Source organism: Coregonus lavaretus, assembly GCF_964263955.1.
Source record: "Coregonus lavaretus genome assembly, contig: HAP1_SCAFFOLD_3257, whole genome shotgun sequence".
Classification (NCBI taxonomy): Eukaryota; Metazoa; Chordata; class Actinopteri; order Salmoniformes; family Salmonidae; genus Coregonus; species Coregonus lavaretus.
Window position 1 is genome coordinate 1 of NW_028165811.1, and position 65,900 is coordinate 65,900.

Consider the following 65,900-nt stretch of genomic DNA (forward strand, 5'->3'; position numbering starts at 1 on the left):
CGGTTGACTCTCTAACATGGGACAGAACAGTCTCTACTGCTGTTGACTCTAACATGGGACAGAACAGTCTCTACTGCTGTTGACTCTCTAACATGGGACAGAACAGTCTCTACTGCGGTTGACTCTCTAACATGGGACAGAACAGTCTCTACTGCTGTTGACTCTCTAACATGGGACAGAACAGTCTCTACTGCTGTTGACTCTCTAACATGGGACAGAACAGTCTCTACTGCTGTTTGACTCTATAACATGAGACAGAACAGTCTCTACTGCTGTTGACTCTCTAACATGGGACAGAACAGTCTCTACTGCTGTTGACTCTCTAACATGGGACAGAACAGTCTCTACTGCTGTTGACTCTATAACATGAGACAGAACAGTCTCTACTGCTGTTTGACTCTATAACATGGGACAGAACAGTCTCTACTGCGGTTGACTCTCTAACATGGGACAGAACAGTCTCTACTGCTGTTTGACTCTATAACATGAGACAGAACAGTCTCTACTGCTGTTGACTCTCTAACATGGGACAGAACAGTCTCTACTGTGACCGAAAGCCATTTGCATGGATCTAAGAGGATACTTTTCTGAGTCTCCTTATCTACCTGTCAGTGCACTAACTAGTAGCTACCTTTAAATTACTTTTTTTCCAGAACAGGTAAATGGTGACGCTCTCTGTGTTGTTTATCTACAGCTCAGACTGCTTTAAGTGATGAGAGATAAGTGCTTTTTGTGGTCGGTTCGGTTCAATTATAAATAAAAAAATTATCACGGTTTTCAATTTCGGTTTCAATTATTTGGTTTGAATGTTGTAACAACACAGAATAAAAACAATTAATAAAAGTCCCATGATGGTAGTGACTGCCCATTACTGCTTATCACTTATTAACCATCAATTATTCACATCACTTTATATATATTTCAGTTGTTGTGTATATTACATTTGTTTTATTTGATGACTTCATTATTTCATTCCAAGTCATCTCATCTCTATAGAGCTGCTGCCTATGTTGTCAGATAAAATCACTATTTAGTAGTTCTTCAAAGTAAATAAGGCATACATTTATGACTGCTGAATACCAAATATCCATCACTTTTGTATTTTCAGGTAGAGATACCTTGTGTAGGAACAGCTGCTCTCTACATCACCTGACGATCACGCATTCTACTCTCTTCTGTAGCAGGTGGTAAAAACAAACAACACAGAACGGACAAGTAGATGTGCAATGGATTGTGGTCATTGTAGTTAATTACCATGTTTTAATGCGCTAAACTATGTAGAATATTGGCCTGTTGGAAACTACAACACCCTACTAAATCGCACAGTTCAGGCTTGATCTGATTCATCTCTAGAGAAAATCTGCAATGTGCACATTGAGCTCTCAGAAGAAAAATAAATACATTTGATTTTAAATAATCGAAACGGAAGTCTGTCAATTAGTTGTTTAGAAACCTGAAAAATAACCGACATTTCGGTTAATGGCTCAGAACTAAGTGCTTTGCAAACACACCGTTTGTAGTGTGTGTGTATGCCTTCATGATGCCAATGAACGGAATGAGAGAAGCAGATCTCGGGGAACTGAAAGTAAACATGACACAGTTCTACACCATGTAGGCTAAGTGTCTACATTATGACAAAAGGCAAGATAAGCCTCATTCAACATACTAGAAAGGCTGATGAGGGGAGAATTAAAAAGTGGGAATCATCTGTTTGCCAACATTACAACAACAAAGAAGTTACTAAACATCTAACCCCTACCCTTTTTCTTATCGGACATCATTACACACGCGATAAAAGAGCACAATATGTAGTGCACATTTTTCCCCCCCCAGCTTGGCAACAAAAGTTAGAGGCTTTTCACCTTGAACGAGCCGAGTACCAAGTTCGACTTTATGGTCTCAGAGGGTTTTGAAGCAATAATCTAACATAAGACATGAAAACTGTACATTGATAATACCCAGCCTACCAGGGTTTAATTTTTTTTTACCTTGAATGAGCTGTGTACCAATGTCTCATCCAAGTCGATCACTACACACTTCTTCCCATAGTCTGATATGTTCATCTCTGGTAGGAGGAATTTGGCTGGAGGCTGAAGGAGAGAGAGAGAGAGAGAAGAGATTATATGTTAGAGAGCGAGGTAGAGAGAGAGAGAGAGAGAGAGAGGGAGAGAGAGAGGGGGGGAGCGAGAGAGAAGAGAGAGGGAGAGGGGGGAGAGAAAGAGAGGTATAGAGAGGAGAGAGAAGAGCGAGGGACAGAAGAGGGGAGATGGGAGAGAAAGAGAGGAGAGCGAGAGAGGGGAGAAAGAGAGAGAGAGAGGAGAAGGAGAGAGAGGAGAGAATGAGAGAGAGAGAGAGAGAGAGAGAGGAGAAGGAGAGAGAGGGGAGAGTGAGAGAGGGGAGAAGGAGAGAGAGAGAGAGAGAGAGAAAGAGAGGGGAGAAGGAGAGAGAGAAAGAGAGGGGAGAAGGAGAGAGAGAGGGGAGAGAGAGAGAGAGAGAGAGAGAGAGAGAGAGAGAGAGAGAGAGGGGAGAAGGAGAGAGAGAGAGAGAGGGGAGAGAGAGAGAGAGAGAGAGAGAGAGAGGAAAGAGAGTGGGGGAGAGGGAGAGAGAGAGAGAGAGAGAGAGAGAGGGGGAGAAGAGAGAGAGAGAGAGAGAGAGAGAGAGAGAGAGAGAGAGAGAGAGAGCGAGAGAGAGAGAGAGAGGGGGGGGGGGAGAAGGAGAGAGAGAGAGAGAAAGAGAGAGAGAGATAGAGAGGGGAGAAGGAGAGAGAGAGATAATTATTCAACACATTGAGATATCATTAGTTAATGTGTGATTAGCAGCCCGGTATAAATAGTGAGTCTGATGTTTCCCATGAAGAAGGAAGAACGGAGAGAAACATGAACACTAGCGCTAGCTAACACTGTGGAACTGTCTGTGGTTCTCTCTTTTGCACAGATCGGGTCTACATCAAACAGAACCAACAACACTCCGAGGACTGAAGCTACCCATCCCTGCATGGAGCGCATTCTCTCCTGGCATCACCTCAGAACAGGAATCCCCTCCACAAGAGTCCCTTCCCTTCTCATCTCTGTCCTTCCCTCTCAACACCAACCCAGTGTAATATAGTGTGTTTAATCCCTCCAGTCTAATCTGAAGAGATTAAAGTTAACCATTTTCACACATTCTGACAGACAGTAACAGGTCATGTTGCGGTCAATCATTACAGACAGCCTGCGTCCCATTTTTTAAAAATATGTTTTATTATTCCCCGATACAGGGCACTACTTTTAACCAGGGAATAGGGTGCAATTTGTGACGCAACCAGACTGACAGGCAGGACCACTTTCCAGGAAATCACTTTCTGTCGTTCACAGGAACACAGACTATATTAACACCAGATCACTGTCGCCAACTGCAATTTCCTGCATGGACCTGAAGTGATATTAAATGGAAGCCATGATGGTGCTAGTGAGAGATGGACATGCAGCAGATCTACCCTAATCCATTTAAAAAGGTAACAGGAGATGATCATATACAGTGGCTTGCGAAAGTATTCACCCCCCTTGGCATTTTTCCTATTTTGTTGCCTTACAACCTGGAATTAAAATTGATTTTTTTGGGGGGGTTGTATCATTTGATTTACACAACATGCCTACCACTTTTAAGATGCAAAATATTTTTTGTGTGTGAAACTAACAAGAAATCATTTTAAAAAAACTGAAAACTTGAGCGTGCATAACTATTCACCTACTTTGTAGAGCCACCTTTTGCTGCAATTACAGCTGCAAGTCTCTTGGGGTATGTCTCTATAAGCTTGGCACATCTAGCCACTGGGATTTTTCCCCATTCTTCAAGGCAAAACTGCTCCAGCTCCTTCAAGCTGGATGGGTTCCGCTGGTGTACAGCAATCATAGTCATACCACAGATTCTCAATTGGATTGAGGTCTGGGCTTTGACTAGGCCATTCCAAGACATTTAAATGTTGCCCCTTAAACCACTCGAGTGTTGCTTTAGCAGTATGCTTAGGGTCATTGTCCTGCTGGAAGGTGAACCTCCGTCCCAGTCTCAAATCTATGGAAGACTGAAACAGGTTTCCCTCAAGAATTTCCCTGTATTTAGCGCCATCCATCATTCATTCAATTCTGACCAGTTTCCCAGTCCCTGCCAATGAAAAACATCCCCACAGCATGATGCTGCCACCACCATGCTTCACTGTGGGGATGGTGTTCTCGGGGTGATGAGAGGTGTTGGGTTTGCGCCAGACATAGTGTTTTCCTTGATGGCCAAAAAGCTTAATTTTAGTCTCATCTGACCAGAGTACCTTCTTCCATATGTTTGGGGAGTCTCCCACATGCCTTTTGGCAAACACCAAAATTGTTTCCTTATTTTTTTCTTTAAGCAATGGCTTTTTTCTGGCCACTCTTCCGTAAAGCCCAGCTCTGTGGAGTGTACGTCTTAAAGTGGTCCTTTGGACAGATACTCCAATCTCCGCTGTGGAGCTTTGCAGCTCCTTCAGGGTTATCTTTGGTCTCTGTTGCCTCACTGATTAATGCCCTCCTTACCTGGTCCGTGAGTTTTGGTGGGCGGCCCTCTCTTGGCAGGTTTGTTGTGGTGCCATATTCTTAATAATGGCTTTAATGGTGCTCCGTGGGATGTTCAAAGTGTCGGATATTTTTTTTATATTTCTCCAGAACTTTGTCCCTGACCTGTTTGGAGAGCTCCTTGGTCTCCATGGTGCCGCTTGCTTGGTGGTGCCCCTTGCTTAGTGGTGTTGCAGACTCTGGCGCCTTTCAGAACAGGTGTGTATATATACTGAGATCATGTGACAGATCATGTGACATTTAGATTGCACACAGGTGGACTTTATTTAACTAATTATGTGACTTCTGAAGTTAATTGGTGGCACCAGATTTTATTTAGGGGCTTCATAGCAAAGGGGGTGAATACATATGCACGCACCACTTTTCCGTTAATTATTTTAACGTTTTATTTTAAAGTTTTTATTAAATTTTCTCACTTCACCAATTTGGACTATTTTGTGTACGTCCATTACATGAAATCCAAATAAAAATAAAATTGAAATGACAGGTTGTAATGCAACAAAATAGGAAAAAACGCCAAGGGGGAATTAATACTTTTTGCAAGGCACTGTACAGTGAACAGTGGCCACTGCAACTAGTACCATCTGTTCCCTGCCTTGAGGCCGAAGCTGAATCTATGTTTAATGGGCTTTAGGCTCAGACACAGACAGTGGTAGGCGATCTAGCCAGTGTTTATCTTAGTAACTAGATAACAAGCTCTCCTTTAATACCCTATATTAGCTTAATGGGATCAATCACATCCTACTCTCCATGAGAGCAGAAGGCTATGGCCGCATCCCAAATAGCACCGTATTCCCTATGTAATGGACAGGGCTCTAGTCAAAAGTAGTGCACTATGTAGAGAATAGGGTGCTATTTGGGATGTAGCCCGTAGACTACAAGAACCAATAGGATTGAAGCCCCTCACAGAGTAAGCCTATGTCTGCAAGACAAATCGGGGCAACTTTTTCATAGTGCAAAAGCAATGTATTAGGTGCAGAATGTAGCATAAACCTCATTGTAGGCAGACAGCAGGACTTAAATGACAATTTCCTTCTTGTGCCTTAAAAAGAAGCAAACATGTCGCCCCTACAGCTACATTTATTGTTCCTTGTCAAGACGTGTTCCAAGAGGCCATAGTGGATTCTTCTAGTAAAGGCGGTCTTGGCTGCGAATTGACATTCTACATAATTGATGGGCAGGATGTCTAGGAGGTTCAGTTACGCTGTTTACCTAGAGAGCGTCTCATTCTGGTCCCAACAGATTATTACGTTGTCTGTCTGTTAAACCAAATGAAGACAACTCATTAGAGCAATACAAGAGAAGTAGTAGAAACTCAACACGTCGCTAACTGGCTTTAGAAGAAATGGAGGAAGATAGATCACACTAGATTGGTCAGGCTGGCAGTTAGTGTTGTTAGGAAGTTTTCAAAAGGCAACCAAACCACTGTATCACTCATGCAGGCGATCCCAATTAGCTTGAACACCATTTGATTGTTTACAAACGCCTTAAATTAAGCCCACCACCACGCAAAATTCTGATATAAGAGGACTTCAGTCCCAGAGCTAGGACTGCACAATATAGCCAATAAAATCGAATTGCGAATTGCGTAACAAATATTGCAATTTTACTTGCGATTCTAGATCAAAACACTTGGGTAAACTGTTGCAATCATAGAAATAGAACGATCGTTCTAATTTTATGGTTGGAATACAGTGGGCACTTGGAATGCAGTTTTGTTGGCATGACAACGGAAGTAAGGGAGGAGATGGTTGTGACAGAGTAGGAACCAAAGTGTTGGTCAGTGTTTCCCATCGGACCCTAATTAGATTTAAATAGATAGGTACATTCATGCAACTATTTTAGAATATTCTTTGCCTCTCTGATTAAGAACAAGCTGTTGCACAAACAATGCTGATATACCCCACCACTGGTACCGGCCTGTATTAGAGAAAAAGTTTGCTAGCAAGATTTGCTCCATCTCAGTGGATTTCGCTAACCAGCTAGCTAGCGATTAGCATTAGGGGCTAACCCACATTTTTTGGGCATATTTGCAGCTTAATATCGCAATTTCTATTAAAATTGGATTAATCGTGCAGCCCTACGTACAGCCAAGACATTCAGAGCAGCACTGATTCTCACAGATACAGAGCCGAATCTTAGACTTGAGATCTATGCCTATAAGTCACATTTTCACTTATATCTCATTGACAGCAATGAATGACTTAATGATTTACACGATAGTCAATAGTCAGAGTTAGAATCACAGATCTCAAGTTGTTTCATGCAGACGGATCTCAAGTTACGATTCAGCCATTTAAGGACACATGCAGAAGGAAAGATAAATAGTGATACATACACTAAGGATAGGAATAACCTCGACCTGGTCAAACTAGACACAGAGAGAGAGAGAGAGAGAGAGAGAGAGAGAGAGAGAGAGAGAGAGAGAGAGAGAGAGAGAGAGAGAGAGAGACAGACGGAGCGAGACAGACAGAGAGAGAGAGACACAGACGGAGCGAGAGAGAGACACAGACGGAGCAAGAGAGAGACAGAGAGAGAGAGACAGACGGAGCGAGAGACACAGACGGAGCGAGAGAGAGACAGAGACAGACGGAGCAAGAGAGAGAGAGACACAGACGGAGCGAGAGAGAGACAGAGAGAGAGACAAACGGAGCGAGAGAGAGAGAAACGGAGCGAGAGAGAGACACAGGCGGCGCGAGAGAGAGACAGAGAGAGAGACACAGAGCGAGAGAGAGAGACACAGACGGAGCGAGAGAGAGACAGACAGAGACAGATCGAGAGACACAGAGAGACAGAAAGAGAGTGAGAGAGCACGTCACAAACATGGAAACATAACAGTCAATGTTGAAACAGATTTTCTGGAGTTCTTCAAAGACACTTATCTTCTTCATTGTTTATCTGCCGCCTAGAAGTAGTGTGTGTGTGTGTGTGTGTGTGTGTGTGTGTGTGTGTGTGTGTGTGTGTGTGTGTGTGTGTACAGTACCAGTCAAAAGTTTGGACACACCTAATCATATTTTTACTATTTTCTACATTGTAGAATAATAGTGAAGACATCAAAACTATGAAATACCATATATGGAATCATGTAGCAACCAAAAAAAGTGTTAAACAAACCAAAATATATTTTATATTTGAGATTCTTCAAAGTAGCCACCCTTTGCCTTGATGACAGCTTTGCACACTTGGCATTCTCTCAACCAGCTTCAACTGGAATGCTTTTCCAACAGTCTTGAAGGAGTTCCCACATATGCTGAGCACTTGTTGGCTGCTTTTCCTTCACTCTGCGGTCCGAATCATCCCAAACCATCTCAATTGGGTTGAGGTTGGGGGATTGTGGAGGCCAGGTCATCTGATGCAGCACTCCAGCACTCTCCTTGGTAAAATAGCCCTTACACAGCCTGGAGGCGTGTTGGGTCATTGTCCTGTTAAAAAACAAATGATAGCCCCACTAAGCCCAAACCAGATGGGATGGCGTATCGCTGCAGAATGCTGTGGTAGCCATGGTGGTTAAGTGTGCCTTGAATTCTAAATAAATCACAGACAGTGTCACCAGCAAAGCACCATCACACCTCCTCCTCCATGCTTCACGGTGGGAAATACACATGCGGAGATTATCCGTTCACCCACACCGCGTCTCACAAAGACACGGTGGTTGAAACTAAAAATCTCACATTTGGACTACAGACCAAAGGACACATTTCCACCGGTCTAATGTCCATTGCTTGTGTTTCTTGGCCCAAGCAAGTCTCTTCTTCTTATTGGTGTCCTTTAGTAGTGGTTTCTTTGCAGCAATTCGACCATGAAGTCCTGATCCACACAGTCTCCTCTGAACAGTTGATGTTGAGATGTGTCTGTGACTTGAATTTTTGAGGCTGGTAACTCTAATGAACTTATCCTCTGCAGCAGAGGTAACTCTGGGTCTTCCATTCCTGTGGCGGTCCTCATGAGAGCCAGTTTCATCATAGCTCTTGATGGTTTTTGCGACTGCACTTGAAGAAACTTTCTAAGTTCTTGAAATGTTCCGTATTGACTGACCTTCATGTCTTAAAGTAATGATGGACTGTCGTTTCTCTTTGCTTATTTGAGCTGTTCTTGCCATAATATGGACTTAGTCTTTTACCAAATAGGGCTATCTTATGTATACCACCCCTGCCTTGTCACAACACAACTGATTGGCTCAAACGCATTAAGGAGGAAAGAAATTCCACAGATTAACTTTTAACAAGGCACACCTGTTAATTTAAATGCATTCCAGGTGACTACCTCATGAAGTTGGTTGAGAGAATGCCAAGAGTGTGCAAAGCTGTCATCAAGGCAAAGGGTGGCTATTTGAAGTATAATATAAATATATTTTGATTTGTTTAACACTTTTATGGTTACTACATGATACCATATGTGTTATTTCATAGTTTTGATGTATTCACTATTATCGTACAATGTAAAAAATAGTTAAAAAAACAAAAGAAAAACCCTTGAATGAGTAGGTGTGTCCAAACTTTTGACTGGTACTGTATGTTACATGGCCGTGTGTATCTGCATGGCCGTGTGTGTATGACATTTCTATGTGTGCGTCCATGTGTCTGACTTGTCCGTGTGTCTGTGACTTGTCCGTGTGTCTGTGACTTGTCCGTGTGTCTGTGACTTGACCTTGTGTCTGTGACTTGTCCGTGTGTCTGTGACTTGTCCGTGTGTCTGTGACTTGTCCGTGTGTCTGTGACTTGTCCGTGTGTCTGTGACTTGACCTTGTGTCTGTGACTTGTCCGTGTGTCTGTGACTTGTCCGTGTGTCTGTGACTTGTCCGTGTGTCTGTGACTTGACCTTGTGTCTGTGACTTGACCTTGTGTCTGTGACTTGACCGTGTGTCTGTGACTTGTCCGTGTGTCTGTGACTTGACCTTGTGTCTGTGACTTGACCTTGTGTCTGTGACTTGACCTTGTGTGTACCTTTGGTGGTGTCCCATTCTCCTCTGGGGCAGGAGGCAGGGAGGTGGTTGTGTTGTTGGAGGCAGGAGGCTCCACATTGTACTTCCTAAAGCAGCAGAAGAACGTACTGAAGATGCCTCTGCTCCTCTGCTTCTTCAAACTGCTGTTGGACTGGGACACTGGAGGGGGAAATAGAGGGTGAGACATTAAAAAACGTTATGAGTAAAGAAACAGAGCTACTGAAGATTCCTGGACTCCTCTGCTTCTTCAAACTGCTGTTGGACTGGGAGACTGGAGGGGGAACCTAGAGGAGAGGAAACACTAAGGTAGGTATAGCCTAGTCTATACAGCGGTCGCGTTAATGCAGAATTATTTTTATGGAATGCATTTTATTTTTATCCAGAAAATAAAAATAAAAAATGAAACACAGAAGAAGCATCTTGCAGCGTTTTGTAAATGCAGATCTAAAATGCTTCTTATTGTAATTTCTGCTCAGCTACAGACTCATTTTGTGCTTCAGTTGCACTTCTCCACTCAGATGAGAAATCTTTGCTCTTGTTTTTCAGACCAATCAATGTCCCACATTGATGACCAGGAATTGGATCAGCAGACAGCTCTGATTGGTGGCAGAGAGAAAAAGGACATGGTTCCTTTCCACCAGTAATTACAATGCAACAGTAACTGATAGATTAATTTGTGTATTAAAAGTAATGACTAAAGGGTTTCACCCCAAATACAGTAGAAATGTGTATACGATATTCAAATTATCATGTAGTGTCAACCCACTAACAGAGGGGGTACTAAAACATTCAAGGGTAAAGAAGAAGGCGGGAACTGTTTTAAGAAAGCCACCTAAAGGTGGGAGGAGCATAGTGCCTTTGTTTGTCAAGAAGTATAAAAACAGTGTGTATGTGTTTTTAGCGGCAGAGCTCTCTCCATGAATAAAAATACAGATAAGACTTGTGAGTTGTGGACCTTGAATCATTGATGATTAAAACCAGAGCCTTACAACCTCTGGTAATGATTCAAGCTTAGGTTGAATTAGAGATAGAAATTCACTTGACAGTAACTTCAAGCAAAACATTAGGAAATGTAGCTGGCTACATTTTTTCTACGGTAAACATAAGTAATCTGATGGCCGTGCATCATCTTTGCAAAAAATACCTTGCTCTTTCATTGTATGCCAATTTACTTATGTGTGGCTGCTAGCCAAATAGCGTTGCACTTCTGTTGTCATCTGACGAAAACTATGCTATTTTCTGTCTAATGTTTAGCATTAATGAATTTAGTTGCCTGCCCCATATCGCTCTATAGAAAGCAAAAAAACCACTGTTGCCTTTCAATATAAAACAAAGGTGAAATGGTTTAAAACGCACGTTTTTGATGGTCTGCGTTTTGAAAATGCTGATTTCTGAACGCTAACGCGACCCTGCTATCGCCTTCTTTAGACTGCTGGTTGACTGGGATACTACAGGGGGAAGCAGAGTAGAGAAACACTAATCAAGGAATGGATGCATCTCTTGCACACTAGATGCCGGACTCCTCTGTTTCATCTTTAGACTGCTGTTGGACTGAGAAACTAAGAGAGTAGAGACGCACTACTAAGCTAATCAATGAACAACCCTCAACTATATTATTGAGCAGAAGTATAGCATTCTGGGAAAAACAGAGGAGAGAGAAATACTAATGAATGAATGAGCCTCTTGCTAGCTTAAATGTAGCAAAGCGCAGTGGAAGAGGGTCTATAACATTCTTTATAGCTCGCCGCTTTCCTGCAACAGAAAACAACCCATGTTATGACGGTAGCAGAGTAGCTGTTGTTGACCCTGGTGTGTGACAGACTAAACCACTGATCAGAAAATAACCGGTGACATCAGTCACACATAGCCTGGCTGTAGGCTGTAGTCTCTCTCTCACTCACTCACTCACTCGGTCTCTTCCCGCTTCCCTGCGACCCCCCCCCTCATCTCCCTCTACCCACAGCCCCGTCAGTCAGTCTGGCTGGTCGTAGGTGCATCCACTTTGAGGGCTTGCCTGCCTCTATAGACAGGGTCTAGTTTGGCAGGTGAGGGAGTACAGCAGCCTGAAAATGGTGAGAAAGGGAGAGAGAAGAGGGGGGAGAGAGAGAGAGAGAGACCCCCGGTAGAACCAGCCTATACAAGGCCGCATTCCTCTCCCTCCCTCTCTCTCCTCCTCCCCTCGAGCGAGAGCTGCGGTCGGTCCACCCACGCTCACACACACACCCAGTCACCCGCCCCTCAACACTCCCAGTCAAACCCCCCTCCCCGTATCCCGTACACACAACTAATATAACTTGATTTGGGACGCAGACAGGATGTCAAATCACCATCACTTCACCTCTAAAAGGATTGGAGTAATCTCCTGACAAAATAGACATTATTCCAATGGAGTCACATCTATCAGGGCAGAGAGCAATCAGATACCATGATGATGGAGTCACATCTATCCAGGCAGAGAGCAAATCAGATACCATGATAATGGAGTCACATCTATCCAGGCAGAGAGCAACCAGATACCATGATGGTGATGATGGTGTCACATCTATCCAGGCAGAGAGCAATCAGATACCATGATGGTGATGATGGTGTCACATCTATCCAGGCAGAGAGCAATCAGATACCATGATGGTGATGATGGTGTCACATCTATCCAGGCAGAGAGCAATCAGATACCATGATGACATCCCAGTTACATGAGTTCTCTCTCTCTCTATTACCCAGTCTCTCTCTCTCTATTACCCAGTCTCTCGCTCCTCATTACCCAGTCTCTCTCTCTCTCTCTATTACCCAGTCTCTCTCTCTCTCTCTCTCTCGCTCTCTCTATTACCCAGTCTCTCTCTCTCTCGCTCTCTATTACCCAGTCTCTCTCTCTCTCTCTCTCTATTACCCAGTCTCTCTCTCTCTCTCTCTCTATTACCCAGTCTCTCTCTCTCTCTCTCTCTCTCTATTACCCAGTCTCTCTCTCTCTATTACCCAGTCTCTCTCTCTCTCTCTCTCTATTACCCAGTCTCTCTCTCTCTCTCTCTCTATTACCCAGTCTCTCTCTCTCTCTCTCTCTCTCTATTACCCAGTCTCTCTCTCTCTATTACCCAGTCTCTCTCTCTCTCTCCTCATTACCCAGTCTCTCTCTCTCTATTACCCAGTCTCTCTCTCTCTATTACCCAGTCTCTCTCTCTCTATTACCCAGTCTCTCTCTCTCTCTATTACCCAGTCTCTCTCTCTCTCCTCATTACCCAGTCTCTCTCTCTCTATTACCCAGTCTCTCTCTCTCTATTACCCAGTCTCTCTCTCTCTATTACCCAGTCTCTCTCTCTCTATTACCCAGTCTCTCTCTCTCTATTACCCAGTCTCTCTCTCTCTCTCTATTACCCAGTCTCTCTCTCTCTCTCTATTACCCAGTCTCTCTCTCTCTCTCTATTACCCAGTCTCTCTCTCTCTATTACCCAGTCTCTCGCTCTCCTCATTACCCAGTCTCTCTCTCTCTATTACCCAGTCTCTCTCTCTCTATTACCCAGTCTCTCTCTCTATTACCCAGTCTCTCTCTCTCTCTCTATTACCCAGTCTCTTGCTCTCCTCATTACCCAGTCTCTCGCTCTCCTCATTACCCAGTCTCTCTCTCTCTATTACCCAGTCTCTCTCTCTCTCTCTATTACCCAGTCTCTCGCTCTCCTCATTACCCAGTCTCTCTCTCTCTATTACCCAGTCTCTCTCTCTCTCTCTATTACCCAGTCTCTCTCTCTCTATTACCCAGTCTCTCTCTCTCTCTCTATTACCCAGTCTCTCTCTCTCTATTACCCAGTCTCTCTCTCTCTCTCTATTACCCAGTCTCTCGCTCTCCTCATTACCCAGTCTCTCGCTCTCTATTACCCAGTCTCTCTCTCTCTCTCTATTACCCAGTCTCTCGCTCTCCTCATTACCCAGTCTCTCGCTCTCCTCATTACCCAGTCTCTCTCTCTCTATTACCCAGTCTCTCTCTCTCTCTCTCTATTACCCAGTCTCTCGCTCTCCTCATTACCCAGTCTCTCGCTCTCCTCATTACCCAGTCTCTCTCTCTCTATTACCCAGTCTCTCTCTCTCTCTCTATTACCCAGTCTCTCTCTCTCTCTCTATTACCCAGTCTCTCGCTCTCCTCATTACCCAGTCTCTCGCTCTCCTCATTACCCAGTCTCTCTCATACACTTCTTATTATCCAGTCTCTCTCTCACTCACCTGTCTGTCGTTCTCTCTCAAATTCCCTGACTGTGTCTGTCTCTCTCACACTGTCTCAATCTTCTCTCCCTCCCCCTCTCTCCCTCTCCTATCATCACCCTCGCTCCACTCTCTCCCCCGCGCTCCCTCTGGCTTCCTGTCAAATTAATGACTGCTCCTCTCACTTCAGTATGTTGGGTATTTAAATCTCTCCTTCAATCTAAGACCGACAGGGAGAGAGAGTTAACGAACTAGCCTAGGCATCCATCAATCCATCGATGAAAGAGCTGGTCTATAGAGCATCAAGATTAGAGCACGACCGATACGGGAGTTTTGGATCCGATACCGATTTCTGATTTTAGAGTGGAATATTCACCAATATTTTTATCATCATTATAGAAAATTAAATAAAATCTGTATGGGAGTTGATGTGGAAACCGGCTTCTAGGGGCAACAGTGAACGCTGTTACCTTCAAGTAGGTTTTGGTTTGCTAGGGCGTTGAGGACAGGGATGGTGGATGGGCGTCAGCATCTGCTTCTGATTCCAAAGGTCGCAAGTCAGAATCCAGCGATAGAAAGTTGTTTTTGAGATTTTTGTTTTAAGCCTCTCTTAAACCTTAACTCTTACCTTAACCATTCGGAGTTAATGCCTAAACTTAACCTTAAATTTTGCAACAACTTCGAAATTTGACGTTCGAGAAACACGGATGAATGTCTAACGCTGACGTGAGGCTGTGAGAGCTAGTTGCTTAAAAAAAACCTAGAAAGATACTCAGAAAGCTGATTTCTCAAATTTGAGGAAAGAACGTTCATGTAAACACCACATAACATTCAAGAGCCCCACAAAGACGATATTTTTCAAGCAATATGAATCCGGTTAGATGGTGAGCCTACTAAGGCTAGAGATACAGTTGGTCTTCAACGATGAGTCATCAGTGAGGAGGTGGAACACCACTAGTGAAGGAGACATTTCTGCGCTTCATAAAACATCCACTGCGCTTCAGAGGACTTCCACAGCGCTCCAGAGGACTTCCACAGCGCTTCAGAGGACTTCCACAGCGCTTCATAGGACTTCCACAGCGCTTCATAGGACTTCCACAGCGCTTCATAGGACTTCCACTGTGCTTCAAGGCTTGCTATAAAATGACATGGAACGACCCATATCATGCTAAAATTAGGCAACGACGAGCTGGCCGGGGCGACGAGGCCGTTCTGTGCTTCCTATGTATGACTCATCACACACACAAACTAACATCAACCAGGACCGGCTCTGCTCAGTCCGCTGCACGGCTCCAAATATAGCCCACAGCTGGGGGAGGATGCCGTGCACACAGACAGACAGATGAAGGGAACTGTCCAGTACTATAGCCTACCTATACAAACAGAGTTGGTTTATGCTGCTGGCTGCATACACACCAGGGTTTCCTTTAGAACTTGACTGACCTTCACAGAGCCCTGACCTCAACCCCCCCACATCGAAACACCTTTGGGATGAACACACATTTTGGAAGAAGACCTTGACAGTCAAATACATTTGTCAATCTACACAGGAGAGCACAAATAAAATCACTTGTGGTCCCAGTTGTTCTGGAAAGCAGGCAGCCGCTCGTTCCATTCAACACCAGACTGTTCACAAACGCACACACACACACACACACACCACACACACACACACACACACACACACACACACACACACACACACACACACACACACACACGCACACACACACACACACACACACACACACACACACACCACACACGAAAATAAGGCATTAGGGAGAAGGTGCAACAACAGCTTCAGCATGGTCTAACCATTTCAGGAGAATGTGTTATTCCAACACCAAAGCAGCTTGCCAACCAGCCCGCCTCTCTGCCAGAAGGCGTGTGTGTGTGTGCGCTACGTGCGTCGCAGTCCAGTCTCGTTGGTTTGTGGTTGTTGACACATCATATAAAATTGTTTGCTTGTGTAAGATTTGGGATGTGCTTCCCCTGGTCCACACAGACTGGTCCTGATGTTCTTCCCCTGGTCCACACAGACTGGTCCTGATGTTCTTCCCCTGGTCCACACAGACTGGGCCTGATGTTCTTCCCCTGGTCCACACAGACTGGTCCTGATGTTCTTCCCCTGGTCCACACAGACTGGTCCTGATGTTCTTCCCCTGGTCCACACAGACTGGGCCTGATGTTCTTCCCCTGGTCCACACAGACTGGTCCTGATGTTCTTCCCCTGGTCCACACAGACTGGTCCTGATGTTCTTCCCCTGGTCCACACAGACTGGTCCTGATGTTCTTCCCCTGGTCCACACAGACTGGGCCTGGTGTGCTTCCCCTGGTCCACACAGACTGGTCCTGATGTTCTTCCCCTGGTCCACACAGACTGGTCCTGGTGTTCTTCCCCTGGTCCACACAGACTGGTCCTGATGTTCTTCCCCTGGTCCACACAGACTGGTCCTGATGTTCTTCCCCTGGTCCACACAGACTGGTCCTGATGTTCTTCCCCTGGTCCACACAGACTGGTCCTGATGTTCTTCCCCTGGTCCACACAGACTGGTCCTGATGTGCTTCCCCTGGTCCACACAGACTGGGCCTGATGTTCTTCCCCTGGTCCACACAGACTGGTCCTGATGTTCTTCCCCTGGTCCACACAGACTGGTCCTGATGTTCTTCCCCTGGTCCACACAGACTGGTCCTGATGTTCTTCCCCTGGTCCACACAGACTGGGCCTGATGTTCTTCCCCTGGTCCACACAGACTGGTCCTGATGTTCTTCCCCTGGTCCACACAGACTGGTCCTGATGTTCTTCCCCTGGTCCACACAGACTGGTCCTGATGTTCTTCCCCTGGTCCACACAGACTGGTCCTGATGTTCTTCCCCTGGTCCACACAGACTGGTCCTGATGTTCTTCCCCTGGTCCACACAGACTGGTCCTGACGTTCTTCCCCTGGTCCACACAGACTGGTCCTGATGTTCTTCCCCTGGTCCACACAGACTGGTCCTGACGTTCTTCCCCTGGTCCACACAGACTGGGCCTGATGTTCTTCCCCTGGTCCACACAGACTGGTCCTGTACTGCCTTAGCTGTGTACTACTAGAGGTGTGAACCATTAAACAGTGAAGGATGTCTGCACAAAATAAATGCACTAAAATGAAATATAATATTCTATCACAGTGGTCTGCTAGCAACAAGACCTTCTCAGCACAAATGTAGTCATCTAAATTCAAAGCTTTTTCCAATATTACAATGAATGTAAGGAGTAGGCTATGTATGCAGTGTTGTTGAAGTATCCAAATCAACGTAAGAAAACAAGGGCATGCCTGTTGAAAAGATGTCTAGTCATTATTAGCCTGGTTCTGTATGGTATGCACATTAAGGGACAGGCCAGGTCATTACTTTAAAAAAAAATATATAAACCGAAATTGGTGCGACCAAAAAAATTACTGTTGTCTATTAACAATGACAAGCCACCGGGGTCTGACAACTTGGATGGAAAATTACTGGGGATAATAGCGGACGATATTACCACTCCTATTTGCCATATTTTCAATTTAAGCCTACTAGAATGTGTGTGCCCCAAGGCTTGGAGGGAAGCAAAAGTCATTCCGCTACCTAAGAATAGTAAAGCCCCCTTTATTGGCTCAAATAGCCGACCAATTAGCCTGTTACCAACCCTTAGTAAACTATTGGTAAAAATGGCGTTTGACCAGATAAAATGCTATTTTACAGTAAACAAATTGAAAACAGACTTTCAGCACGCTTATAGGGAAGGACATTCAACAAGCACATCACTTACACAAATGACTGATGGTTGGCTGAGAGAAATTGATGATAAAAATATTGTGGGGGCTGTTTTGTTAGACTTCAGTGCAGCTTTTGAAATGATCGATCATAGTCTGTTGCCGGAAAAACGTATGTGTTATGGCTTTACACCCCCTGCTATATTGTGGATAAAGAGTTACCTGTCTAACAGAACACAGAGGGTGTTCTTTACTGGAAGCCTCTCAAACTTAATCCAGGAAGAATCAGGAATTCCCCAGGGCAGCTGTCTAGGCCCCTTACTTTTTTCCATCTTTACTAACGACATGCCACTGGCTTTGAGTAAAGCCAGTGTGTCTATGTATGCGGATGACTCAACACTATACACATCAGCTACTACAGCAACTGAAATAACTGCAACACTTAAAGAGTTGCAGTTAGTTTCAGAATGGGTGGCAAGGAATAAGTTAGTCCTAAATATTTCCAAAACTAAAAGCATTGTATTTGGGTCAAATCATTCACTAAACCCTAAACCTCAACTACATCTCATAATGAATAATGTGGAAATTGAGCAAGTTGAGGTGACTAAACTGCTTGGAGTAACCCTGGATTGTAAACTGTCAAGTATGAAAATGTATGCACTCTGGATAAGAGCGTCTGCTAAATGACTAAAATGTAAAAATGTAATGGTCAAAGCATAGATACAACAGTAGCTAAGATGGGGAGAAGTATGTCCATAATTAAGCGCTGCTCTGCCTTCTTAACAACATTATCAACAAGGCAGGTCCTACAGGCCCTAGTTTTGTCACACCTATACTACTGTTCAGTAGTGTGGTCAGGTGCCACAAAGAGGGACTTGGATAAATTGCAGTTGGCTCAGAACAGGGCAGCACGGCTGGCCCTTAAAAGTACACGGACAGCTAACATTAATGACATGCATGTCAGTCTCTCCTGGCTTAGAGTGGAAGAGAGATTGACTTCATCACTGCTTGTTTTTGTATGAGGTGTTGACAAGCTGAATGTACCGAGCTGTCTGTTTGGAATACTGGCACACAGCTTGGACACTCATGCATACCACACAAGACATGCCACCAGAGGTCTCTTCACAGACCCCGAGTCAACAACAGACTATGGGAGGCGCACAGTACTACATAGAGCCATGACTACATGGAACTCTATTCCACATCAGGTAACTGATGCAAGCAGTAGAATCAGATTTTTTTTTTAAACAGGTAAAAATGCACCTTATGGAACAAATGCCTTGGCAGCAGCTAATGGGGATCCCTAATAAATACAAATACAAACCATGTTCTGGTGCCACCAACTGAAAACGTTTGTAGCACCAGTGGAAAAAGTTATGAACCCCGGCTATAACAGATTCACTGCAGTACCTCCAGGACTAGAGTTACAGTGCATTCGGAAAGTATTCAGACCCCTTCAATTTTTCACAATTTTGTTACGTTACAGCCTTATTCTAAAATGGATTAAATTACACGCAATACCCCATAATGACAAAGCGAAAACAGGTTTTTAGATTTTAAAAACAATTAAAATAAAATAATAAAAAGAAATACCTTAATACCTTATTTACATAAGTATTCATAAGTATTGCTATGAGAGACTCGAAATTGAGCTTAGGTGGTGGTACTCTGTAGCTCAATTGGTAGAGCATGGCGCTTGTAACGCCAGGGTAGTGGGTTCGATCCCCGGGTCCACCCATACGTAAAAATTTATGCACACATGACTGTAAGTCGCTTTGGATATAAGCGTCTGCTAAATGGCATATTATTATTATTATTATTATTAGGTGCATCCTGTTTGCATTGATCATCCTTGAGATGTTTCTACAACTTGATTGGAGTCCACCTGTGGTAAATTCAATTAATTGGACATGATTTGGAAAGGCACACACCTGTCTACATAAGGTCCCACACTTGACAGTGCATGTCAGAGCAAAAACCAAGCCATGAGGTCGAAGGAATTGTCCGTAGAGCTCAGAGACAGGATTGTGTCAAAGCACAGATCTGGGGAAGGGTACCAAAAAATGTCTGCAGCATTGAAGGTCCCCAAGAACACAGTGGCCTCCATCATTCTTAAATGGAAGACATTTGGAACCACCAAGACTCTTCCTAGAGCTGGCCGCCTTGCCAAACTGAGGGGGAAAAGGGCCTTGGTCAGGGAGGTGACCAAGAACCTGATGGTCACTGACAGAGCTCCAGAGTTCCTCTGTGGAGATGGGAGAACCTTCCAGAAGGACAACTATCTCTGCAGCACTCCACCAAATCAGGCCGTCATGGCGTCACATCTGGAGGAATCCAGGCACCGCTCATCACCTGGCCAACACCATCCCTACGGTGAAGCATAGTGGCGGCAGCATCATGCTGTGGGGATGTGTTTCAGAGGCAGGGACTGGGAGACCAGTCAGGATCGAGGGAAAGATGAACGGAGCAAAGTACAGAGAGATCCTTGATGAAAACCTGCTCCAGAGCGCTCAGGACCTCAGACTGGGGCGAAGATTCACCTTCCAACAGGACAACGACCCTAAGCACACAGCCAAGACAACGCAGGAGTGGCTTCGAGACAAGTCTCTGAATGTCCTTGAGTGGCCCAGCCAGAGCCCGGAGTTGAACCTGATCTAACATCTCTGGAGAGACCTGAGAATAGCTGTGCAGCGACACTCCCCATCAAACCTGACAAGAGCATGAGAGGATCTGCAGAGAAGAATGGGAGAAACTCCCCAAATACAGGTGTGCCAAGCTTGTAGTGTCATATCCAAGAAGACTCGAGGCTGTAATAGCTGCCAAAGGTGCTTCAACAAAGTACTGAGTTACGGGTCTGAATACTGTAAATGTATATCAGTTTAAAAAATTTATACAAAAAAAAAAAAAAAAGTTTTTGCTTTGTCATTATGGGGTATTGTGTGTAGATTGATGAGGAGGGGGGGGACGATTTAATCTATTTTAGAATAAGGCTGCACCGTAACAAAATGTGGAAAACGTCAAGGGGTCTGAATACTTTCTGAATGCACTGTATGTATTTTACTGCAACACTGCATCCAAGTTTCTTAACATAGGCGTTTCAAAAGAGCTGTCAGTCAAAGCTCCCAGCCCACTCAGGACGTCTTTTCAAACTTCCTGGTAGTTAGCCGTGAGAGGTCTTTTCAAACTTCCTGGTAGTTAGCCGTGAGAGAGAAAGTACTTTCTATCCCCTAATATAGTATTAGGTGACCTATAATATTCTAGTCACTCAAAAGGCTATTTTACATGGACATCAGAGTAACTGAGACTATGGGGCTAGTCAAATCTGGCCAAAACTAGTCAACAACAGGACTATTACCTGTAAGAATTGTGAGGATAATGGCAACGACATAATAATAAAAAAACTAATATACCCCCGCTCTAACCCCTTTCCCAGCCCCCCAGCCCCCCAGCACCATACCCCAGCCCCATACCCCAGCCCCCCAGCACCACACCCCAGCCCCCCAGCACCATACCCCAGCCCCCTAGCACCATACCCCAGCCCCCCAGCACCATACCCCAGCACCATACCCCAGCCCCGCAGCACCATACCTCAGCCCCCCAGCACCACACCCCAGCACCACACCCCAGCCCCCCAGCACCATACCCCAGCCCCCCAGCACCACACCCCAGCCCCCCAGCACCATATCCCAGCCCCCCAGCACCATATCCCAGCCCCCCAGCACCATACCCCAGCCCCCCAGCACCATACACCAGCCCCCCAGCACCATACACCCCAGCCCCCCAGCACCATACCCCAGCACCATACACCCCAGCCCCCCAGTACCATACACCCCAGCCCCCCAGCACCATACCCCAGCCCCCCACCCCCCACCCCAGCACCATACCCCAGTCCCCCAGCACCATACCCCAGCCCCCCAGCACCATACCCCAGTCCCCCAGCACCATACCCCAGCCCCCCAGCACCACACCCCAGCCCCCTAGCACCATACCCCAGCCCCCCAGCACCATACCCCAGCACCATACCCCAGCCCCGCAGCACCATACCTCAGCCCCCCAGCACCACACCCCAGCACCATACCCCAGTCCCCCAGCACCATACCCCAGCCCCCCAGCACCATACCCCAGTCCCCCAGCACCATACCCCAGCCCCCCAGCACCACACCCCAGCCCCCCAGCACCACACCCCAGCCCCCCAGCACCATACCCCAGCCCCCCACCCCAGCACCATACCCCAGCCCCCCACCCCAGCACCATACCCCAGCCCCCCACCCCAGCACCATACCCCAGCCCCCCAGCACCATACACCCCAGCCCCTAGCACCACACCCCAGCCCCTAGCACCACACCCCAGCCCCCAGCACCACACCCCAGCCCCCTAGCACCATACACCCCAGCCCCCCAGCACCATACACCACAGCCCCCCAGCACCATACCCCAGCACCATACACCCCAGCCCCCCAGCACCATACCCCAGCCCCCCAGCACCATACCCCAGCCCCCCAGCACCATACCCCAGCCCCCCAGCACCATACCTCAGCCCCCCAGCACCATACCCCAGCCCCCCAGCACCATACCCCAGCCCCCCAGCACCATACACCCCAGCCCCCCAGCACCATACCCCAGCCCCCCAGCACCATACACCCCAGCCCCCCAGCACCATACACCCCAGCCCCCAGCACCATACACCCCAGCCCCCCAGCACCATACACCCCAGCCCCCCAGCACCATACACCCCAGCACCATACCCCAGCCCCCCAGCACCATACCCCAGCACCATACCCCAGCACCATACCCCAGCACCATACCCCAGCACCATACCCCAGCACCATACCACAGCACCATACCCCAGCACCATACCCCAGCACCATACCCCAGCACCATACCCCAGCACCATACCCCAGCACCATACCCCAACCCCCCCAGCACCATACCCCAGCACCAACCCCAGCACCATACCCCAGCACCATACCCCAGCCCCCCAGCACCATACCCCAGCCCCCCAGCACCAACAGGGTAGTTAGCCTATATTTAGCCAGCCTGGCAGGCAGCAGCAGCTTTAACAGTGGCTGTAGAGTCGACAGAGAGAACAGAAGGACACTTGTGTTTGACGGCGGGCCGGGAGAGCAGAGGTGGACTGAGGCCAAAAGGTGGTGGCTAATTCTGTCCCTGGCAGTTGGTACGGTGCTTGTTCTGCCATTAACTTTAGCCTACTTTATTCACGTTAGCCTACTAACCAAGACTCAAAAGACAGTTTGGGACGTGCATCATGGTCAAATCAACTGCTTGAAAAAGGTAAGAAAATGACACCCATTTGTACAACGCAACACAAGGAGGATATATTTTTTTCTCATGCATGTGAAATCCTAAATCAGACGGAACAGACGCAGCCTACACAACACAGGCGAAAAAACAACAATCCCTTCACTCATACAATCCTATTTGCAATGTTAATGTTTGCGTTGGCCCCTGAGGAACTGTTCTGTGTGACTCATTCAGTGCGAGAGAGAGAGAGAGAGAAACCGAGAGCGAGCAAGAGAGCATGGATGGATAGGAGAGATATGTTGGATTAGGGAAAGAACGCGAGTGAAGGAAGCAGAGCAGCAAAACACAACCAGTTTGAGAAGCAGCAGCACGGAGCTCTGCTTTCAGTGGCCTGGCCTCAAATATGACAACCACAGAGACACTCCCTCTCCCTTCATCCCTTTAACCTCCCTCTCTCCCCAGCCTCTCAAGCTCACCCTCTCTGGGTCAGTGCCATGGGGAGTTAAGAGTCATCTGAGCCGGCTCTGAACTGAGAAGAGGGCCTGCTCTCCGACCTACTCACATCTAAACTACGGCATACAGACACTCCTTGTTCGTTACTTCAGTCAGACTCAGAACTGATTGTAGCATCAAATGAACTGTTGTGGGTGTACTGAAATTAGGGCTGGGTGATAAATTAATTGAATTAATTAAAATATGAATCCCATTTAGACACTCACACCAAGCCCCTCCCCCTGCCACTCACACCAGGCCCCTCCCCCTGCCACTCACACCAAGCCTCTCCCCCTGCCACTCACAACAACAGAGATGAGAGATTCACGTCCTCCTATCTCACAAGTGGATTCAACTCACTATTTGCATTTGAGGTTTGGTCCAACAGAATCGGTCATTTGGACACAAACAAACAAACATTTTACTGTAATAGAGGGGGCTTTAAATTCATAAAAAATATTTGGTAGCACTAAAAAGTTTAGGAGCACCACATGAAATTTAGGAGCCCCCAGAGAATAAGATTGTTTAAATTGATTGGGATAGAGCCTATATTGGGGCTATATGAATTCTTGCTAATTTTGAAGAACATGCTGTGCGCCCTAGAAACTAATATGTAACACTGTAAAGACATTCATTTTACATTTACATTTACGTCATTTAGCAGACGCTCTCATCCAGAGCGACTTACAGTTAGTGAGTGCATACATTTTTTATTTTATTTTTTATACTGGAATCGAACCCACAACCCTGGCGTTACAAACGCCATGCTCTACCAAATGAGCTACATCCCTGCCGGCCATTCCCTCCCCTACCCTGGACGACACTGGGCCAATTGTGCGCCGCCCCATGGGTCTCCCGGTCGCGGCCGGCTACGACAGAGCCTGGATTCGAACCAGGATCTCTAGTGGCACAGCTAGCACTGCGATGCAGTGCCTTAGACCACTGCGCCACTCGGGAGGACGCATTCATATATTATAAAAGCGAAAATGTCATTGAAATTAGTCATTTGTAGTAAAGGGGTGGGGGGGGTTTCAATAATATTGGTCAAGTATATCAGGTGATCTACAAATAAGTTTAGTTTATATTCATGTTTACCAATACTGATACCTGTTACGTTTTGGTCCCGTCTAATCATTTCTGCAAGCGGTTTAATTGCCAGTGCAAACAGGAGGGGGGAGAGGGGACATCCCAGTCTTGTGCCCCTTTCTAAAGCAATTTCATCAGATAATGTATTATTTGTGTATATTTTTGCTTTAGGACATTTATATATATATATTTTTTAATGTATTATTTCAGATGGAAAATTGAAAGCTTCCAAAGTTTTGAATAGAAAAGGCCATTCAAGGCAGGCAAAAGCCTTTTCGGCATCAGCCGCCATTATTGATAAATCTATATCTTGTTTTTTAGCGTATTTGTATTAAACTGAAACCCGTTCTTGTATTTGTTTGTGTCTATTTTTTAAATAAACCGTTTAATTAATATGTATCAAGTCTGGTAAGACTTTTGCCATTCTATTGCTTATGAGCTTTGTTATTATTTTGTCACTATTTATTAAAAACTGGGGTCTGTAAAATCAGCAGGAGACTTCAGATTTTCCTGGTTTTAATATAACGGAAATAACCGTTTGATCAACTGAACTAGGAATCACTGAATTGAGTGACGTGTGTTGTTATGGGTGTAAATAGTGCTTAATAGCTTTTCTCCGCACAACTGTTTTAACAGTGGCTCATTTTTTATTCTTGGGTGATCTCTGTTTTCAGTGATTATTTTTTTGACTGCTGATAATTACTTCAGGGTTGTTGAGTCTAAAAGAAAGGCTGTAGGATCAGTCCAACTGTTGTTTAATTCTGATTTATATAGATTTTCATATAAGATTTTTTAAATGGTAATTAAAATCACATTGTTGTTTGTCATTCATGCATTTGCGTCTTTATCTTATAACATTATAACTGGTTTGGTGTGGATTAGTTTTGTGAGGGCTGCGAGATGTTTACCAGGTTTATTTGCCATTAAAATAGTATGCTTTATTTGAGTTAACCTGTAGTTCTCTTCAAAAGTAAAAAGGCCATATTCCTGCTTAAATTCTTCTGCAAAAAACATTTTCAGAATACTCTAAAATCTCAGGATATAAAATGAGAGTGGGAAAAATTAAAAGAATAACTCACGATCTACTGCAGTCCTTTAAGCGGACCACAAAAACAGAGCAAATACTTAGGATGCTTAATAAGTGACAAAAAACAACAAATATATCCCATTACTCAACAACATGAAAGCAGATCTAATTAAACGGAACAATCGTCCCATAAATCTTACAGGCTATAATAAACCTCTTCAGAATGGCATGGCTCCCAATTTTCTTATATTTATTCTCGGTAATAACAATTACCCCACCGAAGACATTCTAAAAAAAAAAAAAAAGGTATACTCAGAATAAAAAGGGAAAAGTTTTACATTTTCCAAAGTCTGAGGGTGTTTTTAACCTTCCAGACTTGGAATTGTATCAACTCGCTACCCAGGGCTTTTATATAGTTAAATGCACTAAAGAGGAACAATGGGTAACATATTGAAGATGCACATTCTCATCCCCAGAATCTTTTCACTTGTCTATTTTAAAGGCTAAAGCTAAGAACATGAACAACTTCATAGTTAAGAACACTATAACAATGAAACTTTTAGACAATAATCAATATCACTTCCTAAAAACACAACCCTATGGAACAATCCTTGGATAGCTTTTCAGAATTCCCTGATAAATTGGTACCCATGGAAACTAAAGGTATAGAAACTGTAAATGACTTGGTAACAGGAAATACATTTATTTCCATGACAGAATTAAAAAGCAATTTTGGACTGCCCCATGTAGATATTTTCAAATACATGCAACTTAAAAGTTTCATAAAGACATTTTGATTCGAAATCTTTTGGACATCAGAGCAATCTTGAGGGAATCATATTTGAGTCAGAAAAATAAATTCATATGATAGGTAATATATACAAAACCTTGCAGAGAGCCGATCCAACTGAAAATCTATTAGTTTTTTTCTTCTTCTATTGCAACCAAGACTTAAAAATAAACGATATTGGCACAAGATGGAGGGAATGTTGGAACATAACTAACATCATTACGGGGCCCTTGCTCCACAGAGCCAGACGGGGCCCTTGCTCCACAGAGCCAGACGGGGCCCTTGCTCCACAGAGCCAGACGGGGCCCTTGCTCCACAGAGCCAGACGGGGCCCTTGCTCCACAGAGCCAGACGGGGCCCTTTCTCCACTTCCACAGAGCCAGACGGAGCCCTTTCTCTACTTCCCCAGAGCCAGACGGGGACCTTTCTCTACTTCCCCAGAGCCAGACGGGGACCTTTCTCTACAGAGCCAGACGGGGCCATTTCTCCACAGAGCCAGACGGGGCCCTTTCTCCACAAAGCCAGACGGGGCCCTTTCTCCACAGAGCCAGACGGGGCCCTTTCTCCACAGAGCCAGACGGGGCCCTTTCTCCACAGAGCCAGACGGGGCCCTTTCTCCACAGAGCCAGACGGGGCCCTTTCTCCACAGAGCCAGACGGGGCCCTTTCTCTACAGAGCCAGACGGGGCACTTTCTCTACTTCCACAGAGCCAGAAGGGGCCCTTTCTCCACAGAGCCAGACGGGGCCCTTTCTCTACAGAGCCAGACGGGGCCCTTTCTCTACAGAGCCAGACGGGGCCCTTTCTCTACAGAGCCAGACGGGGCACTTTCTCTACTTCCACAGAGCCAGAAGGGGCCCTTTCTCCACAGAGCCAGACGGGGCCCTTTCTCTACAGAGCCAGACGGGGCCCTTTCTCTACAGAGCCAGACGGGGCCCTTTCTCCACAGAGCCAGACGGAGCCATTTCTCCACAGAGCCAGAGAGGGCCCTTTCTCCACAGAGCCAGACGGGGCCCTTTCTCCACAGAGCCAGACGGGGCCCTTTCTCTACTTCCACAGAGCCAGACGGGGCCCTTTCTCTACAGAGCCAGACGGGGCCCTTTCTCCACAGAGCCAGACGGGGCCCTTTCTCCACAGAGCCAGACGGGGCCCTTTCTCCACAGAGCCAGACGGGGCCCTTTCTCCACAGAGCCAGAAGGGGCCCTTTCTCCACAGAGCCAGACGGGGCCCTTTCTCCACAGAGCCAGACGGGGCCCTTTCTCTACTTCCACAGAGCCAGAAGGGGCCCTTTCTCCACAGAGCCAGACGGGGCCCTTTCTCTACAGAGCCAGACGGGGCCCTTTCTCTACAGAGCCAGACGGGGCCCTTTCTCCACAGAGCCAGACGGGGCCCTTTCTCCACAGAGCCAGACGGGGCCCTTTCTCCACAGAGCCAGACGAGGCCTTTTCTCTACTTCCACAGAGCCAGACAGAGCCTTTTCTCTACTTCCCCAGAGCCAGACGGGGCCCTTTCTCTACAGAGCCAGACGGAGCCATTTCTCTACAGAGCCAGAGAGGGCCCTTTCTCCACAGAGCCAGACGGGGCCCTTTCTCCACAGAGCCAGACGGGGCCCTTTCTCTACTTCCACAGAGCCAGACGGGGCCCTTTCTCTACAGAGCCAGACTGGGCCATTTCTCTACAGAGCCAGACGGGGCCCTTTCTCCACAGAGCCAGAAGGGGCCCTTTCTCCACAGAGCCAGACGGGGCCCTGGTCACACAGCAAAATATTTTGCCGCATATGCAACCTAATTGGTTGCACTTTAGATCCCTGGTAATAGAGGACAATTTAACCTTTCTAAAGATACCCTTTATGTCTCAACTCGTCAAATTGCGGAGAGCAGACACTACTAAAAACAGGAGTATCAATGAACACCATTCTGGATTATGTTCAGTTTGTCGCGCGCAGCATTGTGGTACCACTAGCAGCATTTTAGCCAAAGACTGTTATACCAGCTGTCTAGTCTGTTTTATAAATGTGCAATTGGCAACTCATTCTCATTCTGAGAAATTAGGTAGGCCATTTGATTTCAACATCTTAAAATGGACAGGCTAGCATGCTGTTCAAACAGCTGGAGACGGACAGAAGGGTGTGTTCATAACAATTCAACTGTTCTGCAGTGTTAGCTAGCAAATAGATCCATGTTGGCTAAACTTGAAATAGAAAAGATTAGCTGGCTACTCACTAGGACGTGGGCTTGTGCTTGAGAAATTGTTTATGAGACCTGTGTTCATTTTCTATAATACCTGATAAAATAAGGTAGTCCTTATTAGTGAATGTGCATGGTTCTGGTTAAAATTCTAACAAAAAGGGTATTTTCCATAGACAGCCTTGATAGCCAGATGAGTGATTATTGCAAAAAAAAATCAGGTACAACTATTTTGATAAAATAATTAAATTATTAGTGGGTCTTGTGGTTGTGGAAGGCTTATAGTTAGCCTGGGTATAATTTCACAAGCCCTGAATTCATTAGATTATTGCTGACTGTTTGAAATGTAGTATATTTGACCTTTAAAATGTACAACAAAGCTTATTTAGAGAAAACATTTAGAAAAATCGAGATATTGTAAGTCAGCCATAAGTTTAAGAAAGAAAATGTTTGCAATTTTCCCTTGGCTGTCAGACTGACAACATGCATTCTTCCTTAGGAGGAAGGAAGGAGCCGACGGTAATTGTCTGTGCTGCGCTAGGCTAATCATCGCTAATGAGATTACAACAAAGCCACACTCATCTAATGAAACCTGAACGACTAAGGTCATTAGTAAAAGGCTTTAGGCCCTCTGTTTAACCAACACAGGTCCTTATGGTTCATCCCAAATGGCACCTCATTCCCTATATAGTGCACTACTTTGACCAGGGTCCATTTGAATAGGATGCCATTTGGGATGCATCCTATCTCACTCTTTGCTGGTTGGTCTTTTCTGGTGGATAGCAGATTATTGGTCCATCTGTCATTGGGCTTCAGTGATTGGTTGACACAGGTCAAAGTGCATGACCTTTCCCAGACTGGCCACTGCCCATACCTTCACACTTTGACCCCATGACTCTACTTGACCCCGGTGTGACCCTGTTTGGCTCCTTTTGGAATGTATTGGGTAGGAGGAGGAAAGAGCAACAGCTGGGAGCTGGGAAATGTGTGCCTCTGCCCTGTCAGTGTTTCCTAGGGACGGGGAGATACCAGTATCGCGATACTCGTTAGTATATTGGCAAGGAAACAAAACACAAAGCGGGTTTAACTTCTATAGGAAAACAGCCCTAATTACATTTACATTTTGGTCATTTAGCAGACACTCTTATCCAGAGCGACTTACAGTTAGTGAGTGCATACATTTTCATACTGAAATACCTCACCTTTCGAGGATAACGGCACTGAGCCTTTTTCTAAAATGTTTAATGAGTTGGAGAACACATTGGGAGGGATCGTAGTCCATACCCCCATACAGAATCCTTCCAGATCCTTGATATCCTACGTTCGCGCTTATGGACTGCCCTCTTCAATTCAAACCAAAGGTTTTCAATGGGTTTCAAGTCCGGAGACTGAGATGGCCGTTGCAAAATGTTGATTTTGTGGCCAATTAAAATAATTTCTTTGTGGATTTTGATGTGGCCAGTTAACAATGTATTTGTGGATTCTGAAGTTGGAAACAAACACCATTATGTTGTCATCCAGTCACATTTTACACTCTACACAAATCATTAGGAACACCTTCCTAATACTGCGTTACACCCCCCTTTGCCCTCAGAACAGTCTCAATTTGTCCGGGCATGGACTCTACAAGGTGTCGAAAGCGTTCCACAGGGATGCTGGCCCATGTTAACTCCAACGCTTCCCACAGTTGTGTCAAATTGGCTGGATTACCTTTGGGTGGTGGACCATTCTTGATACACACAGGAAACTGTTGAGCGTGAAAAACTCCAGCAGCGTTGCAGTTCTTGACACAAACTGGTGCGCCTGGCACCTATTACAATACCCCGTTCAAAAGCTCTTAAATATTTTTGTCTTGCCCATTCACAAACAGACCTACACAATCCGTCTCAAAGCTTAAAATTACTTCTTTAAGCCGTCTTCCTCCCCTTCATCTACACCGATTGAAATGTATTTTAACAAGTGACATCAATAAGCGATAGCCTTCACCTGGTCAGTCTGTCATGGAAAGAGCAGGTGTTCCTAATGTTTTGTACACTCTGTGTATTGTCCAAGCTATAGCACACAACATTTTACATACAGCAGGTTTTTATTTAAAGGACCACAGAGTGGGCCGCTTTGTGTCCCCGTGTAGCTCAGTTGGTAGAGCATGGCACTTGCAACGCCAGGGTTGTGGGTTCGATTCCCACGGGGGACCAGTATGAAAAAAATGTATGCTCTCACTAACTGTAAGTCGCTCTGGATAAGAGCGTCTGCTAAATGACAAAAAATGTAAAAATGTGTCAATTTTTCCCCATGGAAAAAATTGGTGCAATACTGGTATCGTCACAGTCCTAGAGTTTCCCCTATCACTGTATAGAAGGGAGTGAGGCAAGGGCAGATGCAATACTGGTCTATCCAATACTAGACCTAAACCTCAGTTAAATAAATAAATACGACAATCAATCACCCATAGCCTTGAAGTAATTCTCAAACAGTCACCAGCCTATTCCTGTCTATTGAGCTACAGTCAGTATTATTCGGACTTATGAAAGTTCCATCTACCTCAACACCTTCACCAGTCCAGGTAGCTAAGGATCAAGACCAGGGAAATACCTGCCATTGTTCTGGTTTAAAAGCCTGCTACCTTCAGGGAACTGGCTGGTACCGATACATTTACATTTTAGTCATTTCGCAGACGCTCTTATCCAGAGCGACTTACAGGAGCAATTAGGGTTAAGTGCCTTGCTCAAGGGCACATCGACAGATTTTTCCACCTAGTCGGCTTGGGGATTAGAACCAGCGACCTTTTGGTTTCTGGCACAACGCTCTTAACCACTAAGCTACCTGATCCACACCAGATACTGGTACCGACAGCGTCTGGATGACCCCGGGAAACCCAGTCACCACACACTGTAACGTACAGTAGCAGCCACAGCCTGAAAGGGAACAACATCGGCACAAGAGGTTTAACTTTATGACCCTTTATCCACTCACAGGCTGAGAATGAGCGATGTCATGAGCGATGTCATGAGCGATGTCATGAGGCCTGACGGCGTAAGCGCGCAAAAGGAATGCAATGAAGACGGAACGGATCGACTTGTTCACACTGGCGAAGTAGGTTTAGGCTCGATGTTGAAATCATGAAAACTTTAAATTAGTCTGTTTAGGCCTACACCAGAAAATAAATTTTGCCTCCATGGCAAGTAGTGGGTGTGCCACCACAACGCGTTCAGTAGCCATCAGAGGAGACACAGCATGCTGAACCACACACACACTGAAGCATTGGCCTTAGGGCAATTCCACGGTAACAGAATGATGCTGAGACTTAAGCGTTTTTTTTCACTTTTAAAAAATGGACGCCAAACCAAAAACCAATGATTGCAAAGTTAAACACACCATACAACTCTACGCACACGGACTACGTTGAACAATTTCCACAGAGGATTTTACGACGCAAAGTTCGGTAACAGAATGGTCTGCGCTGTGCTGTTTGTGCCGTCAAGTCTGTTACCGAACTTTTGCATCTGCACTGTGTTTTTGAAAAATCAAATCTGTTCATGTGGAATTACCCTTAACATAAAAAGGTTGTGTCATTACCTCACTCAGGCTATTCAGAATGATGGATCTCAAGAGGGCTCCTTAGTGTGTGGAGATAGCTATTGAAAATGCTAGACACCAGAACACCCTGAAATCACATACATTATTTAATTTATGCTCTCCAGCGCAGTTTGGCAATTCACTCAAAAATATTGGCACTACCTCACTTATTCAGAGCTGTAGAGCGGCCATTTAGGTCCAGCTATACATGGAGTGACATAGCTTAACAGCTGTAGAGCTGTCATTTAGGTCCAGCTATACATGGAGTGACCTAGCTTAACAGCTGAAGAGCGGCCATTTAGGTCCAGCTATACATGGAGTGACCTAGCTTAACAGCTGAAGAGCAGCCATTTAGGTCCAGCTATACATGGAGTGACCTAGCTTAACAGCTGTAGAGCGGCCATTTAGGTCCAGCTATACATGGAGTGACCTAGCTTAACAGCTGAAGAGCAGCCATTTAGGTCCAGCTATACATGGAGTGACCTAGGCTAACAGCTGTAGAGCAGCCATTTAGGTCCAGCTATACATGGAGTGACCTAGGCTAACAGCTGTAGAGCGGCCATTTAGGTCCAGCTATACATGGAGTGACCTAGCTTAACAGCTGTAGAGCTGCCATTTAGGTCCAGCTATACATGGAGTGACCTAGGCTAACAGCTGTAGAGCAGCCATTTAGGTCCAGCTATACATGGAGTGACCTAGGCTAACAGCTGTAGAGCGGCCATTTAGGTCCAGCTATACATGGAGTGACCTAGGCTAACAGCTGTAGAGCGGCCATTTAGGTCCAGCTATACATGGAGTGACCTAGGCTAACAGCTGTAGAGCAGCCATTTAGGTCCAGCTATACATGGAGTGACCTAGCTTAACAGCTGAAGAGCAGCCATTTAGGTCCAGCTATACATGGAGTGACCTAGGCTAACAGCTGTAGAGCGGCCATTTAGGTCCCGCTATACATGGAGTGACCTAGGCTAACAGCTGTAGAGCAGCCATTTAGGTCCAGCTATACATGGAGTGACCTAGCTTAACAGCTGAAGAGCAGCCATTTATGTCCAGCTATACATGGAGTGACCTAGCTTAACAGCTGAAGAGCAGCCATTTAGGTCCAGCTATACATGGAGTGACCTAGGCTAACAGCTGTAGAGCGGCCATTTAGGTCCAGCTATACATGGAGTGACCTAGGCTAACAGCTGTAGAGCAGCCATTTAGGTCCAGCTATACATGGAGTGACCTAGGCTAACAGCTGTAGAGCGGCCATTTAGGTCCAGCTATACATGGAGTGACCTAGGCTAACAGCTGTAGAGCAGCCATTTAGGTCCAGCTATACATGGAGTGACCTAGCTTAACAGCTGAAGAGCAGCCATTTAGGTCCAGCTATACATGGAGTGACCTAGGCTAACAGCTGTAGAGCGGCCATTTAGGTCCCGCTATACATGGAGTGACCTAGGCTAACAGCTGTAGAGCAGCCATTTAGGTCCAGCTATACATGGAGTGACCTAGCTTAACAGCTGAAGAGCAGCCATTTATGTCCAGCTATACATGGAGTGACCTAGCTTAACAGCTGAAGAGCAGCCATTTAGGTCCAGCTATACATGGAGTGACCTAGGCTAACAGCTGTAGAGCGGCCATTTAGGTCCAGCTATACATGGAGTGACCTAGGCTAACAGCTGTAGAGCAGCCATTTAGGTCCAGCTATACATGGAGTGACCTAGCTCAACAGCTATAGAGCGGCCATTTAGGTCCAGCTATACATGGAGTGACCTAGGCTAACAGCTGTAGAGCGGCCATTTAGGTCCAGCTATACATGGAGTGACCTAGGCTAACAGCTGTAGAGTGGCCATTTATGTCCAGCTATACATGGAGTGACCTAGGCTAACAGCTGTAGAGCGGCCATTTAGGTCCAGCTATACATGGAGTGACCTAGCTTAACAGCTGAAGAGCAGCCATTTAGGTCCAGCTATACATGGAGTGACCTAGGCTAACAGCTGTAGAGCGGCCATTTAGGTCCCGCTATACATGGAGTGACCTAGGCTAACAGCTGTAGAGCAGCCATTTAGGTCCAGCTATACATGGAGTGACCTAGCTCAACAGCTGTAGAGCGGCCATTTAGGTCCAGCTATACATGGAGTGACCTAGGCTAACAGCTTTAGAGCGGCCATTTAGGTCCAGCTATACATGGAGTGACCTAGGCTAACAGCTGTAGAGCGGCCATTTAGGTCCAGCTATACATGGAGTGACCTAGCTTAACAGCTGAAGAGCAGCCATTTAGGTCCAGCTATACATGGAGTGACCTAGCTCAACAGCTGTAGAGCGGCCATTTAGGTCCAGCTATACATGGAGTGACCTAGGCTAACAGCTTTAGAGCGGCCATTTAGGTCCAGCTATACATGGAGTGACCTAGGCTAACAGCTGTAGAGCAGCCATTTAGGTCCAGCTATACATGGAGTGACCTAGGCTAACAGCTGTAGAGCAGCCATTTAGGTCCAGCTATACATGGAGTGACCTAGCTTAACAGCTGTAGAGCGGCCATTTAGGTCCAGCTATACATGGAGTGACCTAGGCTAACAGCTGTAGAGCGGCCATTTAGGTCCAGCTATACATGGAGTGACCTAGGCTAACAGCTGTAGAGCGGCCATTTAGGTCCAGCTATACATGGAGTGACCTAGGCTAACAGCTGTAGAGCGGCCATTTAGGTCCAGCTATACATGGAGTGACCTAGGCTAACAGCTGTAGAGCGGCCATTTAGGTCCAGCTATACATGGAGTGACCTAGCTTAACAGCTGTAGAGCGGCCATTTAGGTCCAGCTATACATGGAGTGACCTAGGCTAACAGCTGTAGAGCGGCCATTTATGTCCAGCTATACATGGAGTGACCTAGGCTAACAGCTGTAGAGCGGCCATTTAGGTCCAGCTATACATGGAGTGACCTAGGCTAACAGCTGTAGAGCAGCCATTTTGGACAGCTATACATGGAGTGACCTAGCTTAACAGCTGTAGAGCTGTCATTTAGGTCCAGCTATACATGGAGTGACCTAGCTCAACAGCTGTAGAGCTGCCATTTAGGTCCAGCTATACATGGAGTGACCTAGCTTAACAGCTGAAGAGCAGCCATTTAGGTCCAGCTATACATGGAGTGACCTAGCTCAACAGCTGTAGAGCTGCCATTTAGGTCCAGCTATACATGGAGTGACCTAGCTTAACAGCTGTAGAGCGGCCATTTTGGACAGCTATATATTCAACTCTGATGGAAACAAGACACCTCTTTACGGGAGTAGTGATATTGCATAGCTAGTTGTACCGGTGTTTGTGTGTCAGTGTTTCAATAGAAAGGTCCCCTCTATATTATTATTATTATTATTATATGCCTGTCAATTGACACCTAGTCCCTTTGAAAACCTCGTTAGCTACCGTGACATTCATGTTTTGGCAAGCGCCATCTGTTTTTCCTGATATGAACAAGCCTGTAAGTGAACTTTATCAAGAGTTACATTAGTACTCTGCCTACGTAAACAGTAGTGGGAAAACCGTGGCGGAAAAAACCGCTTGTTATGAGTACAGCATGTTACTGGAATGTGGCAGGACCGGGCCAAAAAAATCGTGCTGTAAATGGCACAACACCGGATCAACCCCAGGAAAAATGTGACAGGCATACCATTTACAGCTGTTTGTTTGTTTATTTGGATCCCCAGTAGCTTTTTCAGAAGCAGCAGCTACTCTTCCTGGGGTCCACAAAAACATGACAAGTAAAACACTGATAAGACTGAGAGACAAGGACAGTCACACAAATGTAAAATACAACAATATACAAACCATTCTACAACAACACAAATAGTGCGTGTTGGAGTGTGTCTGTGTCCCCTCACAGTCCCTGCCGTCCCATGAGATGTTTAATCTGGGTTTTTTAACAGTAATTTTGCTGTTTGCTGAGTCATTGGGAGATGGAATGCGATCCTGGCTCTGTAAAATACTGTGCATTGTCGTGAATGCGTTTTGGACATGGGGACTGTGAAGAGACCCCTGGTGGCATGTCTTGGGGGGGAGGGGGGGTATGTATGTGTATCTCAGCTGAATGTTATTTGATTATGCAGACAATCTGGAATTTTCATCACGGTAATATTTCTCATAAAAACTAGAAGAGAAGCAGTTCATCTCTCGTCAACCCTCAACCAGGAAAGACTGGCATGCATGTTGTTGATGTTAGTTATGTATGTGCAGTTAAGGGCAAGGCGTGCTGCTCTGTTTTAAGCCAGCTGCAGCTTTGCTAGGTCTTTGTTTGCTGCACATGACCATATTACCAGACAGTCATCAAGATGGGACAAGACCAGAGCATGAACAACTAGTACAGTTGATCTTTGTATCAAAAACAGAGAACATCTTTTTAGAAACAGACATACCCTTCCCCATCTTCACAACAACTTTGTCAATAGGACTTGCCCATGATAAGTGACCATCCAGTGTTATAACTAGGAGTTTAGCTTTCTCAACCTGCTCAATGGTCCCACCGTTTGTGCACAACTCCAGTTGAGGTTTAGGTCTTAGAGAATGTTTTTCAAATCATATACAATGCTTTTAGTGTGCGTGTGCGTGCATGTGTGTGTTTGTGAGAAAGGAGTGGGGCTCACTGCAAACTCTAGAGAGCAGATAGCTAGCTAGTTACAGTACTGCATTACATCCAAGTCCACCTATAAATTTACCTGGCTAGCTGTTTAATTAGCTAGCTAGCTAAAATAAGTGGGCAACGTTAGCTAGCAAGTCGTCTCCTAGCTTTCAAAATCCCTTCTCTCTGTAGGGTTTTCTGCAGTTAGCTTCACCCACGGCTGGCTCCATGCGCACAATTGGTCCAGCGTCGTCCAGGGTAGGGGAGGGAATGGCCGGCAGGGATGTAGCTCAGTTGGTAGAGCATGGCGTTTGCAACGCCAGGGTTGTGGTTTCGATTCCCACGGTGGGCCAGTATGAAAAAAAAAAAAAAAAAGAATAATAAAAAAAGAATAATGTATGCACTCACTAACTGTAAGTCGCTCTGGATAAGAGCGTCTGATAAATGACTAAATGTAAATGTAAACTACAATTCAAACGCTTAGGTTTTAATGTTTAGAAACATCAGTAATCATCGCTTGCGAAACGGTTTTCGGAACATTTGGCCCTTGTCTTTCATATCAGCGAGAAATAATAAATAAATAAATAAATAAATGAAAAGATACACTTACTGTAAGAGGTCCATACGCTGCCTGCCTCCAGCTGACAGACTAGATACACTTTCTCCCCAGTTACACATACACACAGGTGTTCGGAGCATGCTAACTAGATAGATACACTACCAGTCAAAAGTTTGGACACACCTACTCATTCCATGGTTTTTCTTTTTTTTTTAACAATTTTCTACCTTGTAGAATAACAGTAAGATATCAAAACTATGAAATAACACATACGGAATCATGTAGTAGCCAAAAAAAAAAAAAAAAAGTGTTAAACAAATAAATCAAAATATTTTATATTTGAGATTCTTCAAAGTAGCCACCCTTCGCCTTGATGACAGCTTTGCACACTCTTGGAATTCTCTCAACCAGCTTCATGGAATGCATTTCAATTAACAGGTGTGCCTTGTTAAAAGTTAATTTAATGCGTTTGAGCCAATCAGTTGTGTTGTGAGGTAAGTGTGGTACACAGAAGATAGCCCTATTTGGTATAATACCAAGTCCATATTATGGCAAGAACAGCTCAAATAAGCAAAGTGAAATGACAGTCCATCATTACTTTAAGACATGAAGGTCAGTCAATCCGGAACGTTTCAAGAAATTTGAACGTTTCTTCAAGTGCAGTCGCAAAAACCATCAATCGCTATGATGAAACTGGCTCTCATGAGGACCACCACAGGAATGGAAGACCCAGAGTTACCTCTGCTACAGAGGATAAGTTCATTAGAGTTACCAGCCTCAGAAATTGCAGCCCAAATAAATGCTTCAGAGTTCAAGTAACAGACACATCTCAACATCAACTGTTCAGTGGAGACTGCGTGAATCAGGCCTTCATGGTCGAATTGCTGCAAAGAAACCACTACTAAAAGGACACCAATTATAAGAAGAGACTTGCTTGGGCCAAAAAACACGAGCAATGGACATTAGACCGGTGGAAATCTGTCCATTGGTCTGATGAGTCCAAATTTGAGACTTTTGGTTCCAACCGCCGTGTCTTTGTGAGACGCAGAGAAGGTGAACGGATGATCTCCGCATGTGTGGTTCCCACCGTGAAGCATGGAGGAAGAGGTGTGATGGCGCTTTGCTGGTGACACTGTCTGTGATTTATTTAGAATTCAAGGCACATTTAACCAGCATGGCTACCACAGCATTCTTCAGCGATACGCCATCCCATCTGGTTTGGGCTTAGTGGGACTATCATTTGTTTTCAACAGGACACCTCCAGGCTGTGTAAGGGCTATTTGACCAAGAATGAGAGTGATGGGAGTGCTGCATCAGATAACCTGGCCTCCACAATCACCCGACCTCTACCCAATTGAGATGGTTTGGGATGAGTTGGACCGCAGAGTGAAGGAAAAGCAGCCAACAAGTGCTCAGAATATGTGGGAACTCCTTCAAGACTGTTGGAAAAGCATTCCTCGTGAAGCTGGTTGAGAGAATGCCAAGAGTGTGCAAAGCTGTCATCAAGGCAAAGGGTGGCTACTTTGAAGAATCTCAAATATATTGGGATTTGTTTAACACTTTTTTGGTTACTACATGATTCCATATGTGTTATTTCATAGTTTTGATGTCTTCACTATTATTCTACAATGTAGAAAATAGTAAAAATAAAGAAATACCCTTGAATTAGTAGGTGTGTCCAAACTGGACGAGCACCGTTTGAGACTATCCTATCAACTGGACCTGAAGAACTTTAATATCCTGTTTCCTGAGTCGTGGCTGAACAAGGACACGGATAATATGCATCTAGCTGGTTTTTCTATGCATCTGCAGGACAGAACGGCAGAGTCGGGTAAGCTCAAGGAGAGAGGTGTGTGTCTCTTTGTTAACAACAGCTGGTGCGAAATCTCTAAGTCGAGCAGTGAATTTCAAACACTGATTCAACCGCAAAGACCAGAGAGGTTTTCCAATGCCCCGCAAAGAAGGGCATCTATTGGTAAAAATTTAAAAGCAGACATTGAAAATGCCTTTGAGCATGGTGAACTTATTAATTACACTTTGGATGGTATATCAATGCACCCAGTCACTACAAAGACACAGGCGTCCTTCCTAACTCAGTTGCCGGAGAGGAAGGAAACCACTCAGGGATTTCACCATGAGGCCAATGGTGAATTGAAAACAATTGGAGTTTAATGACTGTGATAGGAGAAAACTGAGGATGACAGAGAGAAAAGAAGGAAGCCTGTACAGAATAAAAAATATTCCAAAACAATGTGTCAAAGCAATTCACTTTATTTCCTGAATACAAAGTGTTATGTTTGAGGTAAATCCAATACAACACATTACTGAGTACCACTCTCCATATTTTCAAGCATAAGTGGTGGCTGCATCTTGTTATGGGTATACTTGTAATCGTTAAGGACTGGGGGGGCTTTCAGGATAAAAAAGAAACAATGGAGCTAAGCACAGGCAAAATCCTAGAGGAAATCCTGGTTCAGTCTGCTTTCCACCAGACACTGGGAAATGAATTCACCTTTAAGCAGGACAATAACCTAAAACACATGGCCAAATCTACACTAGAGTTGCTTACCAAGAAGACAGCGAATGTTCCTGAGTGGGCGAGTTACAGTTTTGACTTAAATCTGCTTGAAAATCTATGGCAAGACCTGAAAATGGGTGTCTAGCAATGATCAACAACCAATTTGACAGAGCTTGAAGAATTTAGAAAATAATAAAATGGGCAAATGTTGTACAACACAGGAGTGGAAAGCTGTTAGACTTACCCAGAAAGACTCACAGCTGTAATCGCTGCCAAAGGTGATTCTAACATGTATTGACTCAAGGGGTTGAATACTTATCTAATCAAGATATATTAGTGTTTTATTTTTCCTGTTAAATTTTTTTATGTTAGCATTTTTCTTCCACTTTGACATTAGAGTATTCTCTGTAGATCGTTGACAAAGAATGACAATTAAATCAATTTTAATCCACTTTTGTAACAACATTTTGAAAAAGTCGAGGGGTGTGAATACTTACTCAAGGCACTGTATAAAATCAAATCAAAATATATGTTAGTAGTTTAGCGCCATATTTTTATGGTAAAATATGGGTCCACATTTTTTTGGGATGGGGGACGTGGTCTAATAAGATAACATATGGAATTGTTTTAAGAAGGTCATACCAAGGATCATTTAGCTATTTGATTTTGAATGTTAGGACAAAAAAAACAAAAAAAAATGAAACATTGAATTTGACCTTTCTGCTATTAGCCCATTGAAACGCATTGAATAACACATTTATACATGGAAAAACAGTTAAAAAAAAAAACTATCAAAAGGAAGTTTGTTTTAAAGTAGCCTCTATGAATGGGTTAGTCTCCAAGCCATCATCATGTCTATCCATTTGTAGCATAGCGCTAATACTGCAACAGTTTCTGACAGCGCGAACACTTTCCCAACAACCACTGGTGGTGCTAGTCAACTAGCTCCCATACATTAACGTGGCCTTTTTCTTACCTTTTTCCTGATTAAACGAGATAATCTCCTCCTCCTTTGGATTGGAAACCTGGGTTATTATAGACGTGTGGTCCATTGCGACGCGATGGTTATTCCTTTTTGGTTATTTTTTTATGTTTGTTTGCTTGTTTTCTACAAGCAAGATGTCCAGCTAGTCCTAGTCCACAAAGGTTAACGTTAGCTACCGTAGCTGCCTTGCTAACTGTGTTGAAATGGCAGCCGGGCCCTAAACTAGCTAGCTAGTGTAACGATGGCCAAATGGACTGAGACAGGACACAGGAGGGACTACATGTAACTAACTAGTGGTTTAAACGCAAAATACCACCACTTGTCAAACGCTGGGAATACCCAAATTTAGAAAGCAACATCCAAGAACAGCATGGGCAAAACAAACTCCCAACGTTGAACTAAAAATAAGAAAACGTTGCTAACGTCTGGCTAGCCACTAGAGTTAGCCTTGAACTGGTCAGTGTTCAATTCCACATAAAATTGACGTTGACTGAAACGATGAAAAAGCCCTCCCGCGGTCGCCTCCGTCAAGTTTCAATACGAAAGTGGGCGAGTTCCGATAATCCCGTTTCTTGAACTCTCATTTTCAAAATAATTGTATCCCCTCTACACTCTTTCCAACATGGAGGCGTCGTGTGTATTTGATATTCATGAAATGGATCACAAGCTAGCAGCGCTCAAGTGGGAGGGGGCGGTTTCTAGGAACCCCCTCCCCTGGATCAAAAATAAAACCTCCGTAGCTACGGCTGTATCAACATACCACTTTGGGTCAATGATATTTGAGTCACTGCCTTATGAAATGTTGCTTCCAAATTTATTGACAGTCTATGATTAATGGCCAGTACATCATAGCTTCTGCACAATTTAGGTCAGATTCCAGCTAATGCATGAATTGGGTAAAAAAAAAAAAAAAAGTCAGGGGGTATCATGGAGATGTCCATGTTGACACAGATCAATATTTTACCTCAAGAACTCTACTCCACCTGTAAAAACGCTTGTGAATGTTTTTCTTTCAACAATTGCATATGGAACCTTGAGATGGACGGATGGGTCCACAATCAGCTTGGACCCAATCAACAACACTGGACCAATCTATCTGAAATGACATGGGCGCCATCTGGTGGCCGAAGTGTTCAATTGCATCAGAAGCTGCCTTTTGGCATTGCTCTCACGTTACCGACACATCATTTGAATGCCTTCAGAGCTGTGTAACCTATCTCTGTCTGTGTGTGGGTGGAGGTTCAGTGTGGAGGCTAAATTTGGGTTAGATTCCAGCTGAGGAGCGAAAATACACAGCAGTTGGGCCTGCCAGTTGCATAGTACACTTTGTTTGTGTATACAGTATATATATATATATATATATATATATATATATATATATATATATATATATATATATATATATATATAGAGAGAGCAGCCTATGTTTTAATGTTTATTTACACATACTTTTCTTATCACTGATGGCAAATACTGTTTAATGAATGCATCAATAAAGCTAGATTCCATGACCCCATTTGTGTGTGTGCATGTTATTCATCAGTAAAGCATGAAACAATTGATCATCACAACGGACCAAAGTCCTCGTGGCCTCTTCCGCTCTCTGTAGACCAGCGCACTATATTATTCTTAACAACCTATTATTGATTGCTGCAGGTTTTATGGATTTATGACCTTTGTATTGAGCATTTATAGATTTCAATTCTGCAGCTCCTCCTATAGGTTACCATCCTCTTGGTCTCCCTGAGCCCCTCAAACAGCTCACAAGAAACACGTGGATGGTGGTTCCTATAACTTTGACCATCTAAAATTATGAGTATAAACATTCATTGACATTTTATTAATACAATTCTATTGCGAGGACAACATTACTTCACACAGTAGAATATACATTTTTTTAGAAGTCTTCCTCTAGTGATCACAGATGTTAACGACACCCTATACCACTGACTTTTTTTTTCTCCTGTAGATAGTATGCTTACTTACTTACTTGATTGTGTATTTCATATTTCCTATTCTTATTTCTCGTGTTTTTTTTCTAGCAATACATTGTTACTGATTATTGCATTGTTGGGTTTTGAGTTTGCAAGAAAGGCATTTCACTGTTCTTGTGCATGTGACATTAAAACTTGTAAACTTGAAAAACACCTCTAGGCTACATCTCGCTGTGTAACAACCTATTACATTAAATGTAGTTATATTCTGTTCTGTTTAATTCCATTATATTATATTTTGTTATGTTATATTATATTCTAACAGTTTGTCCCGACCAGTTTGCCCTGCCTGCCCAGTGCCTCAAGCTGATGAGGCTAATGGTATGGACAGACGGGGAGGACGATGCACATTATCTGGTTGGTTCACAGCAGGCCTCGTCATTTGATAGTGGTGATGATAGCACATAGGCTATACCCAGAGCCGTACTGTACATAGCCCTATGGGTCTACTGAATGTACCAGGGTACACCCTGAAAACAATACTTCATGGCTATAGTACATTTTACATTTTTACCATACGCTCTTATCCAGAGCGACTTACAGTTAGTGAATACATATTTTTTTATACTGGCCCCCCGTGGTAATTGAACCCACAACCCTGGCGTTGCAAACGCCATGCTCTATCAACTGAGCTACATCCCTGCCGGCCATTCCCTCCCCTACCCTGGACGACGCTGGGCCAATTGTGCGCCGCCCCATGGGTCTCCCGGTCGCGGCCGGCTGCGACAGAGCTTGGATTCGAACCAGGATCTCTAGTGGCACAGTTAGCACTGCGATGCAGTGCCTTAGACCACTGCGCCACTCAGGAGGACGTAGCCTGATAGCCTGGGTTTATATATGGATAGCCAATAAACATGGAACATTATCTGAACCAGAATAAGGGTGGGTATTGTGGCTCCCCAGTAGCCAGAGGTAAAGGCTATCACCCATCAGTTATAATCTGGTGAGGGAGACTTGAGTAGCCTAGACATGTCTGGTATACAGTTATCTGGGTATTTGGTGTCTAGTAGCCTGTGGTAGTTACAAACAGTGAGATCTTCATTCAATACCCACTGGGCACAAACTGGTTGAATCATTGTTGTTTCAACGTCATTTGTCAACATATTGTGAAGTGGAATCTACGTGGAAAATACATTGGATTTGAAAAAAAGTAATCAACTGTTGTTTTGAGGGTGAAATTTCAACCACAAGATTATGTCATCATGGTAAACAACGTCAGATCTATATCCACTTTAAAATATATATATATATATATATATATATATATATATATATATTGGCAGCGCCTCCTACTGGAGAATTGAATCTATCTACAGCTACCCTTTGGTATCCCATCCAGGGTCCTAACCAAGCCCAGCCCAGCCCAGCTATGATATATGTCACTGACTACTACCAATGTGCTATCGTGAGAATGATTGTTCAGGGTTCTCCACTTAAAAACGAAATAGATTCACTGTTACTATTGAAGTCATTCCAAAGGTTAGGTTTAAAAGGGCAAATGAAATGTGACCAAACATTATCACTCATGTATTATCAATGATGCTATTTAGGCCTGTATACCATTTGTAAAGTCGTCAACAGCTATTTGCATTTGTATTTATTATTGTTTCAATTCAACTCATAATTTAACTAAACACAGAGAAGACAAAAGAAGGTCTAAGACCCCCGTACTCAACTGGCGGATCGCTGTCCAGATCCGGACCCAGAATGGGGTCAATACGGACATCGGGTCACGACTACAAAAAAAAAAAAAACGTGGTCAGGCTTCGACCCTTGGTATCATATAAACACAAAGAAAACATGGAAAAATGTGTAGAATTGTAAGGGTTGGTGTGAGGTGTGACACAGGTGCGGTGCAGGATAGGCAGTAGGCAAGGATGGTGAAACAAGGATCTTTACTGGTGGTCCAAAGACCAGGATACAAAACAATGGACTACACACGAAAACAAATGAGGAGCACATAGGTCTCCAAAAAACAGACTGACAAAAAACAATACGAAATACTAACTTTGACTGGAAAAACACAATGACACAGGGAGAACACTTCTCGAGTACCTGTAACTCCGTCACGTGATCTGACACGTACTGCTTGACATCAACGAACTAGCAGAGAAAACTGAGCAAGGGAACACAGGGAAGTGAGGGCATAAATACACAGGTGAATCAGATAGACACAGGTGACACCAATAGGCAGATAATTAGTCCCGACTGTGAGTGAGGAGGTGCCTATGGTTGGAACTGCGACCCACTCCTGTAACAGTGCCCCCCCCGACGAACGGCCCAAGCCATTCACCTAGGCACCTCCGGGTGGAGGCGACAGAATGCTGTATCTGCCCTGGGTCCAGAATGTCCCTCCTGGGCACCCCGGACCGCTCCACCAGCCCATAACCCTCCCAGTCCACCAAAAATAGGAGACCCCTCCCCACCCGCCGGCAGTCCAGGATCGGTTCACCGTAAAAGCCGGATGCCCTCTGATGAGGCGCAGCGGGGGAACAGGATGAGGAGGGGGAGCCAGGGGACAGGTGGTGACGGGCTTGAGGAGGGACACATGGAATGTGGGATGCACCCGCATGGTGGGGGGAAGTTGCAGACGGTAGGTCACTGGGTTGACTCACCGGACCACTCTGATTGGCCCGACGGAACCGCCGCCTCCTTCTCTTGCTCGGGGAATAGGGGCGCTTGGGGGTCGGAGCAGCCCTGCCGCGGGCTGACGTGAGCTCTTCGTGCGTGCGCACACCGGGCAAGCAGCCACGAAGGCGCGCATATTCCCCTCAGCAGATGCCCACCAGAACCTTCTACGCACGAACTCCAACGTCCTGTTGCCCCCCCCCCCCCGGATGGCTGGTGAGGTAGGACGCGTGCGCCCACTGAAGCAGTCAAGAGCGCGCAGCCTTGGGTACGTACATCCTTCCCGATGGACCTCCCGCCCGGATCGGGCTCCCGCCGTAGCGCTGCTCTGACCAGCCTATCAATTCCCCACGAAACTGGGGCAGCCATCAGGGCATTGGGGCCAATGGGGTCGTCCCTCATGGCCAGCGTCTCCGGCCGGTACAAGGAAAGCCATCGACCTCGTGTGGGATATAGAAAAGATGTGTGATGTATAACAACACAGCGATGAATTATACTGGCCTTGCATCCCTGGTGTCCATACACTGGTTCCATATTGATTCCACCCAATCAAAAAAGTAGTTTGGTAAATGATGCTCTCAGACTTTTTCTATTAGAAATTTATAGCAGTTCTTCAAAATTGCAGTAGTTCTGATAGATCCATCAAGTAAATGTCTTGATGAGCTACTTTGAAATGCACTGCAATTCAGGTGAATTTCTTCATGTTGGCCCTCGTTCCCCAGAATAATGCAGTGGCTAGGTACGGCCTAAGATTCCATTAACTTGTGCCGAAAGAAATTCATGCCTTATTTTGTCTTAACTGAAGTCGATATGGAGATTCCTAGGTTTGTCCTTTCTAGTTAATAGCGCAGTCATACGGCCTGTGAGGACGTAGGCCCTTGGCACGCCTCTTACTAAACTCCTCCCCCAGATCCCAAAACTCCTGGGGAAGAGGTGAGGACTGGTAGGTGGTCTGGGACGGTGGTTTGGGCTGATGAGTGGTCGGTGGTGACCCGAACAGGACGGGGGCGGAGCCTCCCTCCAGGATGAGCCGCCCCGTGTACCAGTCTATCCGGGGTGGTTGTGGCCAGCCAGGGGTGCACGAGGACGAGGGGACAATGAAAAACTGGATACACTCCCATAGCCTGGACAACACCCTGTCGTTCTCCGCTAACATCAAGGCGGTGACCCGATCCTGTAGGTTCATGCTCTACAACATTCGGAGAGTACGACCCTGCCTTACACAGGAAGCGGCACAGGTCCTAATCCAGGCACTTGTCATCTCCCGTCTGGATTACTGCAACTCGCTGTTGGCTGGGCTCCCTGCCTGTGCCATTAAACCCCTACAACTCATCCAGAATGCCGCAGCCCGTCTGGTGTTCAACCTTCCTAAGTTCTCTCACGTCACCCCGCTCCTCCGCACACTCCACTGGCTTCCAGTTGAAGCTCGCATCTGCTACAAGACCATGGTGCTTGCCTACGGAGCTGTGAGGGGAACGGCACCTCCGTACCTTCAGGCTCTGATCAGTCCCTACACCCAAACGAGGGCATTGCGTTCATCCACCTCTGGCCTGCTAGCCCCCTTACCTCTACAGAAGCACAGTTCCCGCTCAGCCCAGTCAAAACTGTTCGCTGCTCTGGCACCCCAATGGTGGAACAAGCTCCCTCACGACGCCAGGACAGCGGAGTCACTCACCACCTTCCGGAGACATTTGAAACCCCACCTCTTTAAGGAATACCTGGGATAGGATAAAGTAATCTTTCTACGCGGGCCCACTGAACCCTGACGGGGAGAAAAGTCCAGGCATCTCAGGAGTTGGGGTTTCGGTTCCAGCTCGCTAGCACCCCTCCCGATACCAGCGAGCCCTCTCCAGGCATGAGTCGCCATGGTGACCTGCGTGGCCGCAGTACTGGCAACGTCCCTGGGGCAGACACCTCTGCCTCTCCATCCGGGAAAAGCGCGCCGCACCCAACTGCATAGCCTCCTCCTGAGGTGTCTCCTCCGTGAATCAGCGGAAAGCCTCTGGGCTGATAGGGAGACTCGGAGGCGAGCCTTGCATCATGCCTCTCTCGTACACCCTCTCACAACGCCGATTGTCCACCCGCACCGAGAGGTCGACAAGGCCGTCCAGTTGCTCAGGCAGCTCCCTGAAGGAGAGTTCGTCCTTCATCCCCTCCGATAGCGCCTGCACGTACAGGACGACCAGGACGGCCTCCTCCCATCCTGCCTCTCGAGCCCGGGTCCGGAACTCCACGGAGTAGTCCGTCACTGAACGGTCACCCTGCCGACAAGCAGTATGAAATACTAACTCTGACTGGAAAAACACAATGACACAGGGAGAACACTTCCCGAGTACCTGTAACTCCGTCACGTGATCCGACACTGACACGTACTGCTTGACATCAAGGAACTAGCAGAGAAAACTGAGCGAGGGAACACTGGGAAGTGAGGGCATAAATACACAGGTGAATCAGATAGTCACAGGTTACACCAATAGGCAGATAATTAGTCCCGACTGTGAGTGAGGAGGTGCCTATGGTTGTCGGAGGATGACACCTAGTGGGTGGCTCCGGAACTGCGACCCACTACTGTGTTCGGTATTACTGCACTGTTGGAGCTAGAAACGTAAGCATTTCACTGCACCTGCGATAACACCTGCAAAGTATGTGTACACGACCAATAACATCTTATTTTATTTGATAGCATGCATAGGTATTTGCAGGTCTGTCGAGATCTTCACAATTGGTGTAATAATCTGCGCAGAATCTCGAATGGCATTGATCACTTGCACCATGTAGTTTTAATGTAATCTCAACTGCAATCCAGATCATTTGGTTTAGCTATTTGATGAAGCACAGTGATAACACAATCTGTAAATATAAATAAAATATCTGACATTGTGTATTCCCATTTGAACTTTGCTGTGCTTTTTAAATGTTTGAAAGCGCAGTGATAGACATTTGGGTGACAACTAAACCAAAAATCAGACATTGTTTTTCCATTGGAATTTGGTTGTGCTTTTAGATGGTTGAAAGCATAGTGATAACACATTGGAAATTCAACTAACTTTTGGCTGTCTTTTTGAGTGGGTGAATATAGCTGGTAATCTCATTGATCAACGTCTCAACCAAGTATTACCCAATTATCCACGTTGAAATGACACGGTGTGTCCAGTGGGTAGCCTATCATTGTAATATGTGAACATTCATGTAGGCTACGCTTTCTGGAATATGATACAGCAGAACCATCATCATGTCAGAGTAGGCTACGACAGTCTCCATTCCATTCTCTCTGCGCTGAGGAGCCTGCGTCTGTTTTGACAGGCAGTCAGTGGACCACCTCTCACTGCGGCGCAGTTCTGAAAAATATAAATATATCCCCGCAGAGTGGCACCCCCACCCCCACCCGCACCCCCACCCCCACCCCCACCCTCCCTCCGGCGTCTTAGTTCGCAAAATCCTCAACTGCTTCGGCTGGCTATCACAGGGGGTACGGCACCGGCGTTACCAAAAGCAGGGACGGATGAATTAGAAAAACAAAACGCCTTACCAACCCAATCCCCTTTTACTTATTATTTTTGGGCATTTTTGGGGAGAGGGACAGCAATAAACCTTGTATCCTGTCCTGTGGCTGACTGACAGTGAGAAGCGGATAGAAAGGTCAGTAGAACAGGTGCACTTTCTCATGTTTTTGCGCTATCGGATGACTGTGACATAATCGCAAAGAAATACCGTAGAATTTTACTGCAACAATGTATCATTACATGCTGGCAGCGTAGGAGGTTTTGGAACAATAGACCTACTGCTAAATAGCGTTTAATTTGTATGCAACACACTCCGAGCCGAAGCTGGAGTTCTTCTTGGGCATTAAAAAGATATTGGCAATTGGGTTTGTTATTCCAACTCCATGTAACTCTTTCAACTTGGTGCAGTGTGGTCATATAACCCTGTTTTTAATGCCAGCACAGGTGCATTATTCTTCCAACTATAGCCATAATATAAACATAGCCTAGGCCTATAGCTAGTTGTGTATTCCAGTGCGCCTTTCTTGGTCATTTTATGCGATGCTAATTTACACTGTGGTGTGATTCCCCGATGCGTCTCAGTGCAGATATATCACGTAGCATTGCAGCTGCTGTACCATGGCAGAGAGAGTGAGAAAGATCAACTGCTAGGGCTAAAATAGGAGAGGAGGTAGGATTGCTCAGCTGACAGTGCTGATTCTGTGGATCTCTGAGCAGGGCAGTCTGTGAGGCGTTGCAGTCCAATTTAGAAAACTGTCTCGGCCACTCTCACTGACTGTCCCTCCAAGGCTTAACAGGAAAATAGCATTTATTTTATTTATTTTTTATTGAGAATGTTTAGTGTTCTTTATATGACCAGCATTTCTAGGGATCCAACTATCAATGTTGGCAAATTGTTCATACATTACCACTGTCACCATTACCACTGTTACCATTACCACTGTTACCATTATCATTGTTTTCAATTTAGAAACAGTGTGTGAAACAATGTAGGCCTACAGTTGAGGTTGATAAGGGAGGACTATTTTCTTTTCAAACTGTACAAGATATTATGTATTGCAATCATGGCCAGTTACAGGCATAAGGGACATCGGCGGTCAATTAGGGCCCCCGGCCAATAGGGGGCCCTGACCCAAAAAATGTAATCACTTTTTTAAATAAAACAATTAGGGAACTCAGGGTCTCAATTTACAATAGTAGATTATACAAGGTGCGAGTTCGACATTTGGTTGTGCATCAGCATTGTTTCTCTTGTTTTGCTTTGTTTTGTCACTGAATTAGCCATGCCAGCTAACAATTTTTTGATTGGTACATTTTTACATTTCAGTCATTTAGCAGACACTCTCATCTAGAGCAAATTACAGTTAGTGAGTGCATACATTTTTCATACTGGGCCCCCGTGGGAATACGAACCCATAACCCTGGCGTTGCAAGCGCCATGCTCTACCAACTGAGCTACAGGAGGCCTGAGCCAGTTATCTAAACTTGTAGTAATCATGGCTGAATACAGACCCGGCACGGGCCCACATACATTTTGTTAGTCACTCTCACTCAGATCACTAACATGGCATAAGTCATGGCAGAATGTGTAGAATTGCAGGAAAGTAGCTTTAAAACTGCAAAACATTATCTCTGCCCCATGGCAAAATAAATAGAATTGCATAACATTTCTTATAAAATTGCAAACATTTTTCTCTGCCCTATGGCAAAACGTGTAGAACTGCAGAAAACTTGCTTTAAAACTGCAAAAATGTCTCAGAATTGCATGAAATATGTTGTCAAATTGTCTCTACGCCTCATGGAAAAATGCGTAGAACTGCAGAAAATGTGCTTTAAAAAGTAATTTGTTTCTCTCCGTGGTCAAGAGGGGGGCCACTAAAAAAATTTGCCCACTCGGTTGGGAGGGGCCCCCCAACCAAATCTCGCTAAGGGCCACCAAAAGGCTAATTGTTATGATTGTAATTATCAACAAAGATCAAAGTTATGCAAACAAATAGCTTCTGTGGCTTTTTAACCTTTATAAGACTAGGTTTAGCATTTCAAGTAAAGCCACAGTTCCTAAGTTAGATGGCATGTTAACCGTAGTTCATGTTCCTGTGTAGCATTTTGACAGAAACAGAATACGTGTTACATACAGCGCCTTCAGAAAGTATTCACACCCCTTGACTATTTCCACATTTTGTTGTGTTACAGCCCGAATTTAAAATGAATAAAATTGAGATTTTTGTCACTGGCCTACACACAATACCCCATAACGTCAAAGTGGAATAATATTTGTCTACATCTTTACAAAATTAATTCAAAATGAAAAGCAGAAAAGTCTTGAGTCAATAAGTATTCAACCCCTTTGTTATGGCAAACCTCAATAAGTTCAGGATTAAAAATGTGCTTAACAAGTCACATAATAAGTTGCATGTGAGTGATAATAGTGTTTAACATGATTTTTGAATGACTACCTCATCTCTGTACCCCACACAATACAATTATTAAGTCCCTCGGTCGAACAGTGAATTTCAAACACTGATTCAACCACAAAGAGCAGGGAGGTTTTCCAATGCCTCTCAAAGAAGGGCAGCTATTGGTAGATTTAAAAAAAACACACACACACACACACAAAAAACAGACATTGACTATCCCTTTGAGCATGGTGAAATGATTAATTACACTTTGGATGGTGTATCAATACACCCATTCACTACAAAGATACAGGCATCCTTCCTAACTCAGTTGCCGGTGAGGAAGGAAACCGCTCAAGGATTTCACCATGAGGCCAATGGTGACTTTAAAACAGAGTTTAATGGCTGTGATAGGAGAGAACTGAGTGTGGATCAACAGCATTTTAGTTACTCTGCAATGCTAACCTAAATGACAGAGTGAAAAGAAGGAACTAAAGTAATACTTCAAAAAATGTGGCAAAGCAATTAACCTTTTGTCCTGAATACAAAGTGTTAGGTTTGGGACAAATCGAATACAGCACATTATTGTGTACCACTCTTCATATTTTCAAGCATACTGGTGGCTGCATCATGTTATGGGTATGCTTGTAATCATTAAAGACTGGGGAGATTTTCAGGGAAAAAAATAAACGGAATGGAGCTAAGTACAGGCAAAATCCTAGAGGAAAACGTGTCTCACTCTGCTTTACACTAGAGACTGGGAGATGAATTCACCTTTCAGCAGGACAATTACCTAAAACACAAGGCCAAATATACACTGGAGTTGCTTACCAAGAAGACAGTGAATGTTCCTGAGTGGCCGAGTTACATTTCTGACTTAAAGCTACGTGAAAAGATATGTCAAGACCTGAAAACGGTTGTCTAGCAACGATCAACAACCATTTAGAGCTTGAAGAATTCTGAAAGATAATAATGCAAATGAGGAATAAGTCAAGGGGTGTGATGCTTTGTGAAGGCACTGACAGCAGAACCACAATGTAATACAAGGCTTAGTCCTACAGTTGTCAATGGTTGTTTTTTTCGGTTTTTATTGCACCTAAACATCTTTATGCTGAAGTAATGGAATACATTCATTTCTTTGCTTGTTCACATAAAAATTAAAAAGATCAGTCTCCTATTTTCAACATTTGAACTGAGTACTTTGTGGCTTTCACACAGGATGGTTGAAATGGTCAAACAGATATTATGCAACGCGTGCATTTCTGTGACAGTGACTGAGATAGAAGCTTGCAAAACACATTATGTTCATGAACAAGATTTACTATGGGGTGTTTTTGTGTTTCGAACCACTACCGACTGGTATTACCGAGAATAGTCAACATCTCCTTGAGGTAAATTATTCTCCAAAGCAGGTCAGTATTATAATTACATTCTCTCTCTCTCTCTCTCTCTCTCTCTCTCTCTCTCTCTCTCTCTCTCTCTCTCTCTCTCTCTCTCTCTCTCTCTCTCTCTCTCTCTCTCTCTCTCTCTCTCTCTCTCTCTCTCTCTCTCTCTCTCTCTCCCTCTCTCTCTCCCTCTCTCCCTCTCTCGCTCTCTCTCTCTCCCTCTCTCCCTCTCTCTCCCTCTCTCTCTCTCTCTCTCTCTCTCTCTCTCTCTCTCTCTCTCTCTCTCTCTCTATAATGCCTATTATCAGTTTTAGCCTGTCCTAATATCCTCCATTCCCTCCCCTCAGGTCCCCTGTGTGTGTTTGGTGCTAGAGAATTCACCATGGGGCTCAAGGCAGCCCTTCCTAAGCTGGAGCTCTACCTCTATACAGCGGTTCTCTACCTGTCTCTGCTGTGGGCCGGCACCTGGATCTGGGATGCTTCCTCTGGTGAGTAGTGGACCATGAGTTGTTATGGGGATATGTCCCAAATTACACCTTATTCACTATTTAGTGCACTGGGGCTCCGGCCAAAATAAAGGCACTAATTATGGAATAATATGCAATTTGGGACGGGCCCATGGTGTAACTGTATTGTTGATCTGATGTAACTAATGTCTGAATTGCAGTTTTCTTGGGACAGGTCTCCCTTTGTAAAATATTTATCTCATAGCTATCCACACCATGTCCTATAGACTCTACGTTCATAACCAACCTGCGTTCGTTCCCTAGTTTCAAATTAACCTGCCTACATGCTGATTGAAAACTGACTCTGCAGAACATGGCTCAGCGTTTTGTCTCTCGTATATAGATTTTCTCCCTGTACATTATCCTCAGTCAAGCAATGGTATTCAAACCTTTCACATCATGTTGCTTGAAGTGTTTGCGTCTACAGTATCTGATTAAAATTAAGAGGCCATAATGGATTCTTATTATTCATCTGTCTATTATGAGTGTCAGGTTATTATAAGTGGCCTAATTAGCAGCTAATGTCCTACTTCTGAACTCCTTAGATAATAATAATATGCCATTTAGCAGACGCTTTTATCCAAAGCGACTTAGTCATGTGCGCATACATTTTTACGTATGGGGTGGTCCCGGGGATCGAATCCACTACCCTGGCGTTACAACCGCCGTGCTCTACCAAGGCTTGAGCTACAGAGGACCACAAGGAGGATATTCTTGTGTCTAATGACAGAACGTGTCAAGGAGTCAAACGCAACTAGAAATACTATAGTCTGCCGACGTATTATATTTTGTATAACTTGTAAACACGTATACAGCATTTATACGCATGTGTAACGGCTTTTTGATGAAAGTCATTATAAAAAAGTGTTACCAGCCAGTGTTTTCCTTGTCAGTCTGCTTACTAAAGCTATTATCTTTTTATGTATTGATTTGAATGAAGTGACCGGCAGATTATGTAACCTCTGTGGATGGGTGCATGAACAGGGAGGGAATTACACGTGCTGCAGCCTGTGTGCACTGCAGTCCGATTGTATGAAACTGAAACAGTGTAGCGTTGTCCCCTAGTGTTCTGCTCAACCTACCTTGTAGTAGAGGGATTTCTTTAGGTCACGGCACATGCTTGTAAAAACAACGACTGGGTTAGAGATAAAGACGACTAATGTACGCTGCTGCAACAACCACTACCCAGCGGTGGGGCAATAAAGACGTTGGGAATTATGGGGATAATGTTTACTTGCTTTCCTCTCACTGTCAGTCGTGGTTTCACTGAGGATAATATAGAGTACATGTCCTGCACTCAAATCTGCATTATGCATTACAGTACAGTACAGTAGAGTAGAGTACAGTACATTAGAGTACAGTACATTAGAGTACAGTAGAGTAGAGTACAGTACAGTACATTAGAGTAGAGTAGGGTACAGTACATTAGATTACAGTAGAGTAGAGTACAGTACATTAGAGTAGAGTAGGGTACAGTACATTAGATTACAGTACAGTAGATTAGAGTACAGTACATTAGAGTACAGTACATTAGAGTAGAGTAGGGTATAGTACAGTAGAGTAGAGTACAGTACATTATATTAGAGTAGAGTAGGGTACAGTACAGTAGAGTAGGGTACAGTACATTAGAGTACAGTACATTAGAGGAGAGTAGGTTACAGTACATTAGAGTACAGTACATTAGAGTAGAGTAGGGTACATTACATTAGAGTACAGTACATTAGAGTAGAGTAGGGTACAGTACATTAGAGTACAGCACATTAGAGTAGAGTAGGGTACAGTACAGTAGAGTACAGTACATTAGAGTAGAGTAGGTTACAGTACATTAGAGTACAGTACATTAGAGTAGAGTAGGTTACAGTACATTAGAGTACAGTACATTAGAGTAGAGTAGGTTACAGTACATTAGAGTACAGTACATTAGAGTAGAGTGGGTTACAGTACATTAGAGTACAGTACATTAGAGTAGAGTAGGTTACAGTACATTAGAGTACAGTACATTAGAGTAGGGTACAGTACATTAGAGTACAGTACATTAGAGTAGAGTAGGTTACAGTGCATTAGAGTACAGTACATTAGAGTAGAGTAGGTTACAGTGCATTAGAGTACAGTACATTAGAGTAGAGTAGGTTACAGTACATTAGAGTACAGTACATTAGAGTAGAGTAGGGTACAGTACATTAGAGTACTGTACATTAGAGTAGAGTAGGGTACAGTACATTAGAGTACAGTACATTAGAGTAGAGTAGGGTACAGTACATTAGAGTACAGTACATTAGAGTAGAGTAGGTTACAGTGCATTAGAGTACAGTACATTAGAGTAGAGTAGGTTACAGTGCATTAGAGTACAGTACATTAGAGTAGAGTAGGTTACAGTACATTAGAGTACAGTACATTAGAGTAGAGTAGGGTACAGTACATTAGAGTACAGTACATTAGAGTAGAGTAGGGTACAGTACATTAGAGTACAGTACATTAGAGTAGAGTAGGGTACAGTACATAAGAGTACAGTACATTCGAGTAGAGTAGGGTACAGTACATTAGAGTACAGTACATTAGAGTAGGGTACAGTACATAAGAGTACAGTACATTCGAGTAGAGTAGGGTACAGTACATTAGAGTACAGTACATTAGAGTACAGGTTCTAGCTACTGCTCTGGCCATCAGCCTATTTCCCCAGGGCTTAACAGCTTCCCTTAACTGAACCGACCGTCTAAATACATCTGATACCCTAATGAGACCAACCATCAGGTTTATCAAGAGCACATGCAGTAAGGTTGTACTTACTGTAGGCTGTGGTAGGAACGTGTGAACTGCTGGACTAGTGCTCATTGTCACAATATGTACAGTTGAACTTTAGAGAGCGCTATCATTACGTCTTCCTGACCTCCTCTGATATCTATCTACCATATGGCCCTTCAGCCTTCAGATGGACCGGTGGACCCGACAGCAAGGCTGTGTCTGTTTGTGCCTTGGACCGGAGAAGCGCAGCGCTATGGCTTCCTGTCAGAGTATTGCTGTCTCCGCCCCAGAGAGCGCTGTTGTTTTCCTTGTCTCCTGTTCCATGGAATATTTCAGTTTAATCATTGAGGGCCACGCTGCACACTGGAGCGTAATCTCCCAAAATAGAGGACGGCTTTTAGAATATGATTATTATTGTGGAAAATATGAAGGGCTTTGTGATAACTAAGTAGGTTATGCAATGCTGTTGGGGTTTTGCTCAATATCCTACTGCTCTTGCCAAAATAACACACTTACTGGAAATATCGACATGTAACTGTTCATTTTTTTTTTTATTGTATTTTTTTTGCAATAACACAAGTTTAAAGGTTAAAAAAAAGGATCGTATCAGACAGAAGATGGATACGTTTTGCCTGGCTACCCAGACTCCTTACTCCGGCCCAGTTTGAGTCGTCAGGCTAGGATATGATGTAAACCATCTAAAATGGAGAAACACATTAACAACAGATCAATCACACTATAGACATGTTTCTGGAGATCTCAGTTCAAGCTAGTCCACGTAACCCACTCCTAAAGAGCCTGTCTGGGTTCCCTTGTCTCTGATGGAATCCAACAAAACTCTCAGTTCATTGTTTTTAAATGGTTTGTCCGTCAGTCGTCAGTGAACAGGTATTCCCTTTCCTATTTTGATTTTCAGACAATGTGAACAGGAAGGTGTTCAAGAAGAGCGTGAAACCAGGTTGGCACTACTTTGGCAGGAAAATGGTCAGTGGTTCATTCCCAGTATGTAATGTACAAGCCCTCCCATACACTGAATCTCGGACACATATTAAACCTTGTCCTGGACTGAAAAGTGAGATTCTCAATTGAGCATGTTTTTTTTAGTCCAGGATTAGGTTTAATCTAGTCTGTTCTAACTAATGGAATATATTTGTCTCTCTGTTACTCGTGAGACAATGTTGCATCACTAACACATTTTACACACTTTTTTTAATTGATTGAATTGATAAAAATGGATGAGTGTGAATTTATATATATATTTGTTTTTCAACTATTTGTTTTCATGTGTTATAGGACGTTGCTGATTTTGAATGGGTGATGTGGTTCACAACATTCCGCAATCACATCCTATTCGCCCTCGCCGGTCATGTGATCTTTGCCAAAGTCTGCTCCCTGATATCTCCCCGGGTGAGTATTCACAGTTACGATGACTTCCCACACTCAAAATGTAAGTCTCAAAGGGCACCCTATAGGGGGCTCTGGTCAATATAGTAGTGCACTATAGAGGAACTAGGGTACCATTTGGGATAAAGCGAAAATTTAGCTTTTTAGGTATGGGTAACACAATTTACATTAAGGGAAAGGGGATATCTAGTCAGTTATAGAACTGAATGCATTCAACTGAAATGTGTCTTCTGTACTTAACCCAACCCCTCTGAATCAGAGAGGTGCAGGGGGGGTGGGCTGCCTTAATCGTCATCGGCGCCAGTTGTTGGGGGTTAACTGCCTTACTCAGAGGCAGAACGACAGATTTTTACCTTGTCGGATCGAGGATTCGATCCAGAAACCTTTCGGTTACTGGCCCAGCGCTCCTACCCGCCAGGCTACCTGCGGCCCCTAATTGCTGTCATACCTGTGTAGTAACACTGTAATTACACCAGAAACTAAATTGTATTAACATGTTGTTACACAGTAACTGCATGTTAATTGCATAGCAATGTAATTTGGAGTGTATTGTGTTATTTTTTGTATAATCCTGCCTAGTACAAAGCACGAGTTGGCTGACTAACGGAGTAGCACATTTATGTCAAATCAAAGATAGTCTCAAACATATGCTCCCAATAATCAAATGGGTAAGCACCTGACAAACGTGTGTTCATGTATGTTTTAAACATGCTTTTGTTTTGTTTTGTTTTGCGCTTGCGATGAAGATTGGTGTGGATGATTGGTATTGCAAGGTAACATTATTAAACACAATAATGAACTCTTTATATATATAAAAAAAATAAGTAATTCATTTCATCCCAACCGTCACCACTTTAGTGTAATCAACCATCTATGACGTAGTCATCACTGATGTTCGGTTACTAGTGTATCTGTTTGGCTACTAATGTCTGTTATCGGTTACTAGTGTATCTGTTTGGCTACTAATGTCTGTTATCGGTTACTAGTGTATCTGTTTGGCTACTAATGTCTGTGCGTTATTGATTTGATTCACACAGTGTATATGTCACATAGACTAGAGTATAGTCATAGTTTTATCGCTACAACCATTGACATTTCCGCTAACATTGTATTAACCTTGTAATTAAGTTCTAATAACATTGCTATATAGTTGTAATAACATATCATACACATTTTACAACATCGTCACAACAATATTACAACATTGTAATAACATTATAATAACAACATTGTAATAACCTTGTGGTAACCTTTTTAACAGCCTTGCAATATTATTGTAACGTTGTAAAAAAAATATATATATATATATAAAAAACAACAACATTAAAATAACCTTGTTACAACCTTGTAATATCGTTGGTTCTTCCTGCTCCACAGCACAGGTCGTTGATCTATGGGTTGTACGGTGGACTGACGGTGCTGGTCAGTATGGGCGGGGGCTTCCTGGCTCTCGTCCTATCACACTGCTTCATCCTCTACAGCGTGGCCCTGGTCAAGAGGAAGTGGATTGTCTTCGTCGCCGGTCTCGCCAGCCTGGCCACCTTCAAGATGGAACCGTTTAACACCTGGCAGGTGGGTTGGCTGAACTTAGATCTCTCTGATTGATTGAACCACTTGAAATATCTGCCCTATCCGTGCCCCTGTCTCAACAACATGAAAGCAAGTGTCAGGTTTGTGCTCACAATCAACTATTGGCACAATGGATTTATAACACCATGTCCTGTGTATTCAGAACTTACCTTTAACAGTCCAGCACTATCATGGTACATAGCTAGTGTAGATGCACTTTAACAGTCCAGCACTATCATGGTACATAGCTAGTGTAGATGCACTTTAACAGTCCAGCACTATCATGGTACATAGCTAGTGTAGATGCACTTTAACAGTCCAGCACTATCATGGTACATAGCTAGTGTAGATGCACTTTAACAGTCCAGCACTATCATGGTACATAGCTAGTGTAGATGCACTTTAACAGTCCAGCACTATCATGGTACATAGCTAGTGTAGATGCACTTTAACAGTCCAGCACTATCATGGTACATAGCTAGTGTAGATGCACTTTAACAGTCCAGCACTATCATGGTACATAGCTAGTGTAGATGCACTTTAACAGTCCAGCACTATCATGGTACATAGCTAGTGTAGATGCACTTTAACAGTCCAGCACTATCATGGTACATAGCTAGTGTAGATGCACTTTAACAGTCCAGCACTATCATGATACATAGCTAGTGTAGATGCACTTTAACAGTCCAGCACTATCATGGTACATAGCTAGTGTAGATGCACTTTAACAGTCCAGCACTATCATGGTACATAGCTAGTGTAGATGCACTTTAACAGTCCAGCACTATCATGGTACATAGCTAGTGTAAATGCACTTTCTTCCGAAGCTGAGGGAATACATGTCGGTCCTGGAGGTGCTATCTTTGTGACTGCGATTAGACACACATTTCAAAGTAAATATGCACCAAACGTCATTAGTATTATTAACAAAATTCTAAAGTTATGTAGCTTAGCTTTCGGAATTGATTTTTTTTAACAGTCATTGGTGTATTTACTTTTGACTAGACGTTTGAAGTCTTGAAGAAGCAAAACTCTAAAGTATGGCATCCATATTAGGAAGATGTCAGTTGTTTGACAAAACTCTAAAGTATGGCATCCATATTAGGAAGATGTCAGTTGTTTGACAAAACCCCCTCAGTAATGACTGACATCATGTTCACATCTCCTCCAGGAAGGTTTTGTGACGGGCTACTTCGACCTGCAAGACATTCTGTTCTACGGAGGATCCTGTTTCACCATCATGCGCTGTATGAGCTTTGCTCTGGAGAACTGTGAGAAGAAGGACGGCAACTACAGCTTCGCTGACCTGCTCAAGTACAACTTCTACCTTCCATTCTTCTACTTTGGACCCATCCAGACTTTCGATCAGTACCACGTCCAGGTGAGTCATTCTTCTACTTTGGACCCATCCAGACCTTCCATCAGTACCACGTTCAGGTGAGTTATATCCTTGAGCAGGTGAAGCTGGCAGTCATAATTCAATTGACATTGTAAGATTTCTCTAGAGTATTTAGTATGTCAATTTGCTGTCACTTTAGTTTGTTTTCTATATATTCTGTGTTTTATAGAACTAATGTATTTGTCAGTTCTTTTTTTTACCATACCATGATCTTTAAACTTTGAACTTTTAATCCCCCCCTAGGCCAACAACCCTAACCTGACCCGTAAGCAGAGAGAGATGTGGAACATTACCACCAGGGCTTTGTTGCACCTGGGAGCCATTTTGATGGTGGACGTGTTCTTCCACTACCTGTACATCCTGACCATCCCCAACGACATGAAGCTGGTCAAGCAGCTGTCCGACTGGTCCCTGGGTCAGTTCGGCTAACTTTAAGGTTCAACCTTTATCAGTGGGGCCAGGAGTTTTTCCTGGTCGGGACACATAATCATGAAAAAGGTGGTAGACCTTCGTATCAAGGAATCGAAATGCACCAAGGACGGGATTCAATCCCATCACACTTTGTCGGCAATGCACCTTTTAAAGGCAATGTTCCCGTGTTCGCAGAGACCGCATTCGCGGTAAACACTGCATGTGTTTTCTCAATCGGAAATGACCTTTTAATGGCGTATTGTCGGCCTAATGCTGGGCATACGCTACACGACTTCTAAATAGTAACAACGACGTGCTCACGTTTCCCGATTTCCTTGTCCCAAATCTTTCATTCCATCCATCCTCAACCCCAGGACGTGGGTGCTCACATTATATTATGATTCCCTAGTTAATCATGCCCTGCATTTCTTGGTTGTCGTAGGAAAGAAATGCCGCAACGCTGCTTTATTAGTGTGCACAATTAATATGTTCAGAAACATAAAAAAAGAGACAAGAGGCGGAGAATATGGACCAGCCAAATGTTGGTCAGACATGGACAATATGGACTTTCTATTCTACAGAGGGAATTGGAGTTAATATAAAACCTTTAATATTGAAAAGGCAGCTGCGTTCTCTCCACCTATCTGTCTTCTGTCACCTCGGTCCGCACGGTGCATGCTGTTGTTGCTTTCCTCTTCACCATCTTTGTTTTGGTCTCACATGCTGAGTGCTCATTGGCTATTGGCAGTAGTCCTTGCCCAATCGCGTCGTAGCACTGCTCATACTACAAGATGCACAACAAAAATTTCGGACATGTCCGAAAATTATAGGGTCATCCGACAAGGGTCTAGAGAACGGAACAGTCATCATCGGTGCGTCCTTGACCTGCTAAAATTACGCCAGTCCTAACGTACTGACCCTAGTCCAAGTTAATAGGATTTCACCCCGATCATGAAAATGTGTCTAGGACGGCAAAAAACATGGCGAAATAGTGTAGTGTATGCCCGGCATAAATCCACTGGATTGAATCCTGACCTGTCCATTATTTATTTCCTCACCTGACCAGGAAACCTGACCAGTAAAACTAAAAATACAACCTCATCTTATAGGCCTATATCACTACCTAACAGAGATATCAAGTTTAGCATGATTTCTCTGCAGCAGAAATGTCTGTGGTTGTGGTTAATACAAATATGATATTATGCTACAGTATTATCTTCTCTCTATATAGTGTATACATCTTATCAACGACACGTGGTGCTAGGAACATAACTTGTTGTTTCTCGTCTGTAGCTGGTCTGGCCTACTCTAACCTGGTGTATGACTGGGTGAAGGCAGCGGTGATGTTCGGGGTGATCAACACTGTGGCTAGACTGGATCATCTGGACCCTCCTCAGCCTCCCAAGTGTATCACCATGCTCTACGTGTTCGCTGAGACGTAAGTGTCCAACCTGGTTAAGAGCATTGCGCCAGTAACCGAATGATTGCTGGTTCGAATCCCCGAAGCCAACTAGGTGAAAAAAAAATCTGTTGATGCGCCCTTGAGCAAGGAACTTTAACCCTAATTGCTCCTGTAAGTCGCTTTGGATAAGAGCGGCTCGTAAATGTACGTCTCAGAACCCTTCACATATGAACACTTGTCTAGCGACTTTGGTAAGGGATGGTTGGAAGCTGTGGTCTGTTTCAGTATTACTGTATTCAGTCTACTACTGGATGTGGACATCACAATGAGCATTGATTTTTAGGTCAATGAATATAGACTACATGCTCAAACTAATATCCTCTCTTCGATTTGCAGGCACTTTGACAGAGGCATCAACGACTGGCTGTGCAAGTGAGTGTCCCACAGTCGATAGATGGTGAAGAACATTTCAAAACCCTCTTAATGCCCAGAAGATGATATACTCCTCTATATTAATGGTTCACTCACTTTTTCCCTCTTCCATCATTGGGGAACATCCTTTGATGACCAAAGACAAAGCTATGAACTCTTCAGTGCTAACAAACTGTGTCTCGAATCTTGATCTCCTCTAACAGGTATGTTTACGACTACATCGGAGGAAGCCACACAAATGTCTTCAAGGAGCTGGTGGCGACCATCTGTACGTTTGTTGTGACCACTTTGTGGCTGGGTCCATGTGAGCTGGTCTACATCTGGTCGTTCTTCAACTGCTTTGGTCTCAACCTGGAGCTCTGGGTAGACAAGTTCTTCTCCATACCTCCCTTCTCCAACATCGAGGTAAGTTAATACCAGCAGCATACCACCCTGCATCCCACTGCTGGCTTGCCTCTGAAGCTAAGCAGGGTTAGTCCTGGATGGGGAGACCAGATGCTGCTGGAAGTGGTGTTGGAGGGCCAGTAGGATGCATTTTCTTCCCAATGCCCAAGGGCAGTGATTGGGGACATTATAGGGTGCTGTCTTTCAGATGGGACGTTAAACGGGTGTCCTGACTCTCTGTGGTCACTAAAGATCCCATGGCGCTTATCGTAAGAGTAGGGGTGTTAACCCCGGTGTCCTGGCTAAATTCCCAATCTGGCCACCTAATCATCCCCAGCTTCCAATTGGCTCATTCATCCCTGTAACTATTCCCCAGGTCGTTCCTGTAAATGAGAATGTGTTCTCAGTCAACTTAGCTGGTAAAATAAGGGTTAAAAAAATTCAAGGCAAATTGCTATTGAAAATGAATGGATGCTATATGGGAAGGAGCTACTGTATGGTAGACCAACCCTCATCCTGGGGGGCTACTGTACCCTCTGGGGGGATACTGTACCCTCTGGGGGGATACTGTACCCTCTGGGGGGATACTGTACCCTCTGGGGGGATACTGTACCCTCTGGGGGGATACTGTACCCTCTGGGGGGTTACTGTACCCTGTGGGGGGATACTGTACCCTCTGGGGGGATACTGTACCCTCTGGGGGGTTACTGTACCCTGTGGGGGGATACTGTACCCTGTGGGGGGCTACTGTACCCTCTGGGGGGATACTGTACCCTCTGGGGGGTTACTGTACCCTGTGGGGGGATACTGTACCCTCTGGGGGGCTACTGTACCCTCTGGGGGGATACTGTACCCCCTGGGGGGATAGTGTACCCTCTGGGGGGATACTGTACCCTCTGGGGGGGGGGGGGTTACTGTACCCTGTGGGGGGATACTGTACCCTCTGGGGGGCTACTGTACCCTCTGGGGGGATACTGTACCCCCTGGGGGGATAGTGTACCCTGTGGGGGGCTACTGTACCCTCTGGGGGGTTACTGTACCCTGTGGGGGGATACTGTACCCTCTGGGGGGATACTGTACCCCCTGGGGGGATAGTGTACCCTCTGGGGGGATACTGTACCCTCTGGGGGGATACTGTACCCTGTGGGGGGCTACTGTATGGTAGACCAACCCTAATCCTGGGGGGATACTGTACCCTCTGGGGGGATACTGTACCCTGTGTGGGGCTACTGTACCCTCTGGGGGGATACTGTACCCTCTGGGGGGATACTGTACCCTCTGTGGGGATACTGTAACCTCTGGGGGGATACTGTACCCTCTGGGGGGATACTGTACCCTCTGGGGGGATACTGTACCCTGTGGGGGGATACTGTACCCTCTGGGGGGATACTGTACCCTCTGGGGGGGAGGGTTACTGGACCCTCTGGGGGGGATACTGTACCCTCTGGGGGGCTACTGTACCCTCTGGGGGGATACTGTACCCTCTGTGGGGATACTGTAACCTCTGGGGGGATACTGTACCCTCTGGGGGGGGGGGGGGTTACTGGACCCTCTGGGGGGCTACTGTACCCTCTGGGGGGATACTGTACCCTCTGTGGGGATACTGTAACCTCTGGGGGGATACTGTACCCTCTGGGGGGATACTGTACCCTCTGGGGGGATACTGTACCCTGTGGGGGGATACTGTACCCTCTGGGGGGATACTGTACCCTCTGGGGGGGAGGGTTACTGGACCCTCTGGGGGGGATACTGTACCCTCTGGGGGGCTACTGTACCCTCTGGGGGGCTACTGTACCCTCTGGGGGGATACTGTACCCTGTGGGGGGCTACTGTACCCTCTGGGGGGATACTGTACCCTCTGGGGGGATACTGTACCCTCTGGGGGGGATACTGTACCCTCTGGGGGGATACTGTACCCTGTGGGGGGCTACTGTACCCTCTGGGGGGATACTGTACCCTCTGGGGGGATACTGGACCCTCTGGGGGGGATACTGTACCCTCTGGGGGGATACTGTACCCTCTGGGGGGCTACTGTACCCTGTGGGGGGCTACTGGACCCTCTGGGGGGGATACTGTACCCTCTGGGGGGATACTGTACCCTCTGGGGGGGATACTGTACCCTCTGGGGGGATACTGTACCCTCTGGGGGGATACTGTACCCTCTGGGGGGATACTGTACCCTCTGGGGGGATACTGTACCCTCTGGGGGGATACTGTACCCTCTGGGGGGGATACTGTACCCTCTGGGGGGGATACTGTACCCTCTGGGGGGGGGGGGGGTTACTGGACCCTCTGGTGGGATACTGTACCCTCTGGGGGGATACTGTACCCTCTGGGGGGATACTGTACCCTCTGGGGGGGATACTGTACCCTCTGGGGGGGGGGGGGGGTTACTGGACCCTCTGGTGGGATACTGTACCCTCTGGGGGGATACTGTACCCTCTGGGGGGCTACTGTACCCTCTGGGGGGATACTGTACCCTCTGGGGGGATACTGTACCCTCTGGGGGGGATACTGTACCCTCTGGGGGGGGGGGGTTACTGTACCCTCTGGGGGGTTACTGGACCCTCTGGTGGGATACTGTACCCTCTGGGGGGATACTGTACCCTCTGGGGGGCTACTGTACCCTCTGGGGGGATACTGTACCCTCTGGGGGGATACTGTACCCTCTGGGGGGGATACTGTACCCTCTGGGGGGGGGGGGTTACTGTACCCTCTGGGGGGATACTGTACCCTCTGGGGGGATACTGTACCCTCTGGGGGGCTACTGTACCCTCTGGGGGGATACTGTACCCTCTGGGGGGCTACTGTACCCTCTGGGGGGATACTGTACCCTCTGGGGGGGATACTGTACCCTCTGGGGGGGGGGGTTACTGTACCCTCTGGGGGGATACTGTACCCTCTGGGGGGATACTGTACCCTCTGGGGGGATACTGTACCCTCTGGGGGGATACTGTACCCTCTGGGGGGTTACTGTACCCTCTGGGGGGCTACTGTACCCTCTGGGGGGATACTGTACCCTCTGGGGGGATACTGTACCCTCTGGTGGGATACTGTACCCTCTGGGGGGATACTGTACCCTCTGGGGGGATACTGGACCCCAGCTATATACCTCTATGAATCAGCTGTTCCTTAGACTCATGATTAGCTGAATCAGGTGTGCTGCCAATGTTGCCATATTGCTCCCAATATTTCAATATTGCTTCGCTATCCAATCCTGCCAGTC

The 65,900-nt window shown here is 45.2% G+C and overlaps 2 protein-coding genes across 2 annotated transcripts; one reads left to right on the top strand and one right to left on the bottom strand.

Moving 5' to 3' along the window:
- Window positions 1-1,988: 1,988 nt before the first annotated feature.
- LOC311115455 (CTD small phosphatase-like protein) lies at window positions 1,989-41,159 on the bottom strand (the record flags this gene model as incomplete). Its single annotated transcript, XM_084190634.1, has 3 exons — window positions 40,511-41,159; window positions 9,524-9,681; window positions 1,989-2,090 (listed from the first exon to the last, which is right to left on the bottom strand). Coding segments are annotated over exons 1-3 (336 nt in total), but the record flags the coding sequence as incomplete, so codon positions are not given.
- Window positions 41,160-52,807: 11,648 nt separating this feature from the next.
- LOC311115454 (protein-cysteine N-palmitoyltransferase HHAT-like protein) lies at window positions 52,808-62,695 on the top strand (the record flags this gene model as incomplete). The annotated part of the gene is made up of 10 exons (XM_084190633.1): window positions 52,808-52,913; window positions 56,590-56,657; window positions 56,967-57,080; window positions 57,824-57,850; window positions 58,455-58,649; window positions 59,818-60,027; window positions 60,289-60,460; window positions 61,750-61,894; window positions 62,255-62,290; window positions 62,494-62,695. Coding segments are annotated over 10 exons (1,275 nt in total), but the record flags the coding sequence as incomplete, so codon positions are not given.
- Window positions 62,696-65,900: the final 3,205 nt, after the last annotated feature.